Here is a 72,089-nt window from a genome sequence, read left to right as displayed (position 1 = left end):
CGACATCCGTTCCTATATCCAACGACATCCTTCCTCATCTCTAATTTTTTTTTACATAATTTTATTTCTATATAATTTTTCAATAATTTCTCTCCCAAATTATCAACTATCAACTTAATAAAGGTATGTTTTTCTCTAAGTTAGTGATATGATATGTAGTTTATAGCTCGTTTGCTTAGTAAATTAATTTACAATTTGTAGAATGAAATCATCTAATGTTGATCATGTTTTGATATATTTGTGTTTTGGAGGGTCATGGGAGAATGTTCATGGTGTTTTACAATATATGCCTTTACCCATGAATCTTCAACTAAAACTGTCATTAAAAAAGTTAACTTATGAAACTCTAATATTACGTGTTGCAAAGAAATTGAATTTAGAGCCTCTAAGTGGATTTAGGCTATCTTATCAGAGAAAAGGTAAAGTTTATTTGTTAACCAACAATGAATATGTTGAACGATTCATTGCTTACATTAGTGTTTCGCAAGAAGATGATGCTACATTGTATGTTGTTGAACCTAGAAGTACTGAAGTTGGGTCAGTAGCGGGTAGTAATCAACTAAGTTCTTCAACCCCAGTTTATGATGCTCACAATGTACAACGTTGATATGAACCTCAAAATTTAATGATTCCACCACAATTTCATCACCAAGAAAATTTTGTTTCACCACATTTCCAATACCAAGCACAATATCAAACACAATCTCAAAACCCACAACCTTTTCCTAATCTAAATCCTAATCAACTTTCAGCACCAAATTCCAGTTTTCGTATTGAGCAGTTAGATGATTATGAGCCAACAGAAAAAATTATGAGTACTAGTCAGTATTCGAAATTTGATCTTGGTCAATACTTGGATTTTGATGATGTTTCAGAAGAAGAAACAGACACAACGTGTAATGATTTTGATATTGGTTAATACCCGAATTTTGATGATAAAACAGCCGCTACCGAGGAAAATGTTGTTGATAATAATGAGGAGGAAGTTACGACTGTAAATGAACATGTTGAACATCCATTATGTAATTCATATAACCTTGAAGAAAAAGAAGAAGAAGAAGTCCCCGAAGAAAAGAAAAAGAAGAAATGCCACGGGAGTATAACTGGAATATGCTAGAATTACTTCAGATACCGAAAGAAGAGTTGGTAAAGATAGCAGTTTATTGTTTCACAAAAGTTATTTGTATCAAGAAAAATGATTGTTTTGATACAAATGAAGACTTGAAGATAGTTTTGTATACGAAATGTGTGGAAGATGGCTATTAACTAAAAGTTAATAAATCAAGCAAAGATCGTTTCGAAACAAAGTGTATGATTGATAAAAATTGTACGTGGCGTATGATTGCAAAGAGGATAAAATATTGCGAAATGTTTCAAGTTAGGACTTTTATTGATAAACATACATGTTCAAGAACCCAAGTTTTTCCCACCATAGACAGGCAAACAAAAATGTGTTAGGTGGTTTTCTGGCTGAGTTAATGTTTTTGAATGGCAGGGTATATCGGCGACATGAAATTATGACTGACATGAATGCTCGGTTCAAGATTATATCTCATATTCTCAAGCTTGGAGAGCCAAATGTTATGCCTTGGAATTGTTGAGGGGGTCCTCAGAAGCATCGTTTGCCCAACTGCCGACTTATTGTCACAATTTAAAGCTGAAAAATCCTGGGTCAGTAACTCATATCAAAACAGATAGATATGGACGTTTTGAGTTGCTGTTTATCGCCATTGGTGCTGCGGTTAGTAAATTAATATAATTTTGTTGACTCGTTTTTGCTAGTTACATGTATTTCACATTTAAATGATTATATTTCTTGTGTATATTATTTTGTAGATTCGTTCGTTTATTACTTGCATACGCCCAGTAGTCATGGATGCTAACAATGGGATACTGCCAATAGCTTACGGGGTTGACAAATCTGAAACCTCTGATTTATGGACATGGTTTATGGGGCATCTTAGGGATTGCATAGGTCCTATTAGTAATCTGACAATCATATCCGATAAGGCAAACTCAATTGAAAACGCTGTTAGAATGTGTTTCCCAGATGCTTTTCATGGACTTTGTGGTGTTCATTTGTATAGAAATCTAAAATCAAGGTCTGCTGGTATAAAAAATCACAAATGGACATTCTGGAAGGTTGTAAAAGCTTATCGGGAAGTGGATTTTAATAAGCATATAAATTGTTTAAGACGTGTTTTGCCTCAATGTGCTCAAACACTATAAGATGTCGGGTTTGAAAGATAGTCAAGAGTACATCAACTTGGAGCAAGATATGGTTTCATGACGTCTAATAGTGTAGAATCAATCAACGCTCTAAGTCGTCATTCCCGAAAATTACTCATTACTATGTTAATGGAGTTTTTTCGAGCCTCTATTCAACAGTGGTACTACAAGAAAAGAAACCATGCATGTATTATTTCTTTAAATTCGTAACTTATCATATTTATATATTTTACTAAGTATTATTTATTTAAATTTACAAGAACATTGGAAAGTCGTGTTACACCATAGACTGAAAAAAAGATAACGAAATGTGTTGTGAAGTCAACGTCATGGAGAGTTGAACCATGTTCAAACACTTTGTTTGAAGTATTGAATAATAACTTAAATGGGCTTATCGATCTAAATGCAAAGACGTGTAGTTGTATGAAATGGCAAACATCTGGTTATCTATGTGGTAATGTTATAAAAGTTGATCTTCATCTAAACCAAGATGATTCAAGTGCATACGCTATGGATTGCTACACTATAGAAGTATATCAACAGAATTATGCCGAGATTGTCTACCCTATTCCACATCCTTCTGAGTGGGACATACCATATGACTTACAAACAGTTTTACCACCAGTCATGGACAACATGCTACCTGGCCGACCAAAAAATCACTATCGTATACCGTATAAGGGTGAAGAGAAGAGGATATCGACATGTAGTCGGTGCAAGGAAAGTGGTCATACAAGGTTGACCTGTGGATCACCAGTGCCATCACAATCATCTTTTCCTCTACCAAAATATGGATCCTCATCAAAATCCAAAGCTCATATGGTGCAAAGCAAAAGCAAATGTAACATCCTCCATGTCGGGTGAGTGATTAAATTGCAAAGTTTCAACATTTGGTGATTAAAGTAGAATAATTATATAGTTTAAAAAGTATGGTTAGTAAATATGAGATGGAGGTGAGGACCAAATGGTCATTTGTAAGGAAATTTTAATTAAAAAAATAAAATGTTATGGGGTTATATGAAAACCCACGTGTGACATTAGGTTTCCAGAACCCTCCCATTTCTTCTTCCTTCTTCCTTATTTTCTTCTCTTCCTTCTCTCAACGTGGAGCTTGCAAGTAAAGATACCGAGCCTACTCGAGTTTGGGAACAATCTATAAGTAGGATCGATCGAGGAAAAAGTAAAGAAGTATAGGTGAGTGCATATGCATAACATGATTATAGAAATATCCTGCATTCTAGACTTGTGATAAGTCTAGATTTATATCTTGATACATGAGCATATTCTGTATTATGATACATGACATGAATTCATATTATATGTATTACATGACATGAATATGCAGAAAAGTTATATGAACTATGTGATAAAGGTATGTAAATGATATGCCTATGTGATAAAGGTATGAAAATACTATGTCTACGCGATATGAACTACGGGAAATGTATAAGCCCATGTTATGTAGATGAGAACTATAGGTATAGTTGGCATGCCAAGGGTAGAGGGTCTACGCGGTTCTTTAGGACATATGTATATCCTTTGGAACCTGTGTGAAGTCTTGAAAGACACATACTTGATCCATAGTATATGTATATGATTCTTAAGGAATTCTATGTGGTCCTTATGGACATTATTATATGGCACTACGGTGCAATTCTACGCGGTTCTTTAGGACATATGTATATCCTTTGGAACCTGTGTGAAGTCTTGAAAGACACATACTTGATCCATAGTATATGTATATGATTCTTAAGGAATTCTATGTGGTCCTTATGGACATTATATGGCACTACGGTGCAATTCTACGGGGCACTTCGGTGCATTTATACTAGCTGTGGTGACAGCATAGTGCACAACCTCACATTACTCCGATACCTTAGGTTCTCAATACGATACCATGGGCCAATAAACTTATTAAATACAGATTCATGAATGTTACAGTCATACGCTTACAGGTATGGATATTGATGAAGTATACTACATTGATTAAGTACATGTTTGCATCTCATCTCATATGATCCTGATATTTTCATTACATTACATTGCCTTGTTATTATTATTGCCTCCCTAAGTCGATGACTTAGCGTGTGAGTGTTTCACACGTAGGATCCGAGGAATTAGACGAGACAGGTGAAGCAGCTTGACAGTATTACTCCTGCAACCATCAGATCAGAAGCAACTTAATCAGTAGGTCATTTTGTTATGTAAATAGCGGTTGGCATGGAATTAAAGGGTTAAGTTGTGTATGCTCTGAATATTTTGGTAAACTTATATTACAGTATGTATATTATTGTATTTTCTTAATATAAGATCAAATATTTTACTATTATTTATTAAGAGTTGTGTTTTAAAGTCAATGTAATATCTCTGACTCATATCTGGGTCGGGTATGGGTTAGGGGGGTGTTACATTTAATGGTATCAGAGCCATGGTTTAGCCGATTCTAGGCATAAACCAGAGTCTATAGAGTCTTTAAATGGAATACATGCCAACAAATAGCGAGAACTTCTGATCTGGTATAGTATGAGTATGCTGTTTTGCTAATAGAATAATGTGGTTATTCTTATTAGATGTCCGGACATAATAGCTCCCGAAGTGAAGCGGGAGAAGATAGGCATGCTGAAAGCAGTAATTCACCTGCCCTGGCCAGGCAAGGTGAAGAACATGCATCTCAAGGAGTGCCTGTGCAAGATCAAGATACGTTCTTCAGAACGTTAGACGCTATTCTGACGCGTCTTCAACCTCCTGCTCCACTAACTCCAAGAATGAATGTAGCAAAAGAGTTAAGAAGTTTAGGAGCTCCCGAATTTAAGGGAGAAGCTGAGGAAGGTCCGGTGTCAGCGGATCTTTGGTTGAATGATTTGAAAATCATGTTAGATGGTCTTCACTGTTCCGAAGTGGAGAAATTAGATGGAGCTGTGTCTTTATTAAGGGGTCAGGCGAGGATATGGTGAACGAATGTCACCATGAGGATGTCAACCGACCAGTTGACTTGGTCTTTGTTTTTAGAAGAATTTAAAAGCAAGTATATTGGAGATCAGTTTATCCGACAAATGAAGCAGGAGTTTATGAATTTGAAGCAGATGAGCCGCTCTGTATATGAGTACGAATGTGAGTTTAATAAGCTGAGCAGGTTTGCAGCTGAGCTTGTGCCTACTGAGAAAGATGCTTGTGAATGGTTCGTGGAGGGCTTGCGCCCTAGACTTAAAGAAATGTTGATAGTATTAAACTTGTCCTCGTTCCAGGAGGTGATCAATCGTGCAAAAGCTCTTGAAAGGGCTCAGAATGAACGATTTGGGGACTCAAGAGTTCAGACATCAAATAGGACGACTACTTCTTCTGGCTCAGTACCAACAAAAAGGGGAAGAGACTCGGGATTTCGATCACAAACTAGATCAGAATCAGTTGCATCGTCTGCTAGGGGAGCAAGTCAGGCAAGACCTAGACAGACGCAGTCAGTGGAATCTGGTGCTGGGAGATCTACTCCGGGTCAAGGGAGACAGTGTCAGTATTGTGGGAAAAACCATTATGGAGCTTATCGTATGGCAGCTGGGACTTGTTTTCGATGTGGAGATGCCGGACATTTTGTCCGGGATTGTCCAGTGATTGTTGGTGAGCCGGCACCATCTGGAAGAGCTGGTTCTTCCTCACAAAGAGGACGAGGAAGAGGCAGAGGAAGGAACCCGTCTGAATTCTCTGCTCAACCTGAAGTTCGATCCACTGCTCGAGTATACAACCTAAAGACAAGTGAAGACCGTGATGACCCTGATATTATAGCAGGTACTTTTCAGTTGTATGATAAATTAGTATTGGTACTGATTGATCCGGGTTCTAATTATTCTTATATTACAAGTAAGTTAGTAAAAGAGTTGGGGATTCCCTTAGAAGCTACGAGTAATGAGATTATAGTAACAACTCCGTTAGGCCATAGTGCCCGGGTGAATAAAGTTTGTAAGGGGTGTCACATAAAGATTCAGGGAATTGAATTCCCTGCTAATCTGATGGAATTACCCTTTGACGAGTTTGAAGTGATTCTGGGAATGGATTGGTTGTTCCGGTATTATGGAGATGTTAGTTGCAGATTGAAAAAGGTAACTCTGAAAAGTCCAGAAGGAACAGAGATAAGTGTGAGCAGTGAAAAGTTTAATCCGTTAGCGAATATAATATCAGTGATGTCTGCCAAGAAATTATTGCTACAAGGATGTCAGGGTTTTCTTGCAAATGTGATTGATTCAAGAGCTCAAGAGAAAAGGTTAGAGGAAATTCCAATAGTTCGAGAGTTCCCTGATGTTTTTCCTGCTGAATTGCCAGGATTACCCCTGGATAGAGAGGTAGAATTCCAAATTGAAATAATGCCGGGAACAGCTCCGATTGCAATGGCACCTTATCGAATGGCTCCGAAAGAATTGCAAGAGTTAAAGAATCAATTACAAGAGTTGCTAGAGAAGGGATTTATCCGACCAAGTGTATCGCCTTGGGGAGCTCCGGTGTTATTTGTTAAAAAGAAGGATGGATCAATGCGTCTTTGCATTGACTATCGACAGCTCAATAAGATGACCATCAAGAACAAGTATCCCCTTCTGCGCATTGATGACTTGTTTGATCAACTAAAAGGAGCTTCGGTATTTTCAAAGATTGATCTACGTTCGGGTTATCATCAATTGAAGATCCAGGAGAAAGATATTCCGAAGACAGCTTTCAGAACGAGATATGGTCATTATGAATTCATAGTAATGCCATTCGGAGTAACGAATGCACCTGCTGCTTTCATGGATCTTATGAACATGATTTTTCAGCCCTATCTGGACCAGTTTGTTGTTGTCTTTATTGATGACATACTGGTGTACTCGAAATCCCATGAAGAGCATAGCACACATCTGAGGATCGTATTGCAAATTTTAAGAGATAAAAAGTTGTATGCCAAATTGTCCAAATGTGAGTTCTGGTTAAAGGAAGTAATTTTCCTGGGGCATGTGATCTCGGCAGTTGGGATTAGAGTAGACCCTCAGAAAGTTAAAGCTATAATGGATTGGGAAGTTCCTAAGAATGTGTCTGAAGTTCGGAGTTTTCTTGGACTTGCCGGTTACTATCGAAGATTCGTTAAGAATTTTTCTATGATTGTGCTGCCTCTAACAACACTAATGAGAAAGAATGTACCATTTGTTTGGATCTCTGAATGTCAAGAAAGCTTCGAAGCTTTAAAGAGAATTCTGACGGAAACTCCGATATTGGTTCAACCGGAATCTGGCAAGAATTTTGTAGTATACAGTGACGCATCCCATAACGGGTTGGGGTGTGTATTAATGCAAGAAGGAAAAGTGGTAGCGTACGCATCGAGACAGTTGAAACCACATGAAAGGAATTACCCCACTCATGATTTAGAAATGGCTGCTGTAGTATTCACTCTCAGGATTTGGCGTCATTATCTTTATGGGGAGCGTTGTTACTTATATACGGATCATAAGAGCCTGAAGTACCTGGTGACTCAAAAAGAATTGAATTTGAGGCAACGTAGATGGGTAGAGTTCTTAAAGGATTATGATGTGATAATTGACTATCATCCCGGAAAGGCTAATGTGGTAGCAGATGCTCTGAGTAGAAAGACGTTTGCAGCTTTACGAGCTATGGATGCAAGATTATCTTTAACGGGAGATGGTGGTCTTTGTGCGGAATTAACCCTTAAACCAGCATGGTTGGAACGAATAGGAGAATTGCAAGGTAAAGATGAAATGTGTTTGAAAGAATTGAACAAGTAAAGAACAAAGAGATTAAAGACTTTGAGATTAAGTCAGATGGAAATCTATATTGTAAAGGAAGAATTGTAATACCGACAATGACGACTTGAAGAAAGAAATATTAACAGAGGCTCATTGCAGTCCGTTAACGATGCACCCGGGTGGAACCAAGATGTATATGGATTTGAAGAATCGATTTTGGTGGTCAGGGATGAAGCGAAGCATCACCGAATTTGTGTCTAAGTGTTTGATATGTCAACAAGTCAAAGCCGAGCATCAAGTTCCATCAGGATTATTGCAACCGCTTTTCATTCCTCAATGGAAATGGGAAAATGTTACGATGGATTTTGTTTCGGGGTTACCCTTGACTCCGAACAAAAGAGAATCAATCTGGGTAATTGTTGATCGATTAACTAAGTCAGCGCATTTCCTCCCTGTTAGAACGGATTTCTCTATGGAAAAGTATGCAGAGCTGTATATTAGAGAAGTTATTAGATTGCATGGAGTACCTGTTTCCATAGTCTCTGATCGAGACCCTCGATTCACTTCTAGATTCTGGAAATCTTTGCATGGAGCGTTGGGGACTCGTTTAAACTTTAGTACGGCTTTTCATCCTCAGACTGATGGGCAATCAGAGAGAACTATTCAGATATTGGAAGATATGCTGAGAGCATGCGTAATGGAATTTAAAGGGTCATGGGAAAAGTATTTACAGCTGGCAGAGTTCTCTTACAACAATAGTTATCAGTCTAGTATAAAGATGGCCCCATATGAAGCATTATATGGAAGAAAATGTCGTACTCCATTAAATTGGTATGAACTCAAAGACCGAAGTGTTCTTGGTCCGGATTTAATTCAAGATGTAGAACAGAAAATTCGAGAAATTCAGCATAACCTCAAAGTGGCCTCTGATCGGCAAAAGTCCTATTCTGATCTTAAAAGGAAAGAAATTGAATTTCAAGTTGGAGATAAAGTGTTTTTAAAAGTGTCCCCATGGAAGAAGGTGTTGAGATTTGGTCGAAAAGGAAAATTGAGTCCTCGGTTTATTGGACCTTATGAGATTGTAAAGAGAGTAGGACCGGTAGCATATCAGCTAGCTTTACCACCTGAGATGGAAAAGATACATGATGTCTTTCACGTTTCAATGCTTCGAAGATATCGATCGGATCCCTCCCATATCATAAATCCAGAAGAGATTGAGGTTCGTCCTGACTTGACTTATGAGGAAGAACCGATTCAAATTTTAGCACATGAAGTTAAGCAATTGAGGAACAAGATTATTCCTTTGGTCAAAGTGTTGTGGAGAAATCACAAAGTAGAAGAAGCAACATGGGAGCGTGAAGAGGATATGCGACATCAATACCCTCATTTGTTCGTGCAATGAAAATTCGAGGACGAATTTTCTTAAGGGGGAGAGATTTGTAACATCCTCCATGTCGGGTGAGTGATTAAATTGCAAAGTTTCAACATTTGGTGATTAAAGTAGAATAATTATATAGTTTAAAAAGTATGGTTAGTAAATATGAGATGGAGGTGAGGACCAAATGGTCATTTGTAAGGAAATTTTAATTAAAAAAATAAAATGTTATGGGGTTATATGAGAACCCACATGTGACATTAGGTTTCCAGAACCCTCCCATTTCTTCTTCCTTCTTCCTTATTTTCTTCTCTTCCTTCTCTCAACGTGGAGCTTGCAAGTAAAGATACCGAGCCTACTCGAGTTCGGGAACAATCTACAAGTAGGATCGATCGAGGAAAAAGCAAAGAAGTATAGGTGAGTGCATATGCATAGCATGATTATAGAAATATCCTGCATTCTAGACTTTTGATAAGTCTAGATTTATATCTTGATACATGAGCATATTCTGTATTATGATACATGACATGAATTCATATTATATGTATTACATGACATGAATATGCAGAAAAGTTATATGAACTATGTGATAAAGGTATGTAAATGATATGCCTATGTGATAAAGGTATGAAAATACTATGTCTACGCGATATGAACTACGGGAAATGTATAAGCCCATGTTATGTAGATGAGAACTATAGGTATAGTTGGCATGCCAAGGGTAGAGGGTCTACGCGGTTCTTTAGGACATATGTATATCCTTTAGAACCTGTGTGAAGTCTTGAAAGACACATACTTGATCCATAGTATATGTATATGATTCTTAAGGAATTCTATGTGGTCCTTATGGACATTATTATATGGCACTACGGTGCAATTCTACGCGGTTCTTTAGGACATATGTATATCCTTTGGAACCTGTGTGAAGTCTTGAAAGACACATACTTGATCCATAGTATATGTATATGATTCTTAAGGAATTCTATGTGGTCCTTATGGACATTATTATATGGCACTACGGTGCAATTCTACGGGGCACTTCGGTGCATTTATACTAGCTGTGGTGACAACATAGTGCACAACCTCATATTACTCCGATACCTTAGGTTCTCAATACGATACCATGGGCCAATAAACTTATTAAATACAGATTCATGAATGTTACAGTCATACGCTTATAGGTATGGATATTGATGAAGTATACTACATTGATTAAGTACATGTTTGCATCTCATCTCATATGATCCTGATATTTTCATTACATTACATTGCCTTGTTATTATTATTGCCTCCCTAAGTCGATGACTTAGCGTGTGAGTGTTTCACACGTAGGATCCGAGGAATTAGACGAGACAGGTGAAGCAGCTTGACAGTATTACTCCTGCAACCATCAGATCAGAAGCAACTTAATCAGTAGGTCATTTTGTTATGTAAATAGCAGTTGGCATGGAATTAAAGGGTTAAGTTGTGTATGCTCTGAATATTTTGGTAAACTTATATTACAGTATGTATATTATTGTATTTTCTTAATATAAGATCAAATATTTTACTATTATTTATTAAGAGTTGTGTTTTAAAGTCAATGTAATATCTCTGACTCATATCTGGGTCGGGTATGGGTTAGGGGGGTGTTACAGCAAATCAAAATCGCAATAAAAAAAATCCCAATCACAACCGATTTCACCTTTTGGGGTTTATTAACTTAGGTGATTTTTAAAAACAAACATTGTATTATGTGTATTTTATGTGTGAATGCATACATTTTCAATTAGACATGCATTAATAACTTGAGTTTGAACATTGTTATGATTTGTTCAGTTGTTATCACTTATCAGATTGTTGTCTGTTATCTAAAGGTGGTTTTCTTGAATTCGTAACGCGAAAGTCAAATTCACGATGCGATTTTTTGTTGCGATTGTTGCGAAAGTCAAATTCGCGTTGCGATTGTTGCGAAAGTGTACCTTAAGCAGGTCTTTTTTTTCTTCAACATAATGCAGATAGAGATTGACTTAAACAACAAATCAAACTTTACAAATCAATTAAACAAGAAAAAACAATTCTTATTTACACATCTAAAAAAAACAATTCAACAGCACATTGATACAATTAACCCCATACAGTACATCCAAATGCTCCTAACAATAGGGAGCTTACATCCAAATACATTCACGCAGCTCACTTCAGGATTAACCTGCAGAAACCAAACATTTTCTCAAACAACACTTTCGACATATCTAAAACCAGCAAACAACAAATTATTGAATTATAGGTACTTAAACCAAATATTTTCAAACCAACAAAGAGTATATATGTTAACAACACTTGCTCAAACTTACCAATAATAAATGATTGTTTATGCACACTTTCAGCTCGCGGATGCATGTAGGCAACGTCTGAAATATATCGCTCTAGCCATAAAATGACGAAACCACAACCCTACTACACCTCTATCTCTATCTGTGGGAGGTAGGAACTGTTTACCTCCTATTGTCAAACGTTCCAAGCACATGTAGACAAGAGGACCACAATCCCCTCTGACTCCAGCCGTTTGTTGTGGCGCTATCTCGTCTCTCATCATTGTAACTTTGAACTTTTTTGGCTTCTTGTTTCCAGAATTAGTCCAATAATCAATCGCATCCAAGTATTTAGCAAATGAGCGCTCTATCCCTTACAAATAATATCTTTTAAATCAGACAATGGTATGTAATTCAACATGCTGTCATATATTATCGTCTTCAGGGATGGGAGTTGAAGCTCAACGAGAAGCCAATGACGACGTTCCATAACAGGGATAAACACATGCAATCATAAATAATAATTCAATTGCGCACATCAAATAAAATTTATGAACACCTTTAAATATGCACATCAAATACTAACCTTATCGACCTCCCACCACGCAGGATAAAGGCGGGCTTTTCCATTATTTAACACATATGAAGAGTCTCTCTGATCCTTTAAGTGAGCTGCGTGAAAAAACGAAGGCATAATAGTTTATCGCGTCTTTTTTATTTTCTTCAATTTCCTTATAATCAGAAGACGTGACACCCATGCACCAATATGCTGTTTTATAAAAAAAAATACATATATTAGTTAATTTACTAAATTTTTTAAAAATAATCAAAATCAATATAAGAAGAATATAAGACTTACCCCCCATTCAAAATAACCATTCTCTTCAACCCCTAATAAAACACCCCACCAAGACCGCTCAAGAAACAAATGCATATCATCGATTAGGCATATGTCAGCATAGCACCCCTGGCTCCGCTCATGTAGATAAAAATCAATTGCGGTATTAGCCCAAAGGGTATTATCCAGAATTGTGTCCGATAGTGTTCTCTCCTGCTGAGGAATGATACTGGCAGGTAACTCATACAAAAACCAACTCTCATCCATCATGTCGGGCACGTGAGGGTGTTTATCAATATGTCGACATAGTATGCCATGTGAATCGGGCTCTTGAACAATGATAGAGGCCTCTTGAACGGTGGGAGGGGCCTCTTGAACGATGAGAGGGGCCTCTTGAATGATAGGAGGGGCATCTTGAACGATGACAGGTGAATCGAGCTTCTTCTTACAGAGTCTTAGCACTATTGGAGTGAAAGGAGACTGCACGATGTCTGATGCGTGAACCCCGTCGTGCAAGAAAAACCCGACGTAAAGCATCTACCTTATCGGGCCGCTAAAAATAAATTAATACATAAATAAATAAATAAATAAATAAATAATACTTAAAAAGGTTATTTGCATTTATAGTATTAAACAAACTTACCTTATTACGTAGAGTATGAACCTCATTTTGCAACGATGAAACAATCTCACGTAGAGCGACTACCTTATCACGTAAAGTAGATACCTCACCACGTAAAGTACCATTGTCATCGCGTAAAACATATACCTCACCACGTAAAGTACCGACCTCATCACGTAAAGCACTGACTTCATCACGTAACTCCCCTAACTCATCCCGTGGAGAACAGGAAGATAAATGTCGTGGCATCTTTGTCGGTCGCCAATCATGAGCTGATGGTGGAGAAGAGGCTCGATGATGTGATGGAATAGGTGATGACTCTCGTTGTGGAGGTGTATAATCGGCTCGATCAGGTGATGGCTCTGAGTGTCGAGATGTAGAATCAGCTCGATCAGGTGATGGCTCTCGAAGTGGGGGGTGCTCATTATCCGTCCCATAAAAAAACGCTTACTAGCTTGCCACCAATCAAAGCTCAGCCTCTGTGGGTGTCAACCTCTATAATGGATAGTTGGCCTCCTAACAATATGAAAGCTCAAACAAAGTTAAATGTCTACTAGTAATAACCTGTTTATATATGGTAGTATTTGTGTTAACTTACATCATTCATCGTCGTATATGGTAGTAAATCTTCCCAATCCAACAGCAGGATCCTCCTCCAGGTAATAGCCCTAGGAATATCATTTGAATTTTTTCTTGCATATGTCTGCATGCAGGGAAAAGCCTCAAATATCCAAATCTACAAACAATATAATACACAAACATTAGTAATTGTTAAATAATCAATTATAATTTTGGAAACATTATATAGAAATTCTTACCTTAAAGGCCCAAATAAAGCCTACCAAAGTGTATTTGTAACCATCGCCACACAAACTACGACGGTTCTCAAAGGCAGACGACAACTTTTTCCAAGTAGCTTTCCATATATATGAACCCCACGGAAACACGTTCCATACACTTAGGTCATTTACCAATAATATTAGGTCCTAAGAAATATGTTGTTTGGCCTCTTAGCCTAAAAAGTTGGCATTCAAAAGTAATAAAAGGCATACTCGGACAACATCAAGGTCATCCATCCGAGTAAAACCATCTTTAAGAAGTAATCTTTTCAAGTCGTCGACATGTAAACTGGGCTTCGCCTTTGCCAGCTCAGGAAAAACTCGAGATAACCATGGTGGGCAGGCGATATGACTAGTGTACCGACCTACTTCATCGTGTCCGAAACATAGACCAGTGATTAAGCAAAACTCCTCCCACCCAAAACAAGTATACGCCGGTAGAAAATGAAATCATATCTCTTCATCACCACGTTGTATCCTCTCGGGTAGATCGTTAGTCATGGTCTGAACAAATGGGTCAACATAGCATCTCCACCTGGATATTGTACTTTCAGCCATGGCCCGAAGCAAGTATCCTCAAACAATTTTCTTTGTACAGGTGTAAGTGTCGATGCTATTGTAGTGGCTAGGCTTAATTTATTCCTTAGATTCAATGAAACCGAAAAAAATTTCTAACAAAAACAATAAACATACCAAGTTATATATACAAAAAAACTACAAATTATACACTATAAACAGACATGATATTAAACAGTGAAAACAAAGTCAAATATGTTTCAAACTAGCACGATATTCACCCAAGTCATTATTCTATCATAGTTTTTTGGTTGAAGTAATACAAATTATTCAAGTTTCAATTTGCAGAAGAAGAGTAGTTTCTGAAACTTAAATTCGCAACGCGAAAATGAAAATCGCAACGCGAAACTAAAATCGCGTTGCGATTTTCGTGTTGCGAATTTAAGTTTCAAAAACTATTCTTCTGCAAATTGAAACTTGAATGAATTGTATTGCTTCAACCAAAAGACAAAACAAAGACAAATACTAACTTCACAGTGTTAAAGACTAAACAGTTTAGCAGTATTGGCAGCAACCGAATGAATTTACTAAGCAATCTAAGTGAAATGGTTAATCTATATATTGAAATTACCAGTAAATTTATCATCAATTTAAATATGAAAAATCTAATAACAATACAAAAAATTTCAAAATAAAAATAATTAAAAAAACTAACCCTCGGTGGTTGATTTTTCATTTGTGGCCGTGAATGGTTGTGAGGGTGGCTCTGAGAGATGGAGATAGACTGTAACACCCCCAACCCGTACTCGACCCGGATACGAGTCCGAGGTGTCACATTGACTTTTCAAACTTTAACTCATGACAAAAACTCGAGAAAATTTAATTCAATCAATTAGTACATGCCAACTATATACAATATACAGAATATATCTAATTCAATACATCTTTTCTGATCTGATCTTCGGTAAGAAGTAACTGACCGGTCTTGCTCCTCTTCACTTTTCTTATAGCTTTCCGGAACCTACGTGTGAAACACTCAAACGCTAAGTCGATGACTTAGTGAGGTATAAAAACATATAACCACTACTAATGCATTCATAATCTATACTTATTATATCATACAAAATCATACATTCTGTCATGCAACCACTATCCACTTGTACACATACATCATTCACATATTCTTATAACAGGTTTCATAGCACAAAACATGCAAATCATATCACATATATATCACTTCACACCATAAATATTACAAACCAATCACATACCATCATGCAAGGTTCTTTTATATTATTTCCTTTATTAGCCCATGTACACATGTGAGAACCATAGATATGTGAGTCTATAGAGGTTGTGCACTAATGCTGTCACCACAGCTCGTATAATTGCACCGAAGTGCCACGTAGAATTGCACCAGAGTGCCGCGTAGAATTGCACCGGAGTACCGCGTAGAATTGCACCGTAGTGCCATATAATAATGTCCATAAGAACCACATATCATTCCTTAAGAATCATATACATATACTAGGGATCAAGTATGTGTCTCACAAGACTTCACACATGTTCCAAAGAATATATATATATATCCCGAAGGACCGCGTAGACCCTCGACTCTTGGCATGCCAACTATACCCCTAGCTCTCAAGATACATAACATGGGCATTTTCTTTTTATACTTATCATTTCACATAACACATAGTTCACTTTCACATATCACGTAGCTTATATAACTTTTCGTGTCATTTTACATTTCATGACATCTTGCTTACATTCTATTATTATGACTTTTCATAATTGCATATACACATAATTTTATAGTTCGTTCACATGGCTCATCATAAATTTTCATAAGATCACACCCATTCACGTAGTTCATTTCCATATAATTCACCTGTACCTATTTGGTTTCTCATATAATCACAGAGTCTTATAATATTTCATACGACCTCATATATCACATCACCTAGATACATACTCAAATACTCATAGTTATATAGTACTTAAATTATTCCTATTCACATAATTCATGGTCATATTTATAAACATGCATTTTATATTCTATGTACAAATCATCACTTTATATCCAAATCTCCTAAGTGATATATTATTCTCAGTTCCTTTTATAGTCCAGTCTTATCTAGTTTTTCTCCATTATCTATAAATCTCATAACTCTAATGCACAATTTCCCATAATTGATCATATCATTACTTACTTGTCTCATTTATATTTCTATTATTTATATAACCTTTACACATGTTTACCTAATTCAGTTTCACATACTTATCGTATATGCAAGTCTTCTAATAAATTATCATCAAAAGCTCCTATAACATCTTCCTATAGCTTCATAGATCTTTATCATATAATTGGTCTTACATATCCCTATAATCAGTTCTATCAATATCTATATATATATATATATATATATATATATATATATATATATATATATATATATCTATATAATCTCATATTGTTCTATAGGTCAATGTTATTTAACTTATCTCACATTTTATTTAATCCCTTAAGTTGATTCCACCAATTCCCTTATATCTAAATCAGGTAATTTATATCTTGTTCCATATTTTATGTCACTTTCTCTTGTTAACACATAAGTCGTGGTTACCTTACATAATTTGTGATCCTATAACTTATATCACATGTTCATATAACAATTTTCCTATAATACATAAATCATTGTCATATAACTCATATCATATAAATTCATACCACATAACATATAATACGAACAAAACATATTCACACAATATCAAACATAATCATACTTCTACTCCTACAATCATATTGGAAACAGACTTGTCACAAGTCTAATTTCCATATTCAATACGTATATTATAATAATATGCACTCACCTGGCCTCACTAGTCAATATCGATCTCTTGTCTTTTCCTTGATCGATCTTACTTGCCAAATATTCCGGAATTGCTTTACGCTTAGAATCTACATAAATGTACATTTTAAGGCAATTATTAGATACCTACACCTTGTAATTGGATACTAGCAACTTACACGAACCTATTAAATCAATATTCACAACTTTCCTTTAGGGGGAATCGGTTCCCTCTTGTGGGGGTATCGGTTCCCCCATGACATTCTGTAAATTCTGGTTCATTTGAGAGGGTATCGGTTCCCCTTGAATGGGTACCGATTCCCCTAGCCCAGAAATCACATTTTGAGCTCGAAAATCACTTCATTTTCAGTTCCACACTTCCTATTTCACTTCCTTTAATATTCTTAACTCAAATATACATACTTAAACTAATAAATTTTCATTCAATATCTCTTTAACTTAAAAATCCACTCCTCCACATAGCATTCAAGAATCATACAAATTTTTCCATGTTACTCAAACTTAATTCTAACACTTTTAGCTTCTTATTCTCATAGATGACAAGTCAAATTCAACTTCCAATTTGAGTAATGAACTCTATTCCAAAATTTCATTCAAAAAATCTTAATCTTTAATCTCTCTTAATTCCACCATCCTTTGTTTTTAAGATGATTTAAGCTTTCCTTAAGCTTAATTATCATCCAATAATCATAACCAAATCCTAAATTCAGCTAAATATCAACTAACAAGAGATCTTACCTTTGCTTATGGCTTCACGGTGGAAAAGAAGAGAATGAAGAAGAGAAGTCTGGAACTCTCTCATATTTCCCACGTTTTATAATACTCAAAAAGGGAAGATAAAAATCTTTCCCATGAAAAGACCATTTTGCCCCTTTACTTCATCCCTCTTTGCTATTTAATCCAATATTAAAATTCTTTACTTAACTCCCGAGACTTTTAATTTATTTCTAAATTGAGCACAAAACTTTCAAAATTTACAATGTAGTCACTGACCCTGATTTGGGATGTTACATAGACGAATTTCACCGGAGATGGGGATGGATTTCGTCGGAGATGGGGACGGATGTCGGTAGAGAGTGAGAGATGGAGATGAGACTGAGTTGTGATTTTGGGTTTTAGGTTATGAGTTGCGATTATACTGTTTACATTTGTGTTGCGAAATTAATATTGTGTTTCAAATTCGAAAATAAAATTCGCGTTGCGAAAATAAACGGTCTTTGCAAATTTGGAAACTGTGTTGTGAAATTGGAGTTTGCGTTGCGAATTTGTTGGACATTTTCGCAAATCCAAGAAAAGTTGGTTAAAATCGTATATTATAAGACATTTTCGGTCACTGAAGTTATTTTCTCTTATATATATATATATCAACTATAATATTCTTAATGATAACGAATGCACCATGTTAATATTGGTTACATTAGATTTTAGAAAATATATGTTATTTTTATTTTTCTCTTTTTTAGAAAAAAGATTATTAAAATAAATATGTTTGGCTGTAAAACTAGAAAATAATTTTTAAAAATGAAAATAAAAATAAGTGAAAATATGAAAACATAAAAAATATTCATTTTCAATTTTCATTAAAATTGTTTTGAAAATTTAAAAGATAAAGAAACATGAGATTTAAATTTTTAACTTACCTTATTATGGTTCAAAATCACCCTACCAATTATTTTTTAATTTAATGATTTCTAAAACCCTCTAATTTTTTGAAAAAAAACTAATATGGTCTCTTAACCTTTTTTACTGTAATCCTTAAACTGATTTTTTTTAATAATTTAGTTTTGTAGTATTTTTATATTTGATGCATTGAATATCTTAATAATTGTTTATATTTATATTTTTAATTTAAATTTTTTTATTTCTTTAAAAATAAATTAGTCTTCAAACTTACTAAAAAATCAATGATGCCATCAAACTTAATAAAAAATCAATTAAGTCCATTTACCGCATCATCGTCCATCATGTACTGCCACAATTATATCATAAAACTGTCACATCAATATTGTATATAGTTATGTAAGTTTGTAAATTGTCGTATAAGCGCGTCGTGATAGTTAATATTTTATTCTATTCTTCAAAGAGTTAGATTAATTTTTTTTAATGTAAAAAATATTTAGGGGCTACGCTAATTATTTTCCCCAAATGTTTGAAGGTACCTATTACCACTAAACAATTTTTTTTATTTTAATGACACTTTTGTGGTTCTTGATTATAACAATATTTTTGTGTATTTTTTAAATTTAATTGATGTCCAATATACAATAAAATTATATTCTTACTATAAACTAAAACAAATTTTCTATTATGAAATTCCTTATCAACTTTATTGATTTATTTTTGCATAACTCACATGTTAAGTTTATCTAATGAAAATTTTCAATAATTATAGTTTAATTTTATGATTTAATAACCATATGTTAATTTCTATTTTAAAAACGCGACACCAAATACATGTTTAGTACTATTTTATTTTTAAATTTAACTTTTCATTTATAACCAAAATGTTTTTTAATTTTCAAAAAATTTTAAAAAATCACTTTTATAAAATAAAAACAAAAACAAAAAAATATTTTTTAGAACCAAACATACCGTTATTTTTCACAAACAACAAATTAGCTATAATATTAGTTAATATATCTTTGGTTTCTATATACACATATGCACACTATTGCTTTATTCTATAAATTAAAGGTTGAAATCATAGTATAATTGATTCTGTAATATTTAATTTAAATTGTTAAACTTAAATTTCTTGTGAATGAGGCTGCTCTCCCTTTCCTTGGGGAAATCTCACGTTTAGTAGTTTAATATACCTCTAAGGAAATACGCTACATGTTTTGTTATTATGTTTTAATAAAATCGATAAAAAATTACCAGAAACATTATTTCTATCAGTTTTGTTATTATTGGGCGTTTTACCGGTTTTGGTAATATATCCGGTAGAAAAAAATAATGTTTTAGGTAGCGCTTTACCGAATATATTACCCAGCTCGGTAAAACGCCTAATAATAACAAAATCGATAGAAAAAAATAGTGTTTTAGGTAATTTTTACCGGTTTTGTTAAAATAATAATAACAAAATCGGTAGTACATTTCTTTAGTCGTATATTAAGACTGCCGTACGGTAGAACTTCTCATTTCCCTTTCTTTTCTTTTTTTCTCGTTTCGCTTTGAGTTATTATCATTTCTTTTTTTAAGAGATCATATCAATTTCCTTTTTTGATTTTATTTAGTCGACGATGATACTAGAGACAGACACATGATTTTTTGTTTGAAAGAGTGAACTTGAATTTATAAAATTTCAGGGAGTAAAATTAAATTTTGGTAATTTTAAATGTTTAGGGAGAGCGACAACCCCCACCTGACCCCTGCCTAGGTCGATCCCTGGGCGATACCGATTTTAATGTTGGTTGTCAATTGTTGTTTCTTTTTCTATTTATTTTTTAATAAGAATAATTTTGTATTTATTGCATGTTTATCTATGTATTTGTGACACGTTTATTTATGTTTTTGTGGTATATTTTTTCGTTTTTTCCTCGGTCGTTTGACCATTCTTTTATTTATGTTTTCTCATGGTCGGATTTGACGACAACACGATTGATCAAGATGTCGCTTATTTGAAGTCTTGTTGATATTCCCTGCTATGGACATTCGAATTGAATTTGGATGCAAGATTTGTGTTCGTGGATAGTTTCTCACGTCGCTCGATTCTGATTTGATGTTCTCAGCGATCTTTCAATAACTTACTTTCCTTTTGTGGTTTGTTTGCAGATGTAATCAGATTTATTCGTCTCTATTTTTGTTCGAGTCTTTTAGTTAGATTTTTAAATTTTTCCATGTATGATTCTTATATGATCTAAAATGACTAGTTTCAATATTATAAAAAATGTCCAAATTATGTATTTAGTTTATCATTATAGTTGTGAACTCTTATTTGTAATTTCAGATATTTTCCCTTTTAATAATATCAACGGTTTCTATTCAAAATAAATTATTGTGAATGAAAAAAATTAAGTATGAAGAATTAATTTTATGAGAATATGATTTTATTTAAATCATTGTGTTAATTTAAAATTGAAGATGTATTTTACAATAAAAAATCAAATTTATTATAATAAATTTAATATAATAAATTTATTTAGGGTATTAGTAATTAGATCAATAAAATTATATGACTTTATATTAAATTATATTTTATTGATCTAATACTCTGAATAAATTTACTATATCATTATTACCCTAATATTCTTCTCATATAATTCCCCTAATTAAGTATAATTAATTATTAATTTGGTAATTTTTTTCATTCAATATGATATTTTGGGGAAAAATATCTAAAACATGTCGTTAGTTAACAATATCACACAATTTATCCTTTTTCTTAAAAAAATAAATGAAAAATCCATGTGAGATGGAGTGATAGTCAAGTGAGATATGCATACGCCACCAATGTTTTTTCTTATTGCAGCTGTTGCCGTTCCATGAAAATTACAAAAATAATTTTAAAAATATTCCTTTTCATCTTGTTTTTCGGCTTATAAAATTACAGGGAATGTGCGTATTTGGAGAGGAAGGAGCTATCACCCGGGGAGGAATAATCGGCCATTCATTTATCGACAACTCATAAACCCGAAAGCATAACTCAGTCATGCGAAAGCTGAACTGCTAAAAGCAAAGGTCCATCAGAAATATCTTCTTTTTTTGTACATGCGAATGCTATCCTTTCAAACTATGACGTTGCTTCCTCTGTGTTTCGCCGCTTCATTCAACTTGCTTATCCCAAGTTTTTTTGGGTACTCTTTTTCACAGCTTCAGCTTTGATCAATCAATTTTTCATATTCAATTTATGGTTTTTCTAAGGGTTGGTGCATCAAGATCCGGTAATAGTTCACAGTCTTTCTGTTTCTCTTCTTGTAGGATATTATATTATCTTAGCTTCCTTTTGTTTTGGGTTTTCTCATTTTACTCTTTTCTTTCTCAATCTAAAAATCGAAACTTTCCTGTTAAAACTGTTGTTTTTCCTCTTGATAGTTTCGTTTTTTGCTTTTAAATCTCGACGAGGAGTTCAAAACAGCAATACCCACAGCCTTAGATCTAAAAAATAATCAAACAAACTCTTCGTTTGATTTCAAACTTCTTTGGGGTTCTGTTCTGTTTCAATTCTAGATTTTTGGGTGTCGGTCTAAATTTCTAAATTTAGAATGGGAATGTAAAAAACACTTTGAGACGGCACATGCACATGCACAAGCTTCAACTAATTTAGTCACCGTCTTGAGTTTCAAGCTTAAATATTTATTTTATCCTCCTCGTGCAACTGTAAATTCCTTATCTCAGTTGCTGAAGCTAAAAAGAAAAAAAAGTTTTTTTGTTGTTAGTAGCTTATGTGATGTATCATTTACCTTGAATTTCCTTGCAGTTTGTTTTGAGGGTAATAGAAAACTTTGATTGTATGAAGACATTTCAATCATGGAATGGGCTGGTCAAGAAAAGAAATTCTTTGAGGGTGTATATTCTTTTCTTTTACTTCAAGCTTGAAAGCCTTCTGAGATAGAAATTTCAGTAGCATTTTAGTTTTAAAGTTTCTAATTCTCTGATGTTTTTCAGGTAAACTGCAGATTTAAAATGAATCAGCTTCGATTTATGGGAGTTATTTGTACAGTTATGTTGTTCATTGTGTATAGAACCACAAATTATCAATACCTTAAGACAGAGGTTTGTCAACTCTTTTTCTCTAGATTTTTGTGGTTTTCTATATTTGTTTTGGCATGGTGGTGATCAATTGTGGATCTTTTGTTGCCTTTTGGTTCACTACGTTATCGACACAGTGGTTTATTGGAATAAGCTGTCTGAAAAATGATTGCACCTTATGAGGCTTGCTACATCTATATTCTAATCTCTTTTAAATGCTTTTCTATTATTGTCAGATGGAAACCAAATTTCACCCTTTCGGAACAGTAAAGGTAAACTCAACCTTTACTTACAATCTTGCATATACCATGCCAAGTTAGATTTTAGTTCCTTTCGATGCTTGAGCTTGTACAAGTTGAAGCTTTTTGTTTTTTCTTCTGAATATGTTTGAGAATGAGCTGATTAAGTGCTTGCATTGTATGCTGTTAGGATTTATTTTCCTTCAATTGTTTCCTCGGCTCTTGTGTTGCATATTATTTTTGTGGCTAGGATTACCAGTATGGGAAACTAAAAAGTATGTTTGTGCCTAGGACCATCGATTGCATTATGGGAAATTTAAAGGTTTGCCTCGTGGCATTATGCAAGCTCGTTCAGATTTGGAATTAAGGCCTCTATGGTCAAGCAATTCGCAGGCAAAGGCGAGTCTCTATTCTTTTTGTATGCTAGCATGAATTTATGCATGCAGCCTGCTTTCTTTGTTGTTTTTTCTCTTCAAATGGTAACAGTAACAGATGAACTTGGTAGGTTTTGCAGTTCAATGACTGTTGTTATCTGCTGGATTCTTGTTATTCTTGCATAAAGATGAGATTCTATACAATTGTCTATAACATTAGATGGTCATCTCATTGCAGACTAGTGTCACAATGAACAAGAACTTGCTAGCAATGCCAGTTGGTATCAAGCAAAAAGATAATGTTGACGATGTCGTGCAAAAGGTATTCCGTCTTGTCCTGTTGATTTTCAAATTTGTTGAACTGCGTATTCTTTTCCTAATTTCATCGAATTCAGTTTCTTGCAGCGAATTTTTCCATTATTTTGTTTCATTATGATGGCAATGTGGATGGATGGTGGGATCTTGGTTGGGGTGAGAAAGCCATTCACATGGTAGCTCATAACCAAACAAAGTGGTAAGGCTCGCTGCTGGTCCTAGGACTCTTACGAAATGTGTTGTTGGATGTGTATGTTCATATCAAAATTTGAGTGTAAATAAACACGGACTGCACCTATTGTGGGTTCATTGAAGCTGTTTCCGATGAGATGGGGAAATAATGATTTTTATTGGTTTTAAATTGGAGTCGTCCGACAATTTGTGTTACTGTCGATATGTAACATTATGAAAAATAGATTAATGTTCGTATGTGCCAACTCTTGGAGCATGTTCTACTATAGAATACGGTTATGGACTTTGGACTGCTTGAAGAATATTATTCTATCAATGCTCTATTTGATGAAATTTCCTAATTAATTGCCAAAATGGTCCGTCTGTTTTGCTGCTTCAGTATGTCATTTCTTATGTTTACCTTTTCCATTTAATTGAAAATTGGATAAGCTTCTTGATCTCTTCCTTCTTTCAGGTGGTTTGCAAAGCGCTTCTTACATCCTGATATTGTGTCCATTTATGACTACATATTTCTCTGGGATGAAGATTTGGGGGTCGAGCATTTTGACCCTATAAGGTAAATGGCTTTGATGACATTTCTAATACATGCAATATATTGATGTTTTCTTACGTTTGCATAATATTATGTATTCTTCGTTGATAATATAATCTTCTGTCTGGTTTTCTCAATGAGACAACGTTAGTTCTCTCTTTCACTAGGTCACTATCTGTGCTTTACGAGACTTTTTCTTGTTGCTTAATGACAATAGCATGCTTTTTCCTTTTGGTAAAACCCAAACATTTTGATTAATTGGCTCATCTTCCTTTTCCAGGTACCTAGATATTGTGAGGTCTGAAGGTTTAGAGATTTCTCAGCCAGCTTTAGACCCAAATTCAACAGAAATACACCATAGAATCACTATACGCGCGAGAAAGAAAAGGTTTCATAGGTAAACTGGATGGTTTCTGATTATTCACAAAAGGCTTGCATATTATTGCTTGCATAACGCTGAAACGTAACGTTTTGATCGTCACAGGAGAGTCTATGACCTCAGAGGTAAAACAAAGTGTTCAAATTCAAGCGAGGGACCACCATGCGGGTGAGTTATTTTATCATCATATTGCTTCGATGCATGATAGAATGTTTCAAGCAACTTGATGACAATAATTTCGTTCATCAAAGTATTCGTAAAAGTGCAATTTAAATTGCATACACCTATATGAGATTCTCTGCTACAAGCTGATAAAGTTATCTGACTATCCAATAGATTAGACTGACGTGAAATGGACTGAAACTCTCGAAGAATTTCTAGTTTCATTATCCGATTAATCATCACTATACTAATTTTAGTCATTCATGTTACTTTTGTAGATTTGTTGAGGGAATGGCTCCTGTGTTTTCTAGATCTGCCTGGTACTGTGCATGGCATCTCATACAGGTAATTTGCATGTTGTCCTCGTCGACGTCGAAATTTAACGATGAAGCTTTTGATTCTCTGTTTCATTCTCTAATTTCGCCTTTTTCTTTTTCTGCCCTTTTTCTATTTTTCATCCAGAATGATCTTGTACATGGATGGGGAGTAGATATGAAACTCGGGTATTGTGCACAGGTATGACTCGCTTGATGCTATTTTTTCACCTGCGTAGTTAACCACGTTCATGACCCCTTTCGTTTCTTATAAACATATATTTCTGCATACAGCTTAGAAATAAAATATTTATTATCGTTATGTATGTTATTACTCAGGGCGATCGCTCAAAGAAGGTGGGCGTGGTTGATAGCGAGTACATTGTTCATAAGGGTATACAAAGTTTGGGGGGTAGTGGGCATCCCACAATGAGGACAACCGTAAAGGTTCTGCTTTAACTCCTTCCCTCCTCATAGGTTCTGCTTATCATTTTGTTGCATCAATTTAAACTATGATAAGCGACCAGATTCATCGAGGCTATCATGCTGCACTAGATTGATTGCCATTCATTCGGTTTCTTAATGCATTTTTCTGCTGACATGCAGAGACATGGGGCTTCAAGTTTCGATCTACGGGCTGAGGTGAGATTACTATTTCTTCAGTTCACCAATGTTTCCTTGTCAGTAGTGCTTAGGCAACATTTCTAGGACTCCACTCGAAAGAGAGGAGACATAATAGATAGCCCTGTGGGACATGAGTCTTGCTTGGATTCTTCCACAAATGAATTCTAACAAAATCATTGTTGCAGATTCGAAGGCAGTCGACATGGGAACTTAAAGTGTTCAAAGAACGATGGAATCAAGCTGTGGAGGAAGACAAGAACTGGGTGGATCCATTTCTAAAGTATCAAAGGCGCAGCAGACTACAAAAACGGCAGGACAACTAGGTTTCTAGCTCATTGTCGGATAGTGGTGGATGCTGGATATATACAGTTGGAAGTTATCCATTACTCTGTATGTTTTCTTAGTTTGTAGAGCAATTTGTTGGATGGTATTTCATTATTTCATTATTTGAATAATTTTTCTTACCATGCTTCCAAATTTTCTCTAAATACAAGGACCAAATTTAACATGAAGTTAATATTTTAATCAAAATAGTTAAATGTTATAATTAATTGAACTAATGCCATCAGTCCGTTATAAATTGTGTCAAACTGAAGTATAAGGATTAAATTGTAAATCTGAGCATCGTAGATGGATCAAAATCAAAATTGACAAATTTTAATGATATTATTGCTGATGTTGTTAACATAATCATTTATGAATGGTCGAAGTACATAGCACACATGAATGGTGACTAACGTTGAACATACATACAAATAAAGTTACCGACTTAAGTCAATTTCATATGTCGTTTGAGATTAAACAAGGTATAATGATAAGATTAACCGTCAGGACTTATATAAATGGTTATTTGACCCTTTATTTATTTTTTTTATTTTATTTGAATATTTTAGTTTTTAATGTTTGGATTTTTAATCAAAACAACCTATATTAAATGAAAACTGTTAGTTAACTAACGTTGAATACATGTTGTTGACGTGACATTTGCATATGTATTAATTATTGACGTGGTGTACTCCACTTCATCCAAAATTGAGGACATGATATTTGTTACATTACCCAAAGTAATGACATAATATATACCACATCACCTAAAGTGATGATGTGACATATATCATATTACTCAAAGTAATGATGTTACATGTTTCACCAATTAAATACTTGTAAAAGTGTAATGCTAGAGATATATATTGATTGTTAGTCAAATAACGATTTTCATATAACAAGAACTATTTTAACTATAAACTAAAATGTTAAGGATTAAAATGATTCAAAAATAGAATAAATGATAAAATAATCATTTATGCAAACGTTAAGGGTTAATTATGATATGTTTTTCTGATATTTTTTGCATAAATTTAAGTTGCTGCTGTAAAACCTTCTTCAGATCCGCCAAGAACCTTATTCAAGATCATGGCTAATCTAACCCCTCCTTGAGCAATCCTTTTCATTAAAATAGGCATCTTTGAATAGAAATATTCCTCTATAAAACCAACAAGAAAAAAAAAATTATTAATGTTGTCTCTACTCTTTTAGAAATCGGGTTAATTGTATTCTCAGTCCATGTACTCTTCGCACATTTGAATTCCAAGAATGTACAAAGAGTTGAGGACTGAGAGCATAATTAGACCTTTAGGGAATAGCATACGTACCCGCCAGTGTTTGTCCATACTTTATGCCATTGTAACCCCATTTGCAGGCTATGGTTATGCTCTCTGTAGCATACCTACAAATGTGAAAATTGGTAACTTTGATTAAACCCTAAACAGATTATCAAGCAAGTAAACCTCAATCAGACACATGGATGTCGGAATATGACTTTTAAAGATTCTTCAAATATATATATATATATATATATATATATAACTAAGAAAAGCCAAACTATACACGTATTGAATACATTCTCGTAATCATAATCGGAGATCGAGTAACATACACAAAACCCCATTATTCTGAATTCAGTAGTTTGGTTTATAAATGTCCTAAAGAGGGTTGAAGCTTACTTGTTCGAGCATTGAAGAAGATCATCACATTGTTCCCATGATGCAACATCATCATGCCATATTCCCTGCTTATGGTTGGATACAAATGTAAGTCATGTGATCTGTTGCTAATTAGTATAGTGTATGTACTCTTAGTTCCGTAGACAAAGGGTTGAACTCCGATAGCAGAAAACGAATACGAAAAGGGACGGAACTAGAATAAAAATCGAACTTACATCGGTGAAATTCCCTACTAAGTCTTCTTGGAGGGTGTCCAAGTTATTCTCATAATAGTCCTTAAGAGCTGTAAGGATGATCTCCCTATCCCACACCTATACATACATTTTAGGAATCCATCATTGTGGCCTAGTGAATTACTGTTTGTTAACTCTAAATTTGGTTTAATCAGAAAGTACTCACATGATCCAGATTCGATTTGTGCCTAAACCAGCGCAACGCGATGGTGTTTCCTCCTTCGTCACTCGTGAAACCGACGTGCATCGGCTGATGGATATCTCCCATGAAATGCGATAAGAACAACAATGCTTGTCATGTTATCTGCAGAGAAACGAGGCAGTTGGTGTTACGGAGAATGTGATGATCGAATCACCAAACGAGTAACAATGTTACTTACAGAGACGATCCAAAGATCCCTCCCTGAAGAGCAGAAGTTGTGAGGTAAAGTTTTGGATTGCACCGGCAACACACGTCCTTTACGCCCTGCTGATAATGACAGTCCCCTAGAAAAAATAACAAATTTTACATTATCCATATCTATAGTTAATTCATTATTGATCAAAGAGATTGCTTAGCTTTCTGCTTACTCGAAAATTCATACGAGCAAGCACCAGCCGGAGTATCGATGAAGTGCAGTGGGCTTGTCCATCGATATCGATACCACTTTTGAATTTGGTCCGCCCATACGCAGAGCGACGAAAGGTCCCCGTTGGCATAGTCCGATAGCAAATTTGCAACAGCTGCTGCAGCCTCAGGCTCTAATAGACCCTAATGCAAAATGAGAAGTAAATTCTTATTATGCTCTCACCACATGATCAGATAAATCAAACCTAACCGAATCGTGTATCGAATAAATCGAACCCTAAACAAGAGGAGTTGTGGAAGAAACAGTACCTGAGCAATCCGACTTGTTAAAATGTGACCTTCTTTGCTCCAACCGTGGGTCGCCAACAAAACAACCCCAAACGAAGGCCTCCTCCCCATCACGACCATCGCCAAAAGTCTTTCTTGTACAAATTTCGACAACAACAAAAGAAATGGTCCCACAACAATGAGTTCATCTTGTATATATATAATGCAAATATTATACCTGATATCAATAAGATAGTTAGACAAGCTATTTAACTATAATTTCCTTGTCCTTTGTTGAAGTATGAGCACGTTTTGTAGGTTGTTAAGTGTTGTTATGCAAGCTGGTGTACAGCTGTACGGTTGTTAGGCAGTTACATGTAATCTTGCACACTATAAATATGTTAATTTAATAAAATAATGGAGTTTATATTCAAAACCCTTGTACTAAAGAGTTCAACATCTTCCCAAGCGTTGACATAAATTTCGTGCGTGTTTAAGGTTAGTTTCCCCCCCCCCTCTTTTTCCATTTTTGAATAGTCATATAAATCTAGATTATATATTTAAACTAAAATCATGTTAAATTCTTATATTTTTATTTATTAAATTAAGGTGATTGCAAAATATTATATGTTTTAAATACTCTCAATCATTTGACAATGAACGTTTAATCATACTATTGCAATCACTGGTGTTCGAATCTATTACGTCTTAGAAAAACAATCATTTCTTTAACCATTGAATTAATTTAATCTGTGCCGTTAAATTCTTATATAACTGGTGAAGTTCTTCAAATATCAAATTTTGTATTTATTAATTCAAACTCTAAGATTTTACTTAAAGAATATCAAACCTTTTCCGACCTAATATACGTCGATAAGTTGGGATTGTCTCAGGAAAGGCGGGTTAATATACGGCTAATATACAGCATTACCGGATACATTAAAATGTATTTAATAAATTCGGTTTAGCGGTACCTATTATGTTGACAACTAATAATGTTTTAGGTAGAAAATATGAAAAACTATTAAAAAATTTGGTAACCGGTAAACTTTGGTTATCGGTAAGTATCTATCCTTTTTATAAAAGTGTCCATACGTTTAACATATCAAGTAAATTTTACCGGTTTTGTCATAATGAATCTGGTTTTGTCATATTTTTACCTGTTATATTGTAAATTATCTATCCTTTTTATAAAAGTGTCCATACTTATTTCACTGTGAAAATATATTTATTATTATCTTTAGTTAATATTGTTAAATTTAAAATCTAAATAATATTTTATAAAATATCAAAACAATCAAATAATTTTTTGTGTAAATGAAATTATTAAATTAATATTGTAGGTGGAAAACATGAAACACTATTAAAAAATTGAAACATAAATTACATAACTTTCAAAAAAGTATATCATTTTATAAAAGTGTCCATACTTATTTCACTGTTGAAAACATATTTATTATTATATTTGGTTAATATTGTTAAATTTAAATTCTAAATAATATTTTATAAAATATCAAAACATCAAATATAATTTTGTGTAAATTAAATTATTAAATTAATATTGTAGGTGAAAAACATGAAACACTATTAAATAAATTGAAACATAAATTACATAACTTTAAAAGCAGTTTTAAATCCTAAAAAGTGTCGATACTTTTAAAAAATATATCGATCCAAAATGATATACCAGGTAAAATATGATAAAACCGGTAACAAAATGATAAAACCGGTAAATTTAAAAGTGTCGATACGTTATAAGGATCGACACTTTGTGAATTTAAAAGAGAAGCAGTTATAGCGCCTATAATGTGTCGATACTTTAAAAAATATATCGATCCACAACGATATAACAGGTAAAATATGATAAAACCGGTAACAAAATGATAAAACCGGTAAAATGATACCGGATATATTGAAAGTGTCGACACTTTCGTAAGTACGTGTAATAAATTATCGACACTTTCAAAGAAATAGGTAATTATCCTTTCGAAAGTATCGACACCTGACATAAAAGTATCGACACTTTTGTATTTGTATCGATTAAATATAAATAACATATCCGATGAAATATAAAGGCCATAGCTAAATATCCTCTGAAAAAAGATAGAACGGACGAGTTTTTGAAATCGAAGAGTAATTGTTGCTGCATTTCAGAAGGCGTTTCTAAAGCGAAGTTTGTTTGTTTGTTGCTGCAGTCGAATCGAAAAGTATGTTGTCGAAACCCTAATTTTTTATTATTACAGTAATCGCGATAGGGTTTTTTATGTGTTGTTTGGGGTTTTGGAGTAAGGAAGCATTTGAGACCGATTGCAGGTAGAAATAGATATTCAAGGAAAATATAAATGTCGATACTTTTATTAAATATTATAGGTAGAAAATGATATTATAGGTTGTATAAATGTGCCGACACATTTTGGTGTGGCCATTCAAATTCTTTTGAAGAAAACCGTTTTACCACAAGAGTAGTTATCTATATTTGTATATTGAAAAATGTATGTAACAAAATAATTGATTTGCGTAAACTGATATATGAAGGAAAAATGGAGTCAATGGGTTGGAAAATTGTTGGTGGAGCAGATGACTTTGAAATTGAGGCCGAGACTCGAAAGCAACCAAAGGTGGATATATGTACTTCTAGTAAGTATCAATGTCTTTTTGTTATTATTGTTGAAATGGTAATTGGATTAAAGTATCGATAAACTTTAATTGATTACAAATTTAAATGTTAACAGTATGGCCGAATGCAAAAGGATGAAGGGAGATGGCACACAGAGCGGTTCGGTATGTAAAATGAAATTGACATTGAGTAGTATTAGTATTTAGTGTTAATGTATTGATTAAGAAACGTTTATGTTTAATATTAGGTGAAAAAAGATGTGAGGTCCAAATGGAATTCAATGAGTGATGCTGAAAAGGAACCTTACATCACACAGTCAAGGAATGATAGTAAAGAATACAAAGAACGGAGGAAAGCACATGAAAATAAGGTATTCATTAAACTTGTAAATACGTTGATACAAATATATAAGAACTATAACATTATATATTGTTAAAAAATGTAGGAAGTGTCGACAAGATGCAGCATTAAAAGGGTGAATTTATTAATTAAACACCTTAAGGAGAAGGGTCAGTTGAATGTGCTGGGAGAAATAGGTTTTGGATCGTTGATCGGAGTAAGGGATCGACCTATTCGGAGGGAATTGTGTCGATCCTTGATGGCACAATTTGACGTCAGTCAATGTATGGCTAAGTATGGTGATTATTCATTCCCTCTGGGGGTATCGACTGCTGCAGCCGTATTGGGGGTACAAAACAAAGGCAAAAGTGTTATAGAAGTCTGTAGGAGTAAGAACTGGAAAACACTTGCCTCCAAATATGGTTTGAATCATAAGGTGACATATACTGAAGTTGAAGAGGATATCAAAAGTGGATCTTACTTGGGGGATGAGCTGAAGGCCCGAGTTCTATTGTACCTTGTCGGGATATTTCTTTGTCCAACGGTGATACGTCAACGAACAAGGAATATATGAAGCTCATTTGCGATGAAGGCTTGAAGGGTGAATTCAATTGGGCTGATATATCCATTCGAGATTGATTGAATCAATAATCACCTTTAAAAAGGGCAGCCAGAGATACCTCAAAGGGTGCATAGCAATCTTAGAGGTAAATGAGTTGAATCACTTTTTTGTGTTTTTATATAAAAATATAAATTTTATTATAAATGCAGGTTGCACTGTTCGATTTTTGGTCGGGCTGTGAGGCAGTGCCGGCTTATGAAAGAACCGGAGTGGCACGCATCCGTGCATGGGGGAAGGAAGAGGTGGTTAGAGTGATGGTGAAGTTGAAGTTGGATAGAGAGAGAAGCAGAAATGGTAATAAATGTAATTAAATAATATTAAGAATATAATCAATGTCTTAATATTGTAATTTAATTTTTTGAAGGTTATTGGCAAGGATGTAGGAGGCAGTGGAGCAGAGGAGAAGAAAGGAGGGATGGTTGTATTGGGGGATGAAGGTGAGTGGGACGACGGTGAAGCAAAACAGAGTAACTTCGACATTTTGATGTCTGAATTGGCTGATATCAAAAAATCCAATTTGAAATCATGCAAAGACAATCAAGAGTCGAAGAGAAACTTGATCAAGTCGTAGAGAAACTCGAGAGAGTCGAAGATACACTCGAGAGGAATAAGGGGGTAGTGGAAGGAAAAATAGATGGAGTGGTGAAAGAAGTAGAGGTGTTGAGGGGTGAAGTGGTGAAAGAAGTTGGGGTGTTAAGGGTGATATTAAGATGGTGACGGGAGAAAAATTTAGGGAGTGGTGAAGGAGGTTGTTGATTTGAGGAGTGAACTTACGGGGGTGAAGGGGGTGGTTGATAAATACTCGGATGAAGGAGCTCAATTGAAGGGTGAAATAAAAATATGAAGAGCTATGTAGAAAAAAAGTACGATGAACTGAAAAAATATAAAAAATAGAGATGGAAGAAATGAGAGGAAGGAAGTCGATGTCATTTATACAGGAGAGTGTTATAGCAGCAGTTTTGGATTCGGAATGTCCTGCACCCCAGAAGAAGAAGCAGAAGGTAAGTTTAATAAAAGAATACTTAATTTGATTTTTATTATGTTGTTGTGACAAAAATTTGTATGCAAAATTGTAGGTTGAAAAAGCGGATATTCCAACCGGAATTGATGACATCGAAGCTGCAATTTGTGATTATTTATGGAATAGCGAGTTAGAATCGGGGTAAGTGAAATATATTATTTTGTGAGTGATATTTAAATATTTCATGACAAGATATTAATCCTAATGATTCATACAGATATTCTGTAATATCAATGGGAAATCAATTCGCTACTGTATACGACATTGCAACGTTGAAGCCTACGGAATGGGTTGGCGGTGTGGTAAGTAGAAAGTAGAAAATAAATAAAACTTATTGAATATGTTCTGATTGTGTAATTAATTTTGTTAGGTTATCGATTTGCTCGCCTGGACCATATGCTACGATTCTCAAAAGTCACACCGGAGGATTGGCTACCTTCCATACCTCTTAGTGGTGAGTTAAATTAATAAATATTGAAAAGTAGTGTTATAGACAGTAAATTAATAATGTTTGTTGCGTAATTACAGCAACAGGCGTTGGAAGCCAACAACAAAGAAAGTGTTGAGAATATTTCTACCTTCTGGGGTGTCATATTGGATAACTATGTGAAATTCACCGACTGTGAGAAAGTAAGACACCATACCAATTGCAAATGATGTTTTCGGATATAGAATGTTGAATTTTGTCAAATTGGGTGTGAAATTTGTTGCAGATAATGATCACAATAAACTACCATAATTCACATTGGTATCTGTTGGTGTTGGATATGGTAGATCATGTTGTAACAATATATGATAGTATGTTTACAACTGAAGCAGCTAAACAGAGAGTGAAGGATGCTAAGATTGGTATGTATGTCTGTATGAAAGGACATTATGTAAATTATAATGCATAATTTTTTTGGTGCATAACTTCTTCTATTTTAATGCAGATTAAAATATTAGATTTTATAATAAGAAACGCATTTGGGTTGAGTCATGTGGATCTCTAGGAAAGTATCCCTTGAAAAATTTCAAATTTGTGGAGCATAAGAAGAATAAGCAATTGAATGGGTATGAGATGTTATCACAATAGAAAGCTTAATTTATGCAGTATTCATCATAATTGACATGTGTGGTTTTCAAATTTTGTAACAGATATGATTGCGGCATGTATGTGATGATGTGGATGGAATCGATCGGTTCTACAGGGGCAACTGGTGATTTTGTAAGTGGATAGAAAAAATTGTTTGTGGTAAAATTGTTAAAAGTCGTAGATTGAATGCTGTAGTTGACAATACTTAACGTTCTGACAATTTGAATATAGGTTGTTGGAGACTGGGATCGATCGCGAGTATTAAACGATCTCGTAAGCCACAATCAAAATGAACGAAGACAGGAGATAACAAAAGCTGCAATATTACATAAGAATAACAAAAGGATGCAATGATGTAAATGTCGAGTTAATTTTGTATAAGATTTATAATTTTGTATACGATTTATATTTTGTATGTGAATATAATTATGAATGAGATGAGAAAAGTTAGCAGTATGTTGTTGTACATGTTTCTTATACACATTAAGGGTCATGTCGATACTTGGAAGTAAAAGGCAAATTTACAATATGGCCAACAGGGTGCACCCATAAAGTGTCGATCCATATATAAAAAAGTGTCAATCCCAAAATCATCGAACCCAAAAGTATAATGTAATATGTAATTTTTCAATCTAACCGGTACAATTATACCAGTTTTATGAGAGAATATGTCTAAATAATGTGTCGACACTAATATAGTTTGTGTCGATACTTTTTTCCCAGAATGAATGGAAAACAAGGTGCACCCATAAAGTGTCGATCCATATATAAAAGTGTCGATCCCAAAATCATCGAACCCAAAAGTATAATGTAATATGTAATTTTTCAATCTAACCGGTACAATTATACCGGTTTTATGAGAGAATATGTCTAAATAATGTGTCGACACTAATATAGTTTGTGTCGATACTTTTTTCCCAGAATGAATGGAAAACAAGGTGCACCCATAAAGTGTCGATCCATATATAAAAAGTGTCGATCCCAAAATCATCGAACCCAAAAGTATAATGTAATATGTAATTTTTCAATCTAACCGGTACAATTATATCCGGCCTAGTGGGGGAAAACATTCAACGCTTCGAGACAGCGATTATTGGTGGATAGCAAAGTATAAATCCAAAACGGCTCCAAACATTGCAAAACTCATATTTAATACAATTGTATATATGGTCACAAAGGGAGCAACAATTTCAACTACACTACCATATGGATGTGTCATCACCCATCTGTTGAAGAAGAAGGAAGTTGATTTTTCGCATGACGCCCCTGTTCGATTAACCCGCAAGATTGACATGGTATTTATTAAAAAAGCGGGATATGATTTTGTTGAAAAACTCGGTTGGAAGCGTGTCAAGGAGGTCGGATTAGATCAAGAGAGGGAGGAAATGGACCCCGTTGGCCATGAAGAAGAGCAACCAAGTGGAGACGCAATGATGGAAGAAGCTCCAGTTGCAGAGGATGTCACAATTAAGACCGTGATGGAATACATGGTCAATTTTCGGGAGCATATTGATTCCCTTGTGAGTGGAATGCGATCCGATATTTCATCATTGCAACGTGAAGTCTCCATGTTGCGTAACGAATTACGTCAACGACATCAAACGAGTTAGGTAATTCATTATCTATGTTTCTTAACATTTACACGTTCTGAACTTTATTTTATTTTCTTTAAACAGATGTGGACAACCAAGCGGTCGCAGAAGATGAAGCTGACGATGATGATGATGATGACGATGAAGCTGGCGATGAAGATGATGACGATGATGATGATGATGATGAAGATGATGATCCAAACAAGTATATCGTGTCTGCAACGCCGCCTTCAAGAAAACTTTTAATTTTTGATCTCAATGGTGTCCTTGCCTACATCCCAAGACTGCCGGCAGGTTTTAATTCTATTCTTTTGTATCCATTATTTTAACATATAAGCGTAGAACTTTAATCTCATTTTCTTCATGTTGTAGATGTTGTCCTCAGAAGAGGATTATTTGAATTTATGCAATTTTGTGTCGACAATTTTGTTGTTGCCCTTTGGTCTTCAAAGATGAGGTTAGAACATGTTTGAGGCAATTGAATTACTGTAGTCAAATCGTTAATATACATTTGAATGTTAACATTCAAACTTGATTACAATCTCAGGCATAACGTCGACCGTGTACTTGAGAAACTACCTGTATTTTCCGAGCATTTTCTATTCGTGTGGGTAAGATGAATGTCATTACAGTTTGCTGACTTTTCGTTGTCTATGATTCCTACATATTATGTTCGACTGTTTGTGAACAGGATCAAAAAAAATGCAAAACATACGATTTTGTTACCTACTGTAAAGATCTCAATGATGTTTGGAACGCGTGTCCAGATTTTAACGAGCTAAATACACTTTTGGTCGATGATTCAGCGGAAAAAATGATTTATAATCCGGTAAGTTGCATTTATGCAATATGTTTTTCCAGTTGAACAGGTGTTCAGACATTGATTATTTTAACAACTTATGTGTTTATATAGAAATACAATTACATATGTCCACATACCTTTGACGCTGCTTCCCATTCGAACGACAAAGCTCTAGGTATGACACAAAGTTATTCATGCTTATGCGAATTTAATTTATTGTTAGTAAATTGCACCTCATTAGTTGATAATTGAAATATTATGTATGTCCTCAGAAAAAGGCGGAAACATACGAGAGTATTTGGAAAATTTGTTGAAGGCCTCTAATGTTCCGGACTTCGTTAGAAACAACCCTTTTTCATCGGATTAATTTTGTTTGTCGGTACATTATTTGAACATTCTTGTGTATTTATAATTTGGTGTGATTATATTGTGTGTATATTTTCATTAATTATTCCATATTCGCTTCTATGTGTACATATACATTTGAGGATTGTTGAAATATCAATACTAATATTTTACATCTACTTGCAAATGTATCGAAACACATGACTATAGCATTGTTTTCGATATCCACAACAAAGTTTTCACACTTTTTAATATTGTGTCTGTACTTTATGTCCAGAATGAAAGAAAAATGTGTCGATACCATTTAAAAAAGTGTCGATTGAAAAAACATCGGAACCCAGATTTATAATGTAATAGATAATTTTGTAATATAACCGGTATAAATATACCGGTTTTATGAGCGAATAGGTCTACAACCTATATCGACACTTTCTAATATTGTGTCGGTACTTTATGTCCAGATTGGAAGAAAAAAGTGTCGATACCATTTAAAAAAGTGTCGACATTTACACATCGGAACCCATATTTATAATGTAATAGATAATTTTGTAATATAACCGGTATAAAAATACCGGTTTTATGAGCGAATAGGTCTACAACCTATATCGACACTTTCTAATATTGTGTCGGTACTTTATGTCCAGATTGGAAGAAAAATGTGTCGATACCATTTAAAAAGTGTCGACATTTACACATCGGAACCCATATTTATAATGTAATAGATAATTTTGTAATATAACCGGTATAAAATACCGGTTTTATGAGCGAATAGGTCTACAACCTTTATCGACACTTTCTAATATTGTGTCGGTACTTTATGTTCAGATTGGAAGAAAAATGTGTCGATACCATTTAAAAAAGTGTCGACATTTACACATCGGAACCCAGATTTATAATGTAATAGATAATTTTGTAATATAACCGGTATAAAAATGTGTCGATACCTTTTTATAAAAGTGTCTATACTTTTTTCACTGTGGAAAACATTAATTTAAGGTTATCTTTTGAGTGAGTTTTAAGATATTAATTTAGTAATTATAGGCGTCTAATGATTAATTTTTTACGTTACGGTATATATTATTATTAAATTAAAAATTCTTAATATTATTTTATAAAATATCAAAACACTCAACTAATTTTTGTGCAAATGAAATTATTAAATTAATATTGTAGGTGGAAAACATGAAACATACTTAAAAAATATTGAAACATAAATTACATATCTTTAAAAAAAAGTATCGATCCTTTTTATAAAAAGTATGGACACTTTCAACATATTATAATAAAATAGGTCCATATTGGAAGAAAAATGTGTCGATACGATTTAAAAAAGTGTCGACATTTTACACATCGGAACCCATAATTATAATGTAATAGATAATTTTGTAATATAACCGGTATAAATATACCGGTTTTATGAGCGAATAGGTCTACAACCTATATCGACACTTTATAATGTTGTGTCGGTACTTTATGTCCAGATTGGAATAAAAATGTGTCGATACCATTTAAAAAAGTGTCGGTAATTTGAAGTAACGCGGTTTTTCTTCCTTCATTCAAAATATTTATATGTACATACAATAGGAGTGATGTTGATACTTACGATATATTATATGGAGATCGTTGTCATTCCATTCCGTCTTCGAAAAAATCAGTTGATGTAGGCTGTGTGCTTGTCCTCAAACTAAGCTTGACTTGAGGACATGTTAGTTTGTTATGCCCCTCACCGTTGCAGTACCCACATCGCCTAATTTCTTCTCGACCTTGTTCTTCGGCACTTCTTTTCGCTTGCGTTGTTTTCGTTGAGGGTCACGAACATTGTTTACTACAATGCTCTGGTTGACTGAATGATTCAAACCAAACGAGTTTTCTAATTCTTCTATTAGTTTTTCATCTCATCTCTTGCGGTTTTGAAAGACTCGTCTGTCTTTGATGCAATGTAGCATAACCTACTTGACGTTGAACGTAGAGCAGCGAACCTTGCCATTTGCATCACTTCTGGAGACACATTCAAATCAACATAGCTGGGTGCAGAAGCCTTCGCATCATTAGTCCACCTACTTTGAATCAAAGTCCCGGGCAAATATGTGTAGTCCAATTGCTTCAAAATGTGAAGTTGATGGCGACACGGAAGTCCAACGGTCTTGAATTTTTTGCAGGAGCAAATTAGAGTTTTCGTACGAGAATCAAAACTAATTTCAAATTTCCTATTTTTTTCTGCGTACTTTGACAAAATATAATGTTGACATTCATCTGATAAGGACTTAATCTCTGCCTCAATCCGGTACAATGTCTCCCGTATAAGTTCATCTTGGAACACACGAAAAGATTCGCGGGTAAAAATCGCAGCGGCATGGCTTTCAAGGTCGACCAGTTTTGTGATCTGGAAGGGCTTCGTATGGGAACTTAAGTAATCCGCTTTCAACTCGTTCATACGCATTCTACTAATTCCATCTTCAATTGCACGAACAACATCTAAATATGTCTTCTTGTGTTTCAGTGCAATAGCTAGTGAAGCATTCATAGACTCGCACCTTTGTGTTGAGCGAATATTGGCAAAGAAATGACCGGTTAGATATGCTTGTGCCCATAAGTGTCGTGTATTTCCCTTCTCAATCACCCATGGATGCTTTTGGACGTTGAATTCTGAAACAATCGAACGCCATTGAATATCAAATTCCTTGGTTGTCCACCAGGAAGCCATGCATTTTGAGAATGCTGCTGTAAACTTTGGGTCACCAATGTTAGCTTGTGCATTGCGAGAAAGATGCCAAGAACATAATCTGTGCTTAGCATAAGGGATAACAGATTTGATAGCCCTCTGCATTGCCCTATCCCCATCGGTTACAACAGAAATAGGTGATTTATTCATCATGGCTTCTAAAAAATTCTGTAGCACCCACTCGAAAGATTGAGACGTTTCGTCAGCGATTATGACAGTGGCAAACACAATTGTGTTATGGTGATGATTGACACCAACAATAGGCATAATTGGTCGACCATACAAATTATCTTTGTACGTTGTGTCGAACGCAATTACATCACCGAAGCATGTGTAATCCGATCTCGATGTAGAATCCGACCAAATAAGATTATACAATGCCCCCGATTCGTCTACCGAGTATGTCATAAAAAACCCGGGATCATCATGTTTCTTATAATCAAAGTAGGCAATAAGCGCATTCACATCCCCATCGACGATTTCCTTTGCTTTACCTCTTTGAAGTGCATTGTAGAGGTCTTTATGTGTAAATCCAACATTATGATAGCCCCCTGCCTGCTGCGTTAAATAGTTCATTACTTGTGACGTGCCAACACCGACCTCTTTCAATGTTGTTGCCTCATCGATATCAGCCTTACTTACAGCTCGATTAGAACGCATAAATGGTGTCATAGCAGATGTGCACAATGCATGATTATGTTTCTGATCAGACTTACTTATAACCCACTGATCGTTTGTATTTGTTGCTGTAACTATGACTCTAGCCTTACATCCTGTTCTTGTGACTGGCGTATGAGCACGTTGACGATCAACAGTATTGACTTTTGATACTCGAAACCCTTCTTTGGAACAACAAAATTCTTGTGTCTTCACATTCCCTTCCACGTCAAGCCGTGTTGTTCCCTTACGTGCACTAAACCCATGTTCCCGTGCGAATCCATTGTAAAAGTGCCAAGCTTGATCACGTGAACAGAAGAGCTGACCAACCAATCTGTCAGATTCATCAACATTATGTACTTCATGGCAATCCTCGGTTGGCTTAACATTGTCTACATCAGTATTATCCATGGCAAAAATTTTGTTGTGCAAGTTCAGTGCTCCAGGAGTTGATGGATATGTAAACGAAGGTTCATTTTGAACATGTTTCTGTCGTGCTGCTTTCAATAGGATGTGGCATTGGTAGTGGTAGTTAAAGGGTGGGTACAACATTAAATTCGCAGTACATATTTAGGTATGTACAATAACTACAAGTATATTATCATTTTAAATTCGCAGTACACTGTTAAAAAAATTGAAACATAAATTACATAAGTTTTAAAAAAGTATCGATCCTTTTTATAAAAAGTATGGACACTTTCAATATAATAGGTAAACATATGATGTAATAGGTAGCCCTTATATAATGTAATAGGTATCGTTTATATAATGTAATAGGTAGTGGTTATATTGTAAAGTGTCTATCCTTTTTATAAAAGTGTCCATACTTTTTTCACTGTGGAAAACATTAATTTAAGGTTATCTTTTGAGTGAGTTTTAAGATATTAATTTAGTAATTATAGGCGTCTAATGATTTATTTTTTACGTTACGGTATATATATTATTAAATTAAAAATTCTAAATAATATTTTATAAAATATAAAAACAATCAAATAATTTTTTGTGCAAATGAAATTATTAAATCAATATTGTAGGTGGAAAACATGAAACACTGTTAAAAAAATTGAAACATAAATTACATAAGTTTTAAAAAAAAGTATCGATCCTTTTTATAAAAGTATAGACACTTTCAATATAATAGGTAAACATATGATGTAATAGGTAGCCCTTATATAATGTAATAGGTATCGTTTATATAATGTAATAGGTAGTGGTTATATTGTAAAGTGTCTATCCTTTTTATAAAAGTGTCCATACTTTTTTCACTGTGGAAAACATTAATTAAGGTTATCTTTTGAGTGAGTTTTAAGATATTAATTTAGTAATTATAGGCGTATAATGATTTATTTTTTACGTTACGATATATATTATTATTAAATTAAAAATTCTAAATATTATTTTATAAAATATCAAAACAATCAAATAATTTTTTGTGCAAATGAAATTATTAAATCAAATAATTCAAATTGAAAATTAAACAACAAATCAATTAAACATTGTTGTGGGTACATTAATTGAACATTGTTATGGGTACATTATTTGGATTAATTTCGTTGAGATGGGTTATGTATACAAAACAATCTATCTCGCATGTGAGTACTTTATTCCAACCATGTGACAAGTGTGACAACTCCATCAACTCACAACTCAGCTTTGAACTCAATCAATATTGTCTTTTAGCTTGATGGTTCATAAAGCATGTTACTTGAACAGTATGAATCAATTATGCAATTTTCATGTTCAATTTAACACTGCATTTCAAATTCATTTCATATGTAATTGGAGTTTGAATTTAAATTTCAATTTGAGTTTGAATTTCAATATATATTTCGGCTCCACTATAAATATTAGCCCAAGCCAATATGCATGTTATCATTGATTATTCCTAATTTCCATTGTTTTTTTTCCAACGTATAAACGCGAGGGAAATCCCGACCATTTTATTTTTTGGTCAACTTTAAAGCGTCAGAAACGTTTCGGGCGTATGATCTGGGTGGTATACAAGAAATGTAACAAATAGCAACTAAAATCATAAGTTGAGTACCACCCAAATCATAAGTCTGAAATACTTCCGATGCTCATCAAAATCCAAAGCTCATATGGTGCCAAGCAAAAGGAAATCAAAATCCAAATCTCATATGATGCCAAGCAAAAGGAAATCAAAATCCAAATCTCATATGATGCCAAGCAAAGGAAATCAAAATCTACAACTTGAGTTTGAACATTGATATGAAATGTTCAGTTGTTATCATGTTGGGATTTTCTCGTTTTTGATTGCTTGGACAGTTGTTCTCTTGCTTCTTCAAGTGTTCTTAAGGTTATCCTTTGAGTGAGTTTTAAGATATTAATTTAGTAATTATAGGCGTCTAATGATTTATTTCTTACGTTACGATATATATTATTATTAAATTAAAAATTCTAAATATTATTTTATAAAATATAAAAACAATCAAATAATTTTTTGTGCAAATTAAATTATTAAATTAATATTGTAGGTGGAAAACATGAAACACTGTTAAAAAAATTGAAACATAAATTACATAAGTTTTAAAAAAAGTATCGATCATTTTATAAAAAGTATGGACACTTTCAATATAATAGGTAAACATATGATGTAATAGGTAGCCCTTATATAATGTAATAGGTATCGTTTATATAATGTAATAGGTAGTGGTTATATTTAGTAATTATAGGCGTCTAATGATTTATTTTTTACGTTACGATATATATTATTATTAAATTAAAAATTCTAAATATTATTTTATAAAATATCAAAACAATCAAATAATTTTTTGTGCAAATGAAATTATTAAATTAATATTGTAGGTGGAAAACATGAAACACTGTTAAAGTATCGATCTTTTTTATAAAAAGTATGGACACTTTCAATATAATATAATGTAATAGGTAAATTTGCAATGCTATCGGTATAAATATACCGGTTTACTTATAAAATAGGTAAATATAAGCGCTACCTATTACATTATATAAGCGCTACCTAGTATGTTATTGTACTTTATAATATTTCCGGTTAAATAATATAACATAACCGGTCTAAATTTTAACCGGTCACTTGTTTAACCGGTCACGCCGTATATTAGCCGTTTTTTAGGCGCCGCACCGCAGAACCACCCCGATAAATTGCTTTTTGATAAAGAATGGTAAAGGAAAGGTAAGAGATAGAGGAGGCGATGTTAGGGATTTGAGTGGATTTGAAAGAAGATGAGTATATTAAAAAAAGGATAAATTAGAATTTTATCCCTAAATTGATTTGAATTTATAAAATAATCCCTAATTAGTTCAAGGATTAAAGTAAAAATTAAATCTTTTTATTAATGTGCCACATCATAAAATCATTAAAATTAACGGTCGTTAATGTTAAGTGACTAAATCTTAATTAAAATAAAATAAAAGTGACCACATATTAACTTTTCTAGATCGAATAATCATATGTTTATAAAAATGAAACAAAATTGACCAATTATGTAGTTTATTCTAAAATTTTGAGTCCTTAATTGATAAGACACAAATTAATCTCATCAAAACCTAACCCCAGTTCTGGAATCTCATTCTTGCCTATATTACCTATCAATCTACTACATAGCCAAAATAAAGAAAGAAAAAAAAGATGAAGGCAGTGGTGATAACAACAGCAGGAGGCCCAGAGGTGTTGCAATTACAGCAAGTTGATGACCCAGAAATCAAGGATGATGAAGTCCTTATCAAGGTTGAAGCCACTGCTTTAAACCGGGCCGATACTGTCCAGAGGAAAGGTTATTACCCTCCTCCAAAGGGTGCTAGCCCTTACCCTGGCCTTGAATGTTCAGGCACCGTCCTAGCTGTTGGCAACCATGTTTCTCGCTGGAAAGTTGGTGATCAGGTAAAATTGAAGAAACCCCACTTCTTAATTGAAAATATGTGGTTTTTATATGAACGATCCGATGCTTTTTTCCTCATGGGATGAGGCTTAAAGATTGAATTTTGGTGAGGTTTTAGCCTTTCTATGAAATTGGGTTTGTGCTATATTTATATGCAGGTGTGTGCTCTTCTTAGTGGAGGTGGGTATGCTGAGAAAGTGGCGGTTCCAGCTGGACATGTTCTTCCCATCCCACCTGGGGTGTCACTCAAAGATGTTGCTGGTTTGCCTCAAGTGGCTTGTACTGTTTGGTCCACTGTTTTTATGATGAGTCGCTTATGGGCCGGGGAGACTTTCCTGGTAACCTTTATATCCACTATTGTTGTCTATGTATCATTCAGTGTTGGCCTAGTTCAATGCTTTGGGTTGTAGGGTAACTCTGTTTGACGATATGATTCATGGATAAGCTTTAGTTGGTTATCTTAGGATCTTGTATATAGAGCAGGTGTGTGCCAATTCTCCACTAATTTGTACTCCGATGTCGGCTGTTCAAGCTTACATGAGTTCGTCCTAGTAGGTGTCAGGTGTGAACATGTCCATATTAGTATCAGGAATTCAGGATTTTGTGTCCGTGTCGCTGAAGACAGTATTTGGTATGGCCTGACCATTGATCAATCAATTATCCTTTAACTTACAGTATGAGTTATTTGTCTTGACATTTATCCGCTGAGAGCATTACTGAAATGCTTAACAATGAACTTATTTGAATTTACGTGTATGGTTTTGGCACCTCATCTTAACAAACATTCCAATGCCTGACCTGACTTGTTCTATATCTTTCTGTCTCTTTTTAGTATCATTTAGCTATATCATATACGATCTGGTCTGCTGCTTGAGATGTAATCTGAGAGCTATAAGAATTTCAGGTCCATGGTGGTTCAAGTGGAATTGGCACTTTTGCAATTCAGATAGCCAAGGACAAAGGAGCAACAGTATTGGTTACAGCAGGTCTACCTTCAATAGTGATTGTATTGAAAGTTTTGTGTTTTCATTTGGTATTATATATAGATGTGGTAATGTTGATCCCTAGGGAGTGATGAAAAATTAGCTTTCTGCAAGAAACTTGGAGCTCATGTCTGCATCAATTACAAGACAGAGGATTTTGTTGCACGTGTTAAGGAAGAAACTGGAGGGAAGGGTACGTTCTTGAGTTTTATAATAACATCTTTGGTCTGAGTTCTAACACTGGAATTGTTGCTCTTCTTCTCAGCATTTACATGCCCAATTTAAATTCTCAAATGTTTAATGGCAGGTGTTGATGTAATTCTGGATTGTATTGGAGCATCCTACCTTCAGCGAAACCTGGACAGCTTAAACTTCGATGGAAGGCTTTGTATTATTGGCTTCCAGGGTGGAGCAGTCACCGAAATTAAACTCAATACTTTACTTCCAAAGCGGCTCACGGTGCAAGGTAATAGAGAAAATTATAACGCATCTAATGTCATGTAATCTTTACACATGTTGCATCTTCTGGGGCATATCGGAAAGCATGCCCTTTTTAGATAACAGTTTATTAACTTAATTTTATATTTTTGCATCCAGGGGCTGTGCTGCGACCGAGAAGTCAAGAGAACAAAGCAATGGTTGTCAGTGAAGTGGAGAAGAATGTTTGGCCTGCAGTTGCAACGGGCAAGGTGAAGCCTATCATCTACAAATCTTTTCCTTTATCCGAGGCTGGGGAGGCTCATCGACTCATGGAAAGTAATGAGCATATTGGGAAGATACTTCTTGTTCCGTGATGCCGGTAAGGACCCTGTCTTGTAGTGAGACAATGGTGTCGTTTGATTATAAAACGAAACACTTGTGAATCTTGTATGCGTCATGTCTTTGTGGGATAAATTTAATCGTTTTACCAAAATGATAATCATACAAAACTGATTTGTTGTGAAATTTTTTAGTACTTTCCAGTGGCATATAATTTAGAAAGATATATTCAGCAAGCTTCTGTGTTCTCAATTGCATGTCAAAATACAAAACCTACGGCATTGCTGTATTTTTACCAAGTAAAAAAGCAATGGGATTTCATTCACTACATATAGCTTCAATGGCAAGGGTTTTCAGTGCACCGGGGCAAGGATCACCAAGATTAGCAGCAGATATGGGTATCGAACACTTCTCCTCACCAATGCAAGCCTGCAAATTCAACCATGGATGCCGAAGAAATTTGCTTAACTGAGGAATCTGCAATCTAAAAGGTACTATATATGAACAAAGAAAGGCTTCCTTACCTTTTTAACCATTGATAGTATGTTAGTATGACAAGTCCCTGCCTTGAATGAACCACAATTTCCTTCCGGAGATCCAAAACTGGCAAATTTAATCGAAGTAATGCGCCAGCCTTGTTCACAGTTGAGTTGAGCTTCAGGATTCTGAGACCCGAAGCCTTCATTTGGTATCCAAGAATCTGCTGGCCGAGGATCATCCTCGGATACAAATGAACTTATCTATTGGCTAGTTCGTGTCAGCACTGAAATCTGTGTAGGATCACCACCGAGCTCTTCATGAACTACTAATAAGTTCTCACCGGGATGTACCCAAGAGCGTGGGACATGATATCTGAACAGCGGTAATAGCAACAGTTTGAGAATACATCAAACATAGAAGTTTACATATAGGATCGAGATTGAATGTTTCGTAAACTTACAATGTCTGAGCCAGTTGGCCACAATTCTGTTGACATTTCGTTGAATCGTATTCTCCTCTATAATCGCAGTTCTCAGTACAACCATAGGATGGTGAGAGATAGGCCGGCCAGTATCGTCCTATGCTCTGTCCGTTAACCCAAGCTTGACCCTTCCCCATACTAGTGAGATTTAAGGCTAAAGGACCCTTGCCTTGTGGAGCAAGGAAAGAAACCTTGTATCAGATCAGTGAATTGTTGATAGGTAGAATACAACCCCCTTTGTCCACAGTGAACTATTTGATTGAATTAATTCATCTAGTCCAAGGTATTTTCCCTCAATTCCCACATAATTATTCAAAAAAAATCTATGGATGATATATATAACTCGAAAAGTCGATAACTCGATAATATATGGCCGGATAATGTTGTTGATCTGCAGAAATTAACCTGATAGGTCCATTCTTCAGAGGAAACATCAGATCTGTTATTCCATGGATCAACAAGAACCACTGAAAAACCCCCGGCGCCTTGAACATCGAACCATGGCCCAAAGTTCTGAAACATATTGAAATCGCAAGCTTATTAAAGTTGGTAACCCTTCATGCCTGAAGGTTTCTAATAAGCCAAGAAATTTTTATTACATGCAGACCAACCATCATCCAGACCAACCGCCGATCGGGTCGGGTTTTTAAAAAAAATCGGGTTCGGGTCGGATTCGGGTTTAAGGTGAAAATATCTGACCCGGCCCGGAAAAAATATAATTGTACTTTATATATTTAGGAATAATTACAATAATACCCCTCTATACATTTTTCAATTAAATTATTGTTTTTACTGAATAAAAATAATATTTTTATTATTTCGGGTTGGGTTGGATCGGGTTCAAATTTTATCAAGTTGGGTCGGGTGGAGGGTAGGGTGAATGATGTAAAATTTTCGGGTCGGGTTGGCCAAAACCCGACTCATGCCCATCCCTAGGAGGCAAATGAATTATGCTCTAATGATCATCTAGTCATTAAACTTTTAAAAATTATTTAATAATTGTTAGATTTATCAAATTGTTATGAAATAATCACTATGACTTTATAATAGGTGAAAATTTTGATAAATTTAATGACCATTTTGTAACAATTCAATATTAATGATTTTATAACTTTGAAAGTTCAATGATCAAAACGATCATTTGATCATAGTTTTGTGGTCTCTAGAATATTTTACTATTTTTAATTGAAATGTTAGATCTTAAAGTGGGCATTTGACCTGAACTCGACAGGTTTTGACTCGACCAAACTTTATAGTGTACAGGTTTTTTTTTTATAAAAAAAAGAATTGGGTTTGGGTTCAGTTCATGTTTAGGGTGAAAATATTTGACCCAACCGCACCGAGAAATAATAGTATAATTAATCTTTATTATTTTCAGGAATAATTGCTATAATATCTTTCTATCTATATTTTTTTTAATTAGATCCTTATTTTATCTAATTATTGCTATTAACTCTATAAACTAAAGCATGCTTACTTCCAAAAAGTTACATTTTCAATAAAGTCTCTCTGATCCATTGCTGTTGTACTCAAAACTACAGCCTACACTAAAGCTTCTCATGTACTGGACATGGCAATTCGTGGTGATCCGGCCGGTGTGTTCGATGTTGATGATAACACAGCAACTCCTTAAGATTTATCCTTCCTGGTTGAGCTGGACATTCATTGTCATCCTCAATGTGTCTGTTTCATTGGCACTATATTCTTTGCCAAAGAGTTGGCACCTCACAAGCCACTTGCAAAGTTCTTGTGCATCAAGGGGGTCGTTTTATTTTGCTTTTGGCAGCTAAAAACTTGTTTTTTAAACATCGGGACATTAAAATCTTATCTCATTTACACTTTTAAACTTAAATACTTGGATGAATTCGAAACTAAACAATATTTAATTTTAGTTCCATTCCTTTTATCTGGGCATCATTCGATCACATCATTATTGGTTGGATGTAGAGCACATTCAGGAAGCTCTTCAAAACACATTGGTGTGCGTGGAGATGGTTCTTTTTTCTTTCCTCCAGCAGTATGCATACAATGTTGAACCATACCACTGGGAAAACTGAAGCTAAGATGAAGCCTGACAAGAAAAATGAATGATATACTCATTATTAGGTTGAATGTAAGCTTAGAAATGCATGTACTCTGTTTTCTATAAGATTATTATTTAGTTAATAAGTAATATGAATTAATCGTATTAGATAAACACGCAGGTTCTCTCTTTTCTCTTTTGTATTTTCACTTCTGAGATCATTTTGTTTGTTACCCATTTAAGCTTTAGTGTTTTTCTTTTGCTTTAGTTGGTGAAGTTTGGGTTTTGGTGGTGTTTGATGAAAATACATGGTTGAAGTATGTTTCTCCTAAGCAAAGGCCATGGTTGAAGAATCTGATTTCATTGTTTAAACATGTTCTAAAACTTGTATGACTGTCTTAGACCACTTGTTATCGGATTCTTGTCTCGAATTAAGTGGTCTGCAAGAAAACCATGTCGAAGTTTTCTTTTCATTCAGTATTGTTTTAACGTCGATTCTCGGTGTTTATCGTATTAATGTCGGTCAATTTTCTTAACATATAACCTGCTTTTTGGTGCATTCAACTAAGTTGATTTGGCCTATTTGGTGCCACCTTCTGCAGATACTGGATGGTCTGCTTAAGTTGCAAACTAAGTAGCTATCCGGTAACAATGTAGCTCTTAGTAATGCTTTTCTGTCCCGAGTTACTGTGGACTCGGACTCGAGTTAATGTCACGATGGGCTAGTGTCAATCTCAGAATGTTCATTTCCATGCAGTGTTCAGGGATTCTTCAAAGCCTTGGCCTTTCCGATCAATTCTCAAATTTTCATCGATTCAGGTCCAATGCCTTCCACTCTCCTGCTCCGGGTTTTGGAAGCTTTTTTCATTAATTTACTGAAATGGTAACGCCGGTTGCTAGTTGACATTTCGGTGCACTGTTTCATACGTTAATCGGCCCTAGTATGAAGAGTTGTATGTAAAAATCAGTTACATGAACATCTGTATTCATAGCGCACAGAAACATAAATATGATGACCAAATTTCGTAAGAACTTTGTTAAAATGCGTTTCTTGATTAACACGTAATCGCTTTCATTGTTATCCAACTTGTCATATGCCCCATTTTCAAGCACCCTTCTGATTTGGTTGCACTTGCAGCTTCTCCACCCCAAGGCCGGGAGTTCCATTGGAATGAAAAGCATCGGCGGTAAGCCGATCTCCCCGTCTCGGTTCCTAAAATTACTCAATCTCAATGGGGAAAAGATTATTATTCAATCTCAATGGGGAAAAGATTATTATTTCTCGTCATTAACGCAAGGGATGTTTGCAAAGCAGTAAATCATTGTTGAATCGACTTTACTCATGTTAGCTTTTTCATCCGCAGTGCTCATACTCGAGACTTGTATAAATTTTTTTACCATTCAATCCAATAAACAGGTGGATGTCAGCTTACATTAAAGTGTATTAGTTTGGTTAGCTAATTGATCGAGGAAAGATGGTTTATCTGTTATGATGCAAGAATTATAATAATTGAACAAGTGCATGTAAGCATAACACAAGCTTTCAAGTTGAGCATCGTTTTCCAGTTTACTTTGTGGAATCTTTACCAACAAACACGGCGCCCTTTCAAGCTTCATTTTTATTCTTTAGATTTATTTATTCTTTTTAATACGAGAGTGATTACAAGTTAGTATCTGTTCTAAAGACTGTCAACTCATTCGACAATAAACGCTTAAACACCCTTGGCATACGATGTGCTCGAACCAAAGACCTCTAGGGATAATGATCATTCCTTTAACATATCTAATTTTCTTAAATATAAAAATATACATTCATATATATATATATATATATAGTGAGGTATCACATTATAATCCTGACCAAATTATCATTTTAATTATTAAACTTTAAAAATTCATAAAATATAGAATTGTTAAAAAATGTTCATCATAATATTTTCATAATAAAAAATTCTGATATATTTAATAACTATTTTTAACAATTCGATAAAATTTAATGATTACCTTGCATCATTGTAATAAAATTTAATGATCATTTTATAATTATTCGATGAATTTAATGACTATTTATAATTTTTAAAAGTCTTCGTATTTTAAGGATCTCGGGTGTACTTTATCCTAAAAAGGAACAAACTAAACTATGGGACCTGATCCAATGAAGAATGAAGCCTGTCGCCCATTCATAGAAATGTCGGCACCGTATCGGTTCAGGATTTTGGACCGTAAAGACTTGAGAAAGTTGATGGTTAACTTATCCAAAAAAAAAAAAAAAAAGTTGATGGTTAGCTATTCTCTGACTGTACTTAAATTACTCATTATCCTACGACTATACAAAAACATTCTACCAACGGTTTGAGTTCCACAAAACTGTTATCATCTTTTTCTTTTACTTATCCTCAACCGTCCAAGATTTGAGTTTCAACTGTTGTAACGGTTTTTCTTTTAGTTTAATTTAAATAAAAATAAATACTTAAAATATATTACGTTTCTCTTTTTACTTAAAATACGTTTTTTTTAAGATAATGTCTAAAATATAGCGTACTTTTTTTACCTAAATATTTAAAATATTTTTTATTCAAAGTAAATATTAAAATATATCATCTTTTTATTTAGGAATGAAAAGTATTTTTTAATTAATATCATGTGCTAATTTTAGATACCTAAATGAAAAAAAAAAATATAATTTAAATACTTATTTTTATAAAAAAAAATTAGATACTTTTATATATATATAATTTAGATACATATCTTAAAACAAGCCTTGCTTTTCACAAGTTAATTTAGAAAACATAATTTTCAAAAAAAATAATAATTTAGAAAACATACAGAGTTTTGAAGAGAGAATATTAAAAGAAGATTGCTCGCTTGATTTAAAATGTTAAGAAATTATTTAAATGTTATAAAATTATTATATTAAAATAATAATACATATATCTTTCTTTATTCTTACAATTTTTTCTTGTTATTATTCTTCTCGTTACTTCATTTTGTTTATTTCATACCATTATCATTATATTCAATATTTATTACTGATTTTTTTTTATAATTCTCCATAAATACAATTATATGTATACCTTCTTAATATAAAATTGAATCCATATTAGATAATATTTCTCCAACAGATTTGGTGCACACACATACACGTGCACCGTTACATGTTTGTCCACAAAAATACATGACCAAGGTTATTCTATATAATAATAATAATAATAATAATAATAATAATAATAATAATAATAATAATAATAATAATAATAATAATAATAATAATAATAATAATAATAATAATAATAATAATAATAATAATAATAATAACAATGAAGCCCCACAAATCAAGGCTTGCAGATATTTTTATCAGATTTTCTCGACAGATTCCCATTGATCATTAAATTAAGATGCAAGCAAGCAAGCAACCATGTTGAAAGGAGAAGGATGACAAGTTTGTTACTTTATTCAGATTCTAAAAAAATATAGGGACTCTTAGTATATTTAGGCCTATTAAAAATGTGTTTGCAAATATATGGCTAATATTTTAAATATGCCCTTGAGGTTTGTTGCTTTATTTAGATTAACCCTTAATACTTCCAATCCACTTGAATAATCGAACAAGTCCTTAAACTTTTAATTGGCATCCAAGTAAGTCTTAAAGCTTTAATTTCTATCCAAATAAGCTCAGCGCCTTTAATTTATACCTCGAGAAGACTCCTAATATAAATCAGTATTTCATTTGAAATAAAGATTAATCTAAATACAAATCAAAGTGTAGAGGCTTTTTTAGGTACAACAAAATATAAAGGCGTATTTAGCAAAAGTAAACTAGTTCATGGACCTATATAAAATTTATATTTTGATATGTTGTTAGTGTATTTATAGATTACTCTAAATCATATATGTTATACCCAGGGACGGAGATGAGATCAAATATAGGAAGGGACAAAACATCTAAGTTCAAAATAATAGGATTATTACGTATTTAATTTGAAAAGTTTTAAGGAACAAAAGTGTAATTTTACTTAAGTTTAAACTTATAAAGATCTAATTCATACATAACTTAGCCAAGACATTATCTGATACATAAATTCATACATATCTAATTTTCTTACATAACGCACACGTATAGTGAAAATTGCATTAAGAAAAAACAAAGCAAACTTAGCCAAGACATGTTCCAATGAAAAACTGAAATCTGTCACTCAACCATGCACCGTTACAGTTATGGACTTCGTCCTACAAAGACTTGAATAGATTCGCGTTCCCAATCCGCCATCTTCGTTGTTATTTGACTGCGACGTCAGTGTCCTGTTAAGTTTCACAATCTGTCTCTACTTGAACCGAACCAGACAAGTTACCGTCTAGTTTTTTTGACTTTATCCGCTCCCTCCACCGTCCACGGCTCCAACCGTTGTAACGGTTTCTCCCTAATTAATATACATGGGCCACCTTATCGTTCTGATACCAGGAGGTTCCCTTCAACCGTCCCTATCTCTGGTTCAAACTGTTTTTGGGTTTGAAGTTTGTAATTTTTAGGTCCAGTTATTACGAATATGTTTGGATTATTTTAATTTTCAGTTATTTTATATTAATATCATTTTCAGTTATTGGCATGTAGTTAGTCAACCATTCTGGAATATCTATATGCCGCGAAATTTGCGCCAAAAGCAACCTAGCTTCGAGGGAATTACTAGAAAGAGTAGTACGTGGTTACTTTGGATGCTAAGAGAAGTGGATGAAATAGACATCTTCTTTACACATGAAGGAACTAATATTCAACACTTGTAAGTTATCTAATAAAAAGAGATCATAATTTTTTTAAATAAAATTAATAATTCAAAATTTTATATTATAAACAAAATAAATCAATATTAAAAAATAACGTTTAAATGAATCTATATAGTACTTAATCCAAATTAATCATCTTATAAATTGAGTATCATAATTATAAAATAAACAGATGTACTAATATTTATCTATCATAAGGATTTACGATTTGAATTTTTTCTTTATCTGATCCAAAAATTTGTGGTGAATTTATGTGATGAAGAAACAAAATCGAGGGGGGAAATGAAAATTTTAAATTTATGATGAAGAAATAGAAGTGTATTTCTATATATCTAAAATGAATAGAATTATATTATTTAATTGAAAGTATGAATTTATACTAAAAAAGTATCCATGTAGCTATAATTGTAACTATAATTCTTATACTCTTGCAAAATCCTTTCATATTTATTATTAAGATAATATCTTTTTTCTACGTATAATTCTTTTCGTATCTCATAATATCAATAAAAATGCATGGCCAAGGTCCTTGTATGGTGACACTTACATAATTCTCTAATATTAAAATCTCCATACGTGATTGAATGGTAATTGTACAACTACCATGCATTTTCTTCCTGTTCATACGTTGTTGAATTAACCGAGTCAACTCTGTTTTCCCCGTGCTATCTTAGTCCAAAAATTAAACATTTACGGGATAATGTGGACCGACAATCTGTTTCCTTCTCCCACACGCGTTTTAGCCGAAAGCTATGTGTTTTTTTTCCAGCAACCTTAAAATTATTTATTTTAGTTGGTAAAAATATTTAATTTTTAAATCTTATTACAGTGTTAATGTGGAAACAACAAGATTTAACATGTAAAAAGGACCAATGGTATTGGATGTCTTAATCGTCAGGTTGGTAAATCTTATCCTTAAACTGCCAAATTGCATGCAAACCGATGGCACACGACACGGCCAAAGGTGTCATTCACATCTCACTATTTTATCTTCATTACTTTTGGGATAAAAGGTTTTTTTTTTTTATTTTGTTAGAGGATAAAGAATATACCCATAACGAAAATCTGTTTATCTATCGATCATATATATATATTTATTTATTAATTCAGATATAATATTATTACTATGACGCCTTCATCTATACACATGCAATGCCAGTATTCATTCTACGTACGTATGTTGGGAAAAAAATGTGATAAATTGAAAATTTTACTGTATATTTTTTTAAGTGTAAAGATGGATAATCAAATAATGAATTTACTGATTCATATTCTATTTCGTGAGATATTTACAAAAGTATCTCATATGCTCAAAACGGTTAATTGATGAATGAAAAATTTATGCTTAAAGTATGATACATGTTAATTGTGGTGTGTAAGGAAATAGTTTATATACACAAATCCACTTGCCAGTCATTGAATGACTTGTGTTGAAATAGTGCCTCACGCACAGATGCAAGGGGTGTAAAAAGCCCATCGAACCCATCGAGGTTGGAGGCACACCCGCACAACGTGGGTGATGTGATTGTCCGAACCTGTCGTGCCCGTGGATATTTTACCCACTATGAAATAAATATTTTCCTTAAATGAAACTTATCTTTATTAATATTCTGAATTAAAAAAAAAATATTATATAATACTAAATCCAGGCACCTATTTATATAATAAACCTTTCGAGAAGATTTATGTAATAAACCTAACTTTTAATGTCCCTACATTCTTTTGATAAAACAATACTATCAAATAATCCCCAGACAGCTAACATCCAACGACTCCAAACTATATTATATATAATATCTATCTTCTACTTCCATTATCCAAAATTTTTAGTTTAATTAAGAGATATGTTAGGGTTAATCCCTTAGCACACAATGCTTACGTAATGATAGATTATCAAAAAGAAGAAGAAGAAAAGTTACCTATTCATTTTTAACCTCGGTTGAGTTGAATGATCAAAAATTTAATTGTTTACGTAATTGTTTTGTAGATTTAATTTAGTTTAATTTTAAATTTAGTTAAAGTTAAAGATGAATTGAAGAGTGCTAGGAGTATGATTGTATTTCTTGAAAATTCAAAATTATGTAAAGTTTATATGTTATTTTATATTTATTTATAATTTCATATTTATTAACATTTGTAATTTTGTATCTTATATTTTTAGTATAATTTTTTTAATTTATATTTTTGATATAAAATTTTCATCTATCCCTAATTAAAATTTAATAAGATTGTAAAACTTTAAAAAGTTTTAAAAAATAAATTTATTTATTAGTTTTGAGTGAATATAATGTAGTATTAATATTTATTTAAAGACTCTTAATCGTTTGCCAATGAATACTCATACACTCATGTATACATAATGTTAATACCTTAAGGGTGCGTTTGGTTCACGGAATGCAAGATTACAGTGTTTGGTTAAAGGAATAAAAGATTATTGGAATGTATATTTGACCAAATTGTCCTTATTATATATTTGTTTTTCTTAACAAGTTGGAAAATATTTATATATTTTCTTTAAAAAATTTAAATTCATAAAATTTATATAATTTTTTACAAAATTAAAAATATAAAAAGGTTTAATGAAAGGGTAAAATTTTATTTTAACCCCTGGACTTCATATAAAATTTTAATTATAGATTTTTTGTAAATCTAAAATAGTTTAAGGATAAATTTGTAATTTAGCATTCATATAATTTTTATTATTCAATGACAAAATAATGATATTTTTAAAAGAAAAAAAATTTAAGGGCATTTTAGTCCAAAACAACAGTAATCTAACAATACCTAAGGAAAGGGAGGTAATGACATTTTCGGTAATATACTCAAAAAAATCTACTATTGATAATGTATGATTACCGAGAATAATATTCCCGGTCAACCAAACGGGAGAATGTGGATTCTATTCTCATGAGAATCTCACATTCCCCCAACCAAACACACCCTAAGAGATAACAACAATATTTAATTATTGAGATCGTTTAATTCGTATCTTAAAATAAGATCAATTAAAAATAAAATATCTCAATACACATTTGAATATATCAATAATTTTGTAATTTTTTAGATTATCTCCTTAAATTAACCACAAAATCCATTAGTATACATAATCAATGATGTGACTGATAGAGAAAAACAACTTAATTGTAAACATAAAAACATAATTATGACAGTAATGTTCCGGAAGGATCATTTGTTTTCGTGTCCACTTAAACAGCCACAGGGAAAGTTTCATTTTAACCCATCACTTATCTTTTAACAATTAATATTTTTATTTAATTCTCTATCAAAAATACTATTTATTTAATTTAATAAAAATGTAATCCAACTAATTCTATCTACACATGGCCCCACCGCCCATTTTTCCCGGAAAACAAACTTCCACCGTCCACTCGCACTGCATTTCGAATCTAACGGACAAAATTGAATCATAGTCTGCGTCCCTACTGGCTATATATTTCCATTCACCTCACTCCCGCAACTGGCAACAGCGCAAAGAAACCAGAGTTTTTTTTTCGCTTTCTCTCTTGTTTTCTTACCTCCAAAAATGGCGTCGGCGAGCACTTGGATGTTATCTTTGAAGGTACTGTTTATTTCCACTGGTTTATTGGCCATAGTTTTAGGGCTTAAAGTCTCTGTTCCATTGGTCATGGAATTCTCCGTTTCTCAAGCTCCGTTGTTATGGAGCACGGTCTCTTCTGGGCTCAAGCCACAGTATCTTTACGTCATCATCAATGGAATCATAATCACGATTGTAGCATCGTCGCGGTTTCACCAAAACCACGCGGATGACGAACAGGCGGAAGAGATGCAGCAGCGGCAGCCGAGACCGATAATCTCCTTGGATCAACGGCCAGCGGTGGAGCACGAGATGAAGAACGGCTTGGATTTAGGTGAAACGGAACTGGTCGAGTACGAGCAAAAGCGGGGAGGAGAAGAGGTGGAAACGACGGTTTTTGAGGCGTATACCAATGTAGCGATTGTTGTTAGAGATGGAGGAGGTGACGAGTGGATTCCTCCGAGGAGAATGGATTCGTCGGAGATTCCATCGGATGTTATGTTTCAGCTGGCAAAACCGCCGGTTTCCTCTAGATTCGGTCACCGGAAACCTGTTAAAGCCAGTCCTGAAGGTATATTCAGCATTTTTTTAGTCATTTTTTATTTAAAAATTGTTAGCGGTTACTTGGTTAGACTCTCTATACACCAACTTTTTGAAATTCAAAAAACTCTGCAAAGCTCGTTGGTCCAGTCGACGGAGGCGTTCCGGCGGTGTTTCAGTTATTTTTTTTCCACACGTGTTTCATGTTTCATTGTCTAATTATTGTTTTAGTCCCCCTATAAAGTTAGGAAACAGTCCTCTCATTTTTAATTGATTTAGATACTTTAGACGACGCGCCACTCAATAAATTCAAATTTAAATATATGATTAAGAAACTTAAAATATCTAAATAGCGTAATTAATTCTACTGTGGCTTAATGCAGGTGGCCGAGCATTGAAGCGGGTGGCGAAACCCAAACGCCACGAGACGTTGGAGAGCACGTGGAAGATGATAACGGAAGGGAGAGCGATGCCGATGACGAGGCACTTGAAGAAATCGGACACTTGGGACAATCACGGCCGTGATATCAACGTCGAGGCGTTGGTCGATTCGACGGCGGCGATGAAGAAATTTGAAACGTTCAGAGACCGGACCAATTACCAGCCTTCTCCACCTGTACAAGTGAGCTCTCCTTCTCCGGCTTCGGCAGTGAAACTGAGGAAAGAGCCGTCGCTGAGTCAGGAAGAGTTGAACCGGCGAGCGGAAGCGTTTATAAAGAAGTTCAACGAGGACATGAGGTTGCAGAGACAAGAGTCGCTTAATCAGTACATGGAAATTGTTAACCGCTAATTATCGATTAATTAACCATAGTTTAAAAGCTTTGAATCATGTTTATATTTTAAGAACAGAAAAATATGTTCATTAATTTTTATAAATATGCTTCCTCCATTGTTTAAAGAAAGTTGGAGATTTGGAGTTGTAAAAAAAAAGTTTTGATAAATTAATAAAAAATAATTATGTTTTTATAATAATTTAATAAAATTTAATAACTATTATATATATATATATTTAAAAATAATAGTGATCTCGAAAATATGAATCGGTGTATGACTACGACTATTTTCTTTGTAAGGATTATTTGAATGACTCGTTTCATTAGAAATTGCACAACCTATTCCTCTAGGTCGGTTCAAGCTTTTGCGGCAAAGTAGTGCCGTGTCCTAAAGTTTGATTGATGCTGTACATATCTACATAGTCCCGTCATCCCATGAAAATAATGTCCCTCTTCGATATTGTTGATAGATTTGAAGATTTGTAGAGGTTGTTCAGTTAAATGAAGGGTAAACGTCATCAATGGTTATTAATGTTTGGGGAAGTGATCGTTTTCATCATTAACTTCTAAAATGTCATAAATCGGTTATTAATATTATTGTTTGTTATAAAATGATCACTAACGTTATTGTTTGTTATAAAATGATCACTCGATGTTAACAGCCGTTAACAAATCATTAATACAATAACAGAATGTTGACGTTATCATTTGTCACAAAATGACCACTAACATTATCGTTTGTTACAAAATGGTTACTAACGTTATCATTTATTACAAAATAGTCACTTGACGTTAACGATCATTAACAAATCATTACTATAGTAATGAAATGTTGACGTGACACGTTAAATCAACTTACTCATCATGTTTGACTGACCGTTTGACTCCTCTTCTTCTTCTTATTTCAGTGTTTGCTCCTTGATTTCCACCTTTTTTGCCATGCTCTCTATATGGATGTCTCCGACTGTCCTTCACTGCCAACCCCATCTGTTCATGACTTCTAGGTCCTACATTCGCATTGGATATTCAAAAAGAAAAAGAAAATGAAAGAAATGATGTCAAATGGCATGATAATAAAGGTTGCTAAATCCATCAAAATGAAACCTTCTATATAAAAGGTTAAAAGAAATGTGTACCAACATTAGCAGGCAGCGGGCTTGCTAAAGCCATCACTCCAACCAGCCAAATGACCCTCACTATTACCTTTCCAAGCCTTTTCGAATTCCGCAAGTTCATCTAATAAAATCAAAATATGAAAATATCAGCTTCTTTTAGAACACACCCCAAGTTGCAGTAATTTAGTCAAATATTGGACATATATAACTGCATTCTTTAAGCCTGGACTTGTTTATTAATTGTTCCCCAAGAAACCAATGGAAGAAAGTTACCTTATCATGAATTCCTCTAGAAATCCTACGTGTTGCTTGACCCATTTTTGTATATGCTTCTTTTTTCTCCTCAAGCACAACCTGAAACAACCAACACCGATATCAAATACGATAAGCGTTTGAATCATAATAGAGCACTCATCGAAAAAAAGTTACTCCATCGTTGTCCATCTTCCTGCTTTTTTCATAGAAGTGTAATAAGTTTCATCTACACCTCCATATGTAACTCTTGAAGTCTGGAAACTAAAACTATCAGCCTGTTGCTTTGAGTCTGTTGCAAAAACAGTGGAAATCAAGGAGCAAACACTGACGTAAGAAGAAGAAGAGTCAAACGATCGGTCAAACATGTTGAGTCAGCTGGTTTAACGTGCCATGTCAGCATTCAGTTACTATTGTTAACGTCGAATGACATTTTATAACAAGCGATAACATTAGTCACCATTTTGTAACAAAATATAACGTTACTGGCCGATTTGTGACTTTTCAAACATTAGTGGTGAAAACGAATACTTACCCAAATATTAGTGACTATTGGCGTAATTTACCCATAATAGAAAGGTTAATATTTAGTTTTACCCTAAACTATTGTTAAAACATTAAATAGGTCCTTAAACAATGATTTTATATATAATTTAACCCAAAAACTTTCTAATTTCAATTTTTTAAACACCCACCATCTCAATTATATTCTAACCAATTTCCTTACAAAAACAAAAACCACAAACAAACTTTCATTTGTTTTTAAATATTCTAATAACTTTTCTTACAAAACGAAAATCATCCCAAAAACATTATTTTTTTTACATTAAAATTAGTTGAATATATGGCTGTAAATACTCATGTATTTATCTTTAATGGAAAAACTCCTTTTAACTATGTAGTGTGTTTTCGTTTTGTAAGGAATGAGGTTCGAATATAATTGTGGTGGTGGGATGTTCGAAAAAAAATTATAAATTAGAAAACTTATGGGATAAATTAGATATATAAAATCATTGTTTAAGGACTTATTTGATGTTTTAACAATAGTTTAGGGGTAAAACTAAATATTAACCTTTTTATTAACGTCTTCACATCATCAATTTAACAAGATAACGGTGGAGTGACTATTTTGTTACAAATCCATAATGTCAATGACCAATTTGTTACTTTTGAAACTTCAATGAGGAAAACAAAAACTTACTCAAACATTAGTGACCATTGATGTAGTTTACCCTTAAATGAATTTAGATTTATAATGTGATTTTGATGTACTATAATTTATTAATTTTTAGATATTTAAAGAGAATAAATAAGATTATAGAAAAAATATATATATATTTTTCGTCAAACATGTCTTATCATAACATTTTTAAAAGTAAATTAAACAAAATTTAAATAATAATTTTAACGTTAAATAGTATAAGGGAAAAGTGGTGATGAAGTGTAATAATTTAAGTAGGGATGTACCCGACCTGTAAAATTGATTGAAATCGGCTTAAGTCAAAATTGTTTGTGATCAGATGTGATGGTAATTGGGAACCGATTCGAGTCCAAACTGGTATTGACTTGAACCCGAGTTGGATTTGGAAATTTACGACCTGCATCCGACCTAAACCCGATAATATGAAAATTGAACCCGACCTGCATCCGATCTGATATTTACACGAACTCGAGATTAACCTAGTAAATAACTGTTATTATTCGACATGGTTTCAACTTGACTTGTTATAAACCTGTTCTATAATTGACTTAACATGTAAAGGATCATACATGTTATTAAACTAAACTAATATTTATCTGACTTGTATTTACCTGTAAGTTAAATTAATGAAGTTAAGAAATTATGAATTTCTAATATTAACTATGATAATTTTTTTAAAAGGTGATTAACTATGATAATTAAATCAACGTATTTAATTTTAATGTTTATAAATTGTAGCTTATAAATATATTCAAAAAAATTATTAAATGAATGGCTTGAAATTGATAAAATTAATAATAAATGTAAAATAAATTAGTAATTAAGATAATATTATTACTAAATTTACTTTATATTACTAAATTTAGTTTTTATATATATTATGATTATAATGTTAAAAAATTAACTATAACTATAAAATTAATTTTATTAAATGATTCATGGATCATTTTTTAGCTTTTAATTAATAACTTAAATATATTTTAACTTACATATATTATTCATGATTCTAGTTATGATAATATTAAGATATGAGATTAAAGATTTAATAACTTAATAAATATTGAAACAAACAAAATGTGTAAATGTACAAATTAAATTTATTAAACTTCATATGCCACAAAACAATTAAATGGAGTAAATAAATTTATGTACAAATTTAAGCTCTCGTATCTTATAGCAGAAGTTTTACGAAGCTGAAAGCTTGCCTTTGCTACCAAAAATTTCTTCATCGAACTTTTAATTATTTCAAATGATCTAAATGTTGCCAATATGATTAAATTATGGACAACTTTTTTGCTTTGAAAGCAAAAATGCCACCAACATAATTTAATCATTGATAACTAATTAGATAAGAATTTATAATAGCTAAGTTCAATTCAGTGAGACCAACAACAACAATTTACAAGGCAACAGAGTATAGACAACCAACAAGCAATCAGACCAGTCCAGCCAACCAATAAGCAATCAGACTAATCCAGCCAACATTCATACCAATCCAAGCAAAGGTAAAACCAAGGGGAATACAATGGCCAACAGTGCAAAACTACAATTATTTCATTAATATGGTCGTCGTAAAACACCCCACAAAATTAAAAAAAATCATTAGTAAAACATTTTAAATATGAATAAAAATTATGAAATAAACACAATGAACAAGTTACCGTAAGAGGGAAGAATGAAGAAAGACTTATTCACAAACTTATTCTAATGTGATTGCTGTAAGTGTAAAGCACCCTACAAAACTAAAACTAAAATCATTAGTAAACAATTTCAATGAAATAAACACAATAAGAAGCATGCAAATCAAATATATACCTTTTAAGAAGAATGATCATTGATCACAGTAAGATATTCTTCATCCATTTCTTCGTTTCAAAACCATACAACCAATTTCGAGTTTTTACAAAAATCTCAACATTTTTAGGTAAGAGTTTCACTCTCAACTTGTTCAAAATTCGACCACCCATGCTAAATGAAGATTTAGAAGCAACTTAAGTAATTGGGATGGCGAATATATCTCTCGCCATGCGATAGAATACAGGATAAGAAGCACTTTGTGATTTTCAATACTCCAAAATGTCAAACTCGGCTTCTTCATTACGGGGAACAAGGGGCAAATTAATGTAGGTATCAACATCCGATTTTCCAATCCTTGAAACATCTAAATTGGCATCAAAACTCTGAAAATATAAATAAAAAATTAGTGACATTTTGATTAGTCGTGTCAACATCAAAACCTTGAGAAAAATAAACAATAAAAACGATCAAATGGCCTATAAAAAGATTAAAAAATGTATAAAAAAATATAGAAAAATGTGTCATAAACATAGAATTGTTACAAAGAAAAAACAAAAATAAAAAATAATCGAAAAACAAAAAATACTGATGATCGAACATTAAAACTAATGTTAATATCATTGTCTGAATATTAAAAAAGGAGCAAACAAAGTTAAAGTTTATGATTTGGTATATATTTTTTCTTAGAAGTATTGTTTTTAACACTAATATTATGTTGATTTTAATTTCTTTTATTTTGGAAGGATCTAAATTAATATATTAATAGTTTTTGAAATTAACTATTTGAAGATATTAAAGAAGTAGGGATCAAATCATATAAAAATAAGAGAAAATCGCCTCAGTGACCAAAAATGCCTTATAATATACGATTTTAACCAACTTTTTCCGGATTTGCCAAAATGACCAACAAAATCGCAATGCAATCGCTAATTCGCAACGCGATCTCCATTATCGCAAATTCGCGTTGCATTTCGCGTTGCGATAGTTGGAAATCGCGTTGCGATGGTCTACAGTGTCGTTGCGATTTTCCCAATTCGCAATGCGAATAAGTAAATCGCAACGCGAATTGGGAAAATCGCAATGCGATACTGACTATCGCAATGCGATAATACAAAATCGCAACGAGATACTGACTTTCGCAACGCGATTCTGACTTTCGCAACGCGATTTACATAGCGCCATTCGTATTAACGCGTATTTTTTTTTTCAAATTCCAAACACGAATTTTTTCTTAATAAATCGGAAACTGAACCGTCCACAATAATCACAACTCATAACCTCAAACCCAAAATCACAACACTCAGTCCCATCTCCATCTCTCACTCTCTACGGTGAAATCCGTCCCCATCTCCGAAGATTTCCGTCCCCATCGCCGGCGAAATCCCTCACAACCATTCACAGTCAAAAATCCCTCACAATCATTTAGAAATGGAAAATCAACCTCCGATGGTTAGTTTTTTTATTTTTATTTTGAAAATTTTGCATTATTTTAGGTTTTTCATATTGAGAATGATGATAAGTTTACTGGTAATTTCAATAATAGATTAACCATTTCACTTAGATTTCTTATTAAATTCATTCGATTGCTGCCAATACTGCTAAACTGTTTAGCCTGTGAAGTTAGTATTTGTCTTTGTTTTGTCTTTTGGTTGAAGTAATGCAGAAGAAGAATAGTTTCGAGAATGAAAATCACAACGCGGAATTAACTATCGCAACGCGAAATAAAAAACGCAACGCGAAACCAAAATCGCATTGCGATTTTCATTTCGCGTTGCGATTCTCTCGTTACGATTTTCATTTCGCGTTGCGATTCTCTCGTTGCGATAGTCATTTCGCGTTGCGATTCTCATTATCTCATTGCGATTTTCATTTCAACCAAAAGACAAAACAGTGTTGCAAATTTTAGTTTCAAGAATAAACTACTATTTATGTTTATTGTTTTTGGTATATCTTGACAGTGTAGTTTTTGGTATATCTAACTTGGTATGTTTATTGTTTTTGTAGAAATTTTTTTCTGCTTCATTGACATTAAGGAATAAAGTTAGCCTAGCCACTACAATTGCTTCGAAGCTTTCACCTGCACAAAGAAAATTGTTTGAGGAAACCTGCTTCGGGCCATGGTTGAGAGTACAGCATCCGGGTGGAGATGCTAATTTGACCCATTTGTGGCTTCAGACCATGACTAGAGATCTACCCGACAGTATACAACGTGGTGAGGAAGAGATATGGTTTCATTTTCCACCGGCGTATACTTGTTTTGGGCGGAAGGAGTTCTGCTTAATCGCTGGTCTACGATTCGGACACGATGATGTAGGCCGGTACACTCGTCATATCACCCGCCCATCATGGTTATCCAGGGTTTTTCCTGATGAGTCAATAGAGAAGCCGAACTTACACGTCGACGACATGAAGAAATTGTTTAATAAGAAAGATGGTTTTACTCGGATGAATGACGTCGATGTTGTCCGAGTATGCCTTCTACTACTTTTGTATGCCGGCTTTTTAGGCAGAGAGGCCAGACAACCTATTCCTCAGGAGCTAATATTATTGGTAGAGGACCTAAATGCATGGAATCTGTTTCCGTGGGGTTCGTATATATGGAAAGCTACCTGGACTAAGTTGTCGTCTGCCTTTGATGATCGCAAAAGTTTGCGGGGCGATGGGTCGAAATACACTTTGTCATGCTTTGTTTGGGCCATTAAGGTAAGAATTTCTATATAATGTTTTCAAAATTATAATTAATTATTTAACAATTACTAATGTTTGTTATTATATTGTTTGTAGATTTGGATATTCGAGGCCTTTCCCGCCATGAAGACATATGCAATAAAAACTTCAAATGATATTCCCAGGGCTATTTCATGGAAGAGGAAACGTATGTTGGATTGGGAAGACTTAATACCATATGCGACAATAAATAATGTAAGTTAACACAAATACTATCATATATAAACAAGTTATTAATAGTAGACGTTTAACTTTGTTTGAGTTTTTATATTTTTAGGAGGCCAACATTCCATTAATGAGACTGACACCCACGGAGGCTGAGCTTGCCACTGATTGGTGGCAAGCTAGTCAGCATTTTCTTGATGGCACGAATGATGAGCAGCCTCCACTTCCTCCACTTCGAGAGCCATCACCTCATCCAGAGCCATCACCTGATCGACCCGACTATACACCTCTACAACGAGAGCCATCACCTATCCCGTCACATCATCGAGCCTCTTATCCACCATCACCTCATGATAGGCGACCGGCAAAGATGCCACGACTTCTATCTCCCTGTTCTCCACCTCCACGGGATGAGTCAAGGGAGTTACGTGATGAGGTCAATGCCTTGCGTGAGGAGATCGGTACTCTACGCGATAACGATGGTGCATGGCGTGTAGAGGTCAATGCCTTGCGTGAGGAGATCGGTACTCTACGCGATAACGATGGTGCATGGCGTGTGGAGGTGTCTACTTTACGTGGTGAGGTTGCCGCTCTAAGTGAGATGGTAGTATCGTTGCAGAATGAGGTTCATACTCTACGTAACGAGGTAAGTTTAAGATTTTCCATATTTAACTTGATGATAAATTTACTCGTAATTTCACTTAAATTAACCATTTCACTTAGATTGCTTAGTAAATTTATTCGGTTGCTGCCAATACTGCTAAACTGTTTATTAACACTGTGAAGTAGTTTTTCTTTTTGTTTTGTCTTTTGGTTGAAGTAAATTTATTCGGTTGCTGCCAATTCTGCTAAACTGTGTATTCTTTAACACTGTGAAGTTAGTATTTGTCTTTGTTTTGTATTTTTGTTGAAGTTTTGAAATATATTTGTCTTTGTTTTCACTGTTTAAATATCATGTCCGTTTATTTACTGATATTTGTATTTAATTATTTAGCGGACCGATAAGGTGGATGCTTTACGTCGGGTTTTTCTTGCACGACAGAGTTCACGCATCAGATGGCGTGCACGTGCTATTAAGTCTCTGTATACCCCAATAGTGTGAAGACACCACAAGAAGAAGCCCGACTCGCCTGTCATCCCTCAAGAGTCCACTCCTATCGTTGAAGAGGCCCCTATCATTCCTCGAGAGTCCCCTCCCACCGTTCAAGAGGCCACTGTCATCCCTCAAGAGTCCACTCCTATCATTGAAGAGGCCCCTATCATTCCTCGAGAGTCCCCTCCCACCGTTCAAGAGGCCACTGTCATCGTTGAAGAGGTCCCTCCCACCATTCAAGAGCCCGATTCACATGGCGTCATATGTAGGATTCTTGAGAAACCCTCTGACGTGCCGGACATGATGGATTCAAGTTGGCTCTCGTATGAGTTACCGGCCAGTACCATACCGGTATCTGAAGTGGAGAGGGAACAACTACCGGACACAATTCTGGATAACACCCTTTGGGCTAAGACCGCAATTGATTTTTATCTACATGAGCGAAGCCAGGGGTGTTTCACTGACATATGCAAGCTCAATGATGATATCTATTTGTTGCTTGATCGGTCTTGGTGGGGCGTATTATTAGGGGTCGAAGACAATGGCTATTTCGATGGAGGGGTAAGTCTTATATTTTTCTTATATTTTAATTTGATTATTTTTTTGTAAATTTATGTAAGTTACTAATATATGCTTTTTTGTAAAACAGCATATCGATGCGTGGGTGTCACGTCTTCTAATAATTAGGAAACTTAAGGAAAATAAAAGAAATACACGATATACAATTATGCCGATGTCTTTTAACGCCGTTCACTTGAAGAATCAACGAGATGAATCATTTGCGTTGGGCAATGGACAAGCTAAACTTTATCCTGCATGGTGGGAGGTCGATAAGGTTAGTGTTTATTTTAGATTGAGTTTAAAGGTATTCATAAATAAGTGCGCAAATGAATGAAATTATTATGATTGTAGGTGTTTATCCCTGTTTTGGAACGTAACCATTGGCTTCTCGTCGAGCTTCAGATCCCATCCCTTAAGGCAATAATATATGACAGCATGATAAATTACATATCATTGGCTGATTTAAGAGATATTATTAAGGGATGGAGCTCTTATTTAGCTAAATTCTTGGATGCGATAAATTATTGGACTCGTTCTGGAAACAAGAAGCCAAAGAAGCTCAATATTACAGTTAGTAGAGACGAGACCGCACCACAACAAACGAAAGGACCCAGAGGGGATTGTGGTCCTCTCGTATGCTTGGCTTTGGACCGTTTGATCACAGGAAGTATAAAGTATCTACCTCCCACCGATATAGATAGAGCTGCAGTAGGCTTGTGGTTTCGACATTATATGACTAGATCGATATATACGAGACGCTGCCTACCTGCATCCGCGTTATAAAAATATCCATAAACAATTGGTATGTTTATAGGCTTGTGGTTTCAAAATGTTTGGTTAAGTACCTAGAATTCAATAATTTACTGTTTGTAGGTTTTAGATGTGTAGAAAGTGTTGTTTGAGCAAATGTTTGGTTTATGCAGGTTAATCTCAGAAGTGAGCTGCGTGAAAATGATGTATGGCTGCAAAAGTTGATTTAATAGTAGAAGTGTTATTTTCTCTAATAATTGTTGCTTATTTTTTGATTGTTTAATTGATTTGTAAAAGGTGATTTGTAAAAGTTGATTTGTTTAATTGATGTTAACATAATTCTATTTGTGCTTGTTTAATTGATTGAAATGTAATGGTTGATTTTGTTGATTTCAATCTGCATTATGTTGAAGGAAAAAAGTACTATCGCAATGCGAAATGAAAATCGCAACGAGAGAATCGCAACGTGAAATTAAATTCGCGTTACGATTTTCATTTCGCATTGCGATTCCTTCGTTGCGATTTTCATTTCGCATTGCGAAATTAGCGTTGCGATTTTCATTTCACATTGCGATTCTCTCATTGCGATTTTCATTTCGCATTGCGATAGTAATTTCCGCGTTGCGATAGACATTAAGATGATTGCCTATTAAGTGATAACAACTGAACAGATCATAGCAATTTTCAAACTCAAGTTACAAATACATGCCTAACTGAAAATGTTAAAAGTTCACACATAAAATCTACATAATACAACGTTTGCATTTAAAAACCACCTAAGTTAACAGTCCCAAAAGGTGAAACCAGTTGTGATTGGGATTTTAAAGATGATTGCGATTTTGATTGCCTTTTTCTTGACACCATATGAGCTTTGGATTTTGATGATGATTCATATTTTGGTAGAGGAAAAGATGATTGTGATGGCACTGGTGATCCACATGTCAACCTTGTATGACCACTTTCCTTGCACCGACTACATGTCGATCTCTTCTTCTCTTCACCCTTAGACGGTATACGATCGTGACTTTTTGGTCGGCCAGGTAGCCTTCTGTTAATGGCTGGTGGCAAAACTGTTTGTAAGTCATCTGGTATGTCCCACTCAGAAGGATGTGGAATAGGGTAGACAATCTCGGCATAAGTCTGTCGATATACTTCTGTAGTGTAGCAATCCATAGCGTATGTGCTTGAATCATCTTGGTTTAGATGAAGAGCAACTTTTATAACATGACCACACGGATAACCAGATGTTTGCCGTTTCATACAACTACACGTCCTTGCATTTAGATCGACAAGCCCATTTAAGTTATTATCCAGTACTTCAAACAAAGTGTTTGAACATGGTTCAACTCTCCATGACGTTGACTTCACAACACGTTTCGTTATCTTTTTTTTTTCAGTCCATGGTGTAACACGATGTTCCAATGTTCCTGTAAATTTAAATAAATAATACTTAGTAAAATATATGATAAGTTACGAATTCAAAGAAATAATACCTGCATGGTTTCTTTTCTTGTAGTACCACTGTTGAATAGAGGCTCGAAAAAACTCCATTAACATAGTAATGGGTAATTTCCGGTAATGACGACTTAGAGCGTTGATTGATTCTGCACTATTAGACGTCATGAAACCATATCTTGCTCCAAGTTGATGTACCATTGACCATCTTTCAAACCCGATATCTTCTAGTGTTTGAGCACACTGAGGCAAAACACGTCTTAAACAGTTTATATGCTTATTGAAATCCACTTCCCGATAAGCCTTTACAGCATTCCAGTATGTCCATTTGTGCTTTTTTATACCAGCACACCTTGATTTTAGATTTCTATACAAATGAACACCACAAAGTCCATGAAAAGCATCTGGGAAACACCTTCTAACAGCGTTGTCAATTGAGTTTGCCCTATCGGATATGATTGTCAGATTGCTAATAGGACCTATGCAATCCCTAAGATGCCCCATAAATCATGTCCATGAATCAGAGGTTTCAGATTTGCCAACCCCGTAAGCTATTGGCAATATCCCATTGTTAGCATCCATGGCTACTGCTAATAAGTTTACTCCAAGGTATCGACCTTTCAAATGTGCTCCGTCAACTATAATAACTGGGCGCATGCAAGTAATAACGAACGAATCTACAAAATAATATACACAAGAAATATAATCATTTAAATGTGAAATGCATGTAACTAACAGAAATGAGTCAACAGAATTATATTGATTTACTAACCGCAGCACCAATGGCGATAAACAGTAACTCAAAGCATCCATCTCTATCTGTTTTGATATGAGTTACCGACCCAGGATTTTTCAGCTTTAAATTGTGACAATAAGCCGGCAGTTGGGCAAACGATGCTTCTGGAGACCCCCTCAACAATTCCAAGGCATAACATTTGGCTCTCCAAGCTTGAGAATATGATATACTAATCTTGAACTGAGCATTCATGCCAGTCATAATTTCATGTCCCGATACACCCTGCCATTCAAAACATTAACTCAGCCAGAAAACCACCCAACACCTTTTTGTTTGCCTGTCTATGGTGAGGAAAAACTTGGGTTCTTGAACATGTATGTTTATCAATAAAGTCCTAACTTGAAACATTGCGCAATCTTTTATCCTCTTTGCAATCATACGCCACGTACAGTTTTGTCAATCGTACACCTTGTTTCGAAACGATCTTTGCTTGATTTGTTAACTTTTAGTTGATAGCCATCTTCCACACATTTCGTATACAAAGCTATCTTCAAGTCTTCCTTTGTATCAAAACAATCATCTTTCTTGATACGAATAACTTTTGTGTAACAATCAACTGCTTTCTTTGCCAAGTCTTCTTCCGGTAGCTGAAGTAATTCTGGCATATTCCAGTATACTCCCGTGGCATTTTCTTTTCTCGGGGACTTTTTCTTCTTCTTTTTCTTCTTCAGGATTATATGAATTACAGAATGGATGTTCAACATGTTCATTCACAGTCGTAACTTCCTCCTCATTATCATCAACAACATCTTCCTCGGCAACGGGTGTTCATCATCAAAATTCGGGTATTGACCAATATCAAAATCATTACACGCAGGGTCTGTTTCTTCTTCTGAAACATCATCAAATCCGTGTATTGACCAATATCAAAGTCCGGGTATTGACCAAGATCAAATTTCGAATACTGACTAGTACTCACAATTTTTTCTCTTGG

General features: G+C 34.0%; 5 protein-coding genes and 2 pseudogenes across 7 annotated transcripts; 4 read left to right on the top strand and 3 right to left on the bottom strand.

Moving 5' to 3' along the window:
- The first annotated feature begins 17,571 nt into the window (after window positions 1–17,571).
- Window positions 17,572–26,511, top strand: LOC120183466. 3 transcript variants are annotated; one of them, XM_039188146.1, is made up of 16 exons: window positions 21,912–21,986; window positions 22,153–22,189; window positions 22,726–22,814; window positions 22,914–23,021; window positions 23,234–23,269; window positions 23,528–23,635; window positions 23,849–23,932; window positions 24,006–24,124; window positions 24,572–24,673; window positions 24,930–25,046; window positions 25,134–25,196; window positions 25,469–25,535; window positions 25,653–25,706; window positions 25,844–25,951; window positions 26,111–26,146; window positions 26,314–26,511. In XM_039188146.1, the coding sequence occupies exons 3-16, from the start codon at window positions 22,776–22,778 to the stop codon at window positions 26,449–26,451; spliced, it is 1,179 nt and encodes a 392-aa protein (XP_039044077.1). In that variant the 5' UTR covers window positions 21,912–21,986; window positions 22,153–22,189; window positions 22,726–22,775; the 3' UTR covers window positions 26,452–26,511. The 3 variants fall into 3 exon arrangements, with proteins under 3 accessions (XP_039044078.1, XP_039044076.1, XP_039044077.1); XM_039188145.1 differs by lacking the exon at window positions 22,153–22,189 and having other exon boundaries at window positions 21,894–21,986; XM_039188147.1 differs by lacking the exons at window positions 21,912–21,986; window positions 22,153–22,189; window positions 22,726–22,814 and adding an exon at window positions 17,572–17,575.
- Window positions 26,512–27,486: 975 nt separating this feature from the next.
- Window positions 27,487–29,340, bottom strand: LOC120183438 (annotated as a pseudogene).
- Window positions 29,341–44,619: 15,279 nt separating this feature from the next.
- Window positions 44,620–46,847, top strand: LOC120183467 (quinone oxidoreductase PIG3-like). Its single transcript, XM_039188148.1, has 6 exons — window positions 44,620–44,871; window positions 45,028–45,207; window positions 45,774–45,855; window positions 45,938–46,045; window positions 46,160–46,318; window positions 46,450–46,847. Exons 1-6 carry the CDS (start codon window positions 44,620–44,622, stop codon window positions 46,644–46,646), a joined length of 978 nt encoding a protein of 325 aa, XP_039044079.1. The 3' UTR covers window positions 46,647–46,847.
- Window positions 46,578–47,342, bottom strand: LOC120183437 (beta-galactosidase 6-like; the record flags this gene model as incomplete). Its single annotated transcript, XM_039188132.1, has 2 exons — window positions 46,578–47,040; window positions 47,136–47,342. Coding segments are annotated over 2 exons (318 nt in total), but the record flags the coding sequence as incomplete, so codon positions are not given.
- LOC120183468 (beta-galactosidase 8-like) lies at window positions 47,256–48,173 on the bottom strand. Its single transcript, XM_039188150.1, has 2 exons — window positions 47,552–48,173; window positions 47,256–47,463 (listed from the first exon to the last, which is right to left on the bottom strand). Exons 1-2 carry the CDS (start codon window positions 47,707–47,709, stop codon window positions 47,352–47,354), a joined length of 270 nt encoding a protein of 89 aa, XP_039044081.1. The 5' UTR covers window positions 47,710–48,173; the 3' UTR covers window positions 47,256–47,351.
- Window positions 48,174–48,762: 589 nt separating this feature from the next.
- Window positions 48,763–49,663, top strand: LOC120183436 (annotated as a pseudogene).
- Window positions 49,664–57,864: 8,201 nt separating this feature from the next.
- On the top strand, window positions 57,865–59,275 carry LOC120183464. The gene is made up of 2 exons (XM_039188144.1): window positions 57,865–58,501; window positions 58,854–59,275. Exons 1-2 carry the CDS (start codon window positions 57,919–57,921, stop codon window positions 59,258–59,260), a joined length of 990 nt encoding a protein of 329 aa, XP_039044075.1. The 5' UTR covers window positions 57,865–57,918; the 3' UTR covers window positions 59,261–59,275.
- Window positions 59,276–72,089: the final 12,814 nt, after the last annotated feature.

This window comes from Hibiscus syriacus, unplaced genomic scaffold (genome assembly GCF_006381635.1).
Source record: "Hibiscus syriacus cultivar Baekdansim isolate YM2019G1 unplaced genomic scaffold, ASM638163v2 tig00112762_pilon, whole genome shotgun sequence".
NCBI lineage: Eukaryota > Viridiplantae > Streptophyta > Magnoliopsida > Malvales > Malvaceae > Hibiscus > Hibiscus syriacus.
This window is presented reverse-complemented; position numbering and strand designations above follow the sequence as displayed.

Bases quoted from the DNA above. Each gene is read 5' to 3' on its own strand.
- LOC120183466 (XM_039188145.1), top strand. From the start codon at position 22,776: ATGGAATGGGCTGGTCAAGAAAAGAAATTCTTTGAGGGT. The intron at 25,707-25,843 runs GTATGACTCGCT...GTTATTACTCAG, and splicing joins AACTCGGGTATTGTGCACAG to GGCGATCGCTCAAAGAAGGT. The intron at 25,952-26,110 runs GTTCTGCTTTAA...GCTGACATGCAG, and splicing joins CAATGAGGACAACCGTAAAG to AGACATGGGGCTTCAAGTTT.
- LOC120183467 (XM_039188148.1), top strand. From the start codon at position 44,620: ATGAAGGCAGTGGTGATAACAACAGCAGGAGGCCCAGAGGTGTTGCAA. The intron at 44,872-45,027 runs GTAAAATTGAAG...ATTTATATGCAG, and splicing joins GCTGGAAAGTTGGTGATCAG to GTGTGTGCTCTTCTTAGTGG. The intron at 45,208-45,773 runs GTAACCTTTATA...TAAGAATTTCAG, and splicing joins GGGCCGGGGAGACTTTCCTG to GTCCATGGTGGTTCAAGTGG.
- LOC120183464 (XM_039188144.1), top strand. From the start codon at position 57,919: ATGGCGTCGGCGAGCACTTGGATGTTATCTTTGAAGGTACTGTTTATT. The intron at 58,502-58,853 runs GTATATTCAGCA...GGCTTAATGCAG, and splicing joins TGTTAAAGCCAGTCCTGAAG to GTGGCCGAGCATTGAAGCGG.
- LOC120183468 (XM_039188150.1), bottom strand. From the start codon at position 47,709: ATGGGGAAGGGTCAAGCTTGGGTTAACGGACAGAGCATAGGACGATAC. The intron at 47,464-47,551 runs GTAAGTTTACGA...ACCGCTGTTCAG, and splicing joins GGCCAACTGGCTCAGACATT to ATATCATGTCCCACGCTCTT.